We start from the raw sequence: 72089 nt of genomic DNA on the forward strand, positions 1-72089 counted from the left end.
TTCCCAGTCACCCAGACCCGAAATAATCATGCAGAAACTATATTAATTACAACAGTGCTTGGCCAATAGCTTAGGCTTCTTATTAAGTAACTCTTACATCTTAAATTAACCCATTTCTAGTAATCTGTGTATTGCCACATGACTGTGGTCTACCAGTAAGGTTCTGTCCAGCGTCTGTCATGTCTCCTTCAGTGACTACTTGGCATCTCCTCGACACTGCCTACTTTTCTTCTCTCTCTCTCTCTCTCTCTCTCTCTCTCTCTCTCTCTCTCTTTCTCTCTTCTTGAAATTCCCACCTTGCTCTATTCTATGCTGCCATAGGCCCAAAGCAGCTTCTATATTAACCAATGGTAAAAACATATTCACAGCATACAGAAGGGAGTCCACATCAAAAGAGAGCCTGAAAACTGCCCACAATTGGAGAAACACTGGAGACATAAGAAACGTGTAAGGTGGACTTCTGAGTGGGGGAATCCTAAATATGAAAAAGAAAATTAGGTCAAATTATGGAAATCTGAGCAAAGATGAATCTAGCTAGGCCCAAGGATGGCTCAGCACTTACTGCCCAAACCTGAGGATAAAGTCTGATTCCTAGAAATCACTGTGGAAGGAGACTTCAGAGAGTTGTCATGAAATACACATGCTACGTACAAGCAGGCAAATGATGACAGCAATGATGATGATGACCACGACAATCATGATGATACATTTTAAAAGATGGACTAAGTTAATAGCACCAGCACCAACCATCAATTATTCAAAATACTGCAGAACAGCATGCAGGGTCAGAAAGAGAAAAACACTCAGGCTGAGTTCATGGCTGCTAGTCTGCTCCTTCCCAAACTCCCTACAACTCCAATGTTTCTTAAAACAGACACTAGTGTTCATTTTAACACTACAGTGGTCAGTGATTGCTTCAGTTTCCTTCTACTGATTCGTAACTTTTTCTTTTCCATAGCAGCAAGACTTTGTTTACATTTTCTGTCTCTGGGTAACTATGATCATCCCCAGACTTTGCTTTTCTATTTCGTTCCTAGATCTTTTGCCCTAACTTGTTTTCTGATTCCACAAAAGCTCTATGTTCTCCTTAGATAATTTCAAGCTACATTTGAGGTGCTATTTTCCCCCCAAGGTCATTTTCAATTTTCTTCCCAGCTTTCCCATGCTTGTTTCGATACCTGGACTACTTGGTACCATAGACACAGTAGACCCTATTTGTTTGCCCTTTAGCCCCTATTCATTTCATCTTTCCCTTGCACTGGCTTCTCTGTGCTCCCAATAATCCCCAAAATATCATTTGCCATCTGTGTCCAGTCACCAGGCTGACAATTCAGAAGTCATCAACGGACGCTTCCTTTCAGTCACCCAGATGACCACCAAGCCCTGCCTACCTAGTCTCTTGAGTCACAGGTTCATTTCCTTTGTAACACCAACACTCTCACATAACAAACCTGGTTCGTCTCCAGACGACTTCACGTCCCATGCACCCACCATTGTTCAACATGTAGTTCCTAGAAATCTTTACCAGAATCGCCTGGAAGTGGGTGACTGTGGAAACTGCTTGGCTCCTCCCGTGGTGACTGAACCTGACCTGGGAGGAGAGGGGCTTGTTTGGAAGCCTACGTTTTAAGCGAACCATCTTCTAGATAATCGCAAGCTACACTAAGTCTTGAGTACAATATAAGAAGCCCAGCAGTTTTCATTTCTGACTGCCAATCTCAAATACCAAAGCTTTTTCAAAACAATGATAGCTATGCATTTCACCTAGATGGTTGATTTAATTGGCCAGAAAAAGAACCTAAGTAATGGGATTTTTTTATTTTAATTGCATTAATTATCCTCATGTACGACTAGGTAGAGGAGCACTGGAGGAGGCAGCCCTTAAGCTCCTTGCTGTTCTCAGATCCTTTCAACCCCACTTTCCTTCAATAATAATCTCCAGACCAGATGTTTGGTAGGAATCCATCCCACCTAACTAGTATCTACATGCTTGTATTTTTTGTTGACTGCTAGGTAATAATGTTCCTCAAAACTTAGAAATTTGAACCCGAATACACATATTATCTTACAGATTCTAAGGAACAGAACTCTGAGTGTCACTGATGACCCTGATTTTGAGTCTATAGTGGGTCTGGTAGAATGAAGGCCAGATGGGACCTTATCTCTAGATCTATGTGTGAGATCCAGTATTGAACCATGAACTGTATTGTGTCCTAAGGTCACCCACTTGATTGTTGGTAGGTCCCAGATGATTCACTTCCAGATTCTCTCATTGTGGAGAGATCCAGGTCCTAGACTGGTTAGAAACACCTTGGGGTGTCTCACAGCTCGTGTGTGTGTGCATGCACACACACACACACACACACACACACACACACACACACACACACCCTGGAGTGAGATCTCAGAGGATGAGAGAGAAGTAACAGCTTTGAATTTTCCCGTTCAGAAAGGACAGCTCACTACTGTTGACATACTCTAGTCATTAGAAGTGAGTCTAGATCCAATCCTCATGCAAAGGCGTGACACCTAAAGGCAGGGACCATTGGGAATCATAGTAGGTGCTCTTCATACAAACATTAATTAGATGCCAATAAACCTCAGACCCTCAAAGTAACTAAAGCAGAGCTGTGGAGATGGCTCAGGTAAAGCACTTGCCTTGTAAGACCTGAGTTCAGATCCCCAGAATCCATGTAAAAGGAAACCACAGTGTCGTACGCCTGTAATTGCAGTGATGGCGACATGGGAGGCAGGACAGCAAAGTTACCGTGAGCTCACAGGTCAGCTAGTCTAGACATTGTGGTGACATTTCAAACCAACAAGAGCAAAAGGTGGAAGGCATCTGAAGGCATTCTCTGAGTGACACATACTACTGTGCATGCACACACACACAGGACACACACACAATGAATGTGCACATGTACATACAAAGAAAAGAAAGAAGGGAGGGAGGAATGGAGGTAAGGAGGAAGAAAAGAAGGAAGGAAAAAAGGGAGGGAAGGAAGAAAGGAAGGGAGGGAGGGAGGGGGGAGGGAGGGAGGGAGAGAGGAAGGGAAGGAGGGTGTGCCCATCTCTTGCTCACCTTAAAGTGGGTGTAGTACTCAGAAGCCAGGTCTCCTCCCATATGATTCCAAGAAGACACAAGAGTACCACCACCAAGGTAACACTACATGAGAACACCCGCTATGTGGGGTGGACTCAGCTGACAGCTTCCATTTGCTCTTTCTCTGGGAAGCCACATCTTTTATATTGAGTCACATTCCCCTAGACACGGCTCCACCTAAGGACTGAAGCCAGAGTTCTCTCATCGCCCCATACCTGGCACAGTGTGGTCCGTGGACAGTCCTCATCCTAAGCTCCCCTGGGGGGAAGTTCCCAGAACTGCACTGAAGATTGCAGCTCATCCTACAAAGCCACCTCCCTTTCTCTTTTCCTAAGGTCCAACCACAATGCAAGAGGTTCTCCCTGCACATTTCCCTGTCTCTCCTCCCTACCTTCACTGGTACACCCCCCTACAAACCTCCTATACTTGTTGGCCTGTCTTGCTTTATGCATTCGGCAGCCAGTACAGGGAGTACCAGTATTAGCCCAAGAAAGAACCTGGGGTCTGAGAACCAGCTCATTCTAGCGGAAATTTCTAGATTGCTGCTGGTGAAATCTTCAGAAATCAGGTCACCTCCTTCTGCCTAGGACTGTCTGTGTCCCACATCCCATTGGGGTTTAAGTCCTCCTGGACAGCTGAGGAATAAGCTGGAGAGTTAGTCCTCCTTCCAGAACCTTCAGCTTCTACAGATAGCAGACCCAGAGTCCCACCTGAAAGCTGTCCCTGCCAGCCATGTCCCCCAATGCTCCCATCCTCCTGTTTCTTTTAGCACTCGAATTCCAGCAGGACCCGACCTGACACAGTACTTAGGCTCCATCGTTTCATGGATCTGCAATATGCAAATTTGTGGCTTCTAAAGTCACTGTGCTCACCTGCTTCAAACCAAAGAAAGAACATGGGATGAAGATTCCCCATCTTTACCCGTCCGGCCTCAAAGTAACGCTCGCTGCTTCAACTCATTGTCCATCCAGATACTAGGCTATGTTTATCGACTTAGTAACTTAACATGCCCTAGAGAGGACCACAGCTCCAGCCATCTGAGTAAGGGATTCAGTATTACAAGAATATAAAATAGTTATTGCTTAAACAGTTATGTATTGTCTCTTTTCCTTTTTTAAGATAATTTACCCCCCAAAACCAAAAAAAATTAAAAAAGATAATTTGTGCTAGTAATGATATGTCCGAGTCTGGTGGATCTTATCTGGGTATGAACATTTCTCAAACAAAAACACAAACACAGTCAACGGGTTGGTGTCTAGCCGCACAAAATAGGGGGAAACAACAATGATTTGTAATCAGTTGACTAGTAGAAAATTAAGTTCCCACACATCAGCATGGTTCTATCAGATATAGTCCAAGACTAGAAGATGTTTTGATTCATATCGGGTACATTTCTGGTATTCCAAGGTAAGCAAGATAAGTCTTGGTTACTAGACCCAGGGAACTGCCATTATAGAAAACAAGAATCTCGTGTCTGTAATTCTAAGTTTGCACTTCTACATATAGATTAACATTTTTGTGTAAGAGGCTGGAGCAGGAGAGATTGCCACGGGCACCCACAAGTGCATTGTATATACACACACACAGAGAGAGAAACGGGGCGGGGAGAGAACTTAAAATAAATCTTTTAGAAGCCTCTCATGTAGATTTATAGTATTCTGGGAAAATAGATTTATTATACTAAAGACTACCCTGGACTTTGAGAGCCTATTTATCTTCTGCCTGTGTCATGCAGACTTGGACCCTAAGGAAAAATTGACAAGTCAGCTCTTTCTCAGGCTATGTGGTTTCCGTTGCTCAGATCCACTATAATCTAATCAGATATTTAAAAATTTTAAGAATTTTCTAAAAGTAAGCCTTCTTTAGGACATTATCCTATAATTTTTACATTCACAATGGAGCCCTTGTTACAGGTATAGAGATCTCATGGCAGTCCCATGACAGGTAGGAAAACCTTCTGAACTGGGTCCTGAAACAGCAGGTAGAACATGAGACAGGACTCAAGCCATAGAAATGTCTACTACTAGGGTGGTTTTGGTGAGCCAAGGTAAGAGATGTTTCTGCCCTATGTTTCTGTAGTTTTACCTTCTCAGTTCCCTTTCTCTATTCATGTTGGCATGCCCAGATACCTCAATATCAAACTACTGTCTGTCTTCTCACTCACCCTCTCCCAGTTTGTCACCTTGCTTTACAGAGCACTGTCCAGGGTGACTCCAGAGAGCTAATGTTCTGGGGAAGTGTGCACAGGGTGGAGTAGTTGGCAACAGGAAAGCTGCATCTCTGATTTCCCCTTGGAAGTCTAGGGGAAGTAAGAGGAGCTTGGGTGTACTGATGTTACCCTTGGATGACATCACTGGACAGGGTTAGGATGTCCAACATAGTTTGGGAACCTAGAACACTGGTTCTTCCAATGCCTCCTTTCAAAAATGTCGCCAGTGATATTATGCATAGACTTTTTATGCTATTTTGTCCTTTTCGGGTTGAAGGGCTGATTGTTATAGCTAAAAATCCAAAAGGCTGCTTGCATTTCTATCTTATTTACTTTTTAAGATAATCATCCACTATGACAGATTATTGAAACTGGCACTTCCCCACTTCAGCCTATTTACTCATGATGAGATTCTCCACTTCAGGTCTAAAACTGCAAAATGAGACTACTTTTCCATTTCTGGCCTACCAGACCCAAATAATTATACAGAAACAGTATCAATTACAACACTGTTTGGTCAATACCTTCGGCATATTCCTAGCTAGCTCTTACATCTTAAATTAACCCGTTTCTGTTCATCTATATATCACCACGCAACTGTGGCCTACCAGCAAGGTTTCAGCATCCTTCTCCTTCGGCAGCTACATGGCATCTCTCTGACTCCACCTACTGTCTCTCTATATCTCTTCCAGCCTGACTATATTCTGCCCTGCCATAGGTCAAAGAAGTTTATTTATTAACCAATGATAATAAAACATACTCATGGCAGCATACAGAGGGGGATCACATATCATCTCCCCTTTTCTGTCTAAATAAAAAGAAAGGTTTTAATTTTAACATAGTAAACTACATATATCAAAGCAGATAACAAGCAAGAATTACAGTTATAATATTTCGTCTATTTGCATCTGAAAAAAATTAAAGAAAACATTTTATCATCTGTTTTATCTTTGTGAGTCTAAAGCTTTATAGCTAATTTATCTTTTATCATAACTATGGAAAACTATAACTGTCTGTCTTCAACTCCATCAAAGACCCCAAAAGGACATAGTATTAACGAAGTAAATAGGAAGTGCATTGTAAGAAACTTTCAAAACTCTAGAATTGACAGAGACATCTTGCTGCCTGGACAGTTACCCAAAGTTCTTCAGTATCGTTGGGGCATCCATCTTCAGCCTACAGGTCCATATAGTACCTGGCAGACTTTTCCATGAAGCAGGGAATTTGAAAGACTGTTTTCCCTAAATTGATATTTTGCCAGTCACTTTCTTCTTTGTCCTTCAGAATGTCTGGCAATTTCCTCTGTGAAGCAAGAACCCTGAAGGACCATCCCATCTTTAGGAAAGTTTAGCAGCCACTTTTCTGTGGGTAGGTCCTGCATGTCCAGTTTTTATATCATACCATCAAGCAGTCTAGGCAAGAGCAGCTTCTGGCTGAAATGGCTGTCCTTGTCACACTGAAGATTCTTCAATGCTCTTAAACCCCTCTGAAGCAATCAGTGCTGCCAGAAGCAGACATGTCTCACTGTTGAGAAAAAGAAACCCCGAAGAAAGTATCCTTCACTTAGGACTGAGAGGATGGAGCAGCAGAGAAGGAAGCCTCCTGACCGGGGAGGGAAGGGACGGGGTGGGCGATGGAGAGAGGGTTCCAGTGATAGAAAAGGGAATGGACTAGAGTTTTGTTTTTGCTTTGTTTTGTTTTTGAGAAAATAGAATAAAATTATACTCGGGGTTTTGTCTCGTGAGAGTCAACGCTTTTCCATTTTAAAGAAAAGCCATTAAAGCTGGAGAACTTAAAGATTGGGAAGGGGCAGGGGATAACAAATCCGGCAACAAGAACCAGCTGAAACGGGTTATAGCTGAAATCACTGTTCAGACAGACTTACCTGACAGCAAATACAAAGGACAGATAAAACGTGTGGGCTGCTTCCCCGTGAGCATCTTGGAACTGAGTCTGGTAGAATCTGTTAAAGGCTGACATAGGATAGCCATCCCTTGAAACCTGAAACTAAAATGGGGGTTCACCACCCACTTCAGTGAGTGAGAGACACGCTGGACATGGGAGGCTCCACCCAGAGAGACCAGCAGGACCCTCAGAGTACATGTAGTTGCTCCATGTCCTACAGAGTTTTGGAGGCAAAGCAGGAATGAGTGGACAGCAATCTTAGAAACGGGCTTTGCGCTGGTTCCAAGCACTGGGGCTTAGGCGCGCACTCAGTGGAGTAAGCCCCACTGTTAACGGACTGACTCTCCAAAGCACCATTTGGCAGCTTTCGGAGCTCGGCTCACTGAAGCACAGTATTGGCTCCTTTATAGCCAGTTCCAGTGTCAACGTTACCACGGCTATGAGATTTCTCATTCTCCACCTCTTGGTGGAGACAAAAGGAGTTAAAGGTAAAATAACATTACTGAAGTGTGCTTATGTGCGCCAGTCTACCCACTGCTTGCCTCTGTGACCGGCTGCTGTTTTCAAAGGAGATGAACCAGCCCTCGCTGGGCTTGCTTCCCACAGACCACGGCCCTGGCTTTACCGCTTCTCAGCCTCCAGGTGATTGCAGGCTGATTGGCAACGCTGTTCTGCCATGACTGCCGTCCAGGAGCAAGTAGTGACCAAACCATGGCTTGTTTTCTAGATCCATTCCTTTGTTCCCCTTTTTAAAGAGAGATTTTTAAATTGTATTTATTATGTGTAAAAAAAAGATACAAATAGCTGAAAATGCACAGGACTTATTTGGCATTGTATTAAGATGTCTTTGTGTGTGATCATTAAATTGTTTCTTGACTGTTTTTGTTCTTTTTAATTTCATTGTGTGTTTTGGCATCTCAAAGTTATTCTGACATCAAAAAATGAGTATTCTCTCTTATTCCATTTCAGCACATTTATGTAAGACTATTTTACTCTTTTTCATTTCTTCTTTTCCTTTTGAGATTGTAATATAATAACATCATTTCTCCCTCTCCTCTCTCAAAAGCCTCCCACTGCTGCAGGAATCTTTCTGGAACAAGCACTCCAACACCAAGAAGAGTGGGAGGAAGGAGGCGTCACCAGTGGGCCGAAACCCCTGAAAAGTTCAGCTCCCAAAAGGCCTCAGTGTCGGGTCCGTTGGCATCCTCATTTTATGCTTTAAAACCATAAGGCAGAGTGGGCAAGCAAGCAAAGTTTGCAGCCACGCATGTGGCGGCCAGCAGGTTGTTAAGGGCAACGACGCATTGTTTCATCTGTTTCTCCAGGTCATTTTGTTCCAGGGAGCCAGCGAAGTCATGGTTGGCAAACAGGCAGAACAAGCAGTGCCTTAAGTAAAACACTAACTAGATCCGTGAGCCGGTATCTGACAGCCGGTCTTGTTAACCTTGTTCTACACCTCATTCCCTCCTCTTTGCCTCCGCCCTGTGAATCTGTCTTACAGGAATGGGTTCATGCCCCGGTGGTCCACCACCTGTGTTGTGCTGGACTGACTCTCGCTTGTGTCTCTAACCTAAACCCTTTCTAATAAATTTTTGACATTTCTCATGCTGTTCCCCATTGTTTAGCATGAAAACAGCATTGTTCTTTTATAACCGCGTGTATGTCTTTCCTTTTAGTGATAATCAAGTCATCCTCTGGGATTTTGGAGGACACTGCTGACAATGAGTCTATGTGGCTCTGAAGCACGGCTATGCTCTCTTGAATAGTTCTTACGTTTTTCTTGATTTGAGAGGAGGGCTGAGCTTGTTGGATGCCTATCTCAGTGGCCCTGGAGGCCACGGACCCTATCAGAGCCATTCCTTGGATATTAAAATGTTCCGTTCCCTGGCAACCAAACACTATGAATAAGCTATAAACACAGTGATGTGAACTTCATGGTACAAATGCCAAGAGGATCTGGTGGGAAAGGATGGGGAATTTTCTCAGATTTGTGGATGCTCTAAGGACCAGCCCGAAGCTATGCAGAAGGCAGGCAGGCAAGGGAAGCTCATGAAGGTGGCAACCTGCTACCTTCTACCCTTGCCAGTATTTTAGGAAAATCCACTCTCTGGTAATGTTTACTATATTTGTACAGCTAGTACATTCTAATATGTAATATTAGAGTCCATATAGCATTTCCTTTAACAAAACTTTGTATTTTAATTTTTTTAAGCCTTAAAACAGGAAAGATGCATTTTCAGATCTCATTGTTCCTAAGTTTTCTTCCTTATCTTGGATCCACTTCTTTATTTTGTATTGTCAAAGAACAATTTCACAAAGCATTTTGATAATCCAAGGAAAATCACATAGGCTAGCTGTAACTCATCTTGGAATAAAATTTACTGTATGGTCTCTCTCATCTGTGGAGGCTCAAAAAGGTCATCTAGAAGTTGAGAGTGGAACGGTGGTAATGGAGCCGGAGAGTGGAGGCACGGGCACAGGGTAAGAGGCTGGTCGGTGGGAACAGGGACTGTTAGACAGAGGCACCGTCTCTAACATGCTGCAGCGTCCACAGCCTCAAATGGCCTAGTGCGTGCCTCAAAGGGCAAAGACCTGTAATGTTCGCATCACAAAGAAATGATACAAATTTAAGGTGGAGAATCTGCTAACTGTTTAGACTTGCTCATTATATAACCTCTGCTTAGCTAGCTGCTGTGCTTGCTCCATGAATGCACGCTGTAACTACATAACTATTAGTGTCAATCAAACTAAGGCAGCAAGAACTTGAGTATAGATAGCCCGGGGGCACACCACTTCCCTGACATTGGTTAGGCCCTGGTTCAATCCCTAATATAGGAAAAGGTTTTGGAACAACAAAGATGTGTCCACAGTAACATTTACATATTCCAAAACCAAAAAAAAAGTCTGTTTAAACTACTGCAATGAAATAAAGGTGTGTCAATACCTAATCTGTAAGCTTTTCTTGTCTATTGCAACTTGCTACTGCTTATATAGGGAATTTATGGCTCATTTCTCATCACATAAATTTATCTCAAACTTATTGACTCTTGATGTACATAACACATTGGCAGGAATTTGGTGTCAATCTAGCCTGCCAAACCAACTCTTAAACAGTTAACTATATGTGCACAACTCTTGTACTCCATTAACAACCGGCATGTCGGTAATACCGTCTACTTTGCTTTTAGATAAATTAGGGACAGGATAATCAAGCTCCACCTGCAGATGGAAATCTTGACTTTGCAATACCTAAGTTCACTGAACAAACCAATGATAAATTAGTAACTTGAAGTGGAATCTGTGTTTTGCCTCATTAAACCCTCAACTTATTGAAGCTGTTAATATTCCAGGCCCATCCTTCTCACATCTTCCTTGCCTAGAGGTCTTCAAAACTTTGGTAGCATATTGACCCCCTGGGGTCTGTTATATTTTCCTTTTTGAATGCACAAAAATGGGTCACATTTCACAGCGTGTATTGTTCCTGCATCTGCCATCCCCGAAGGATATTTATTCGCCTTTAAACAAGTACAGTTCTAAAAACTGTGAAATAACACACCAGAAACCTTAGGAGACCATCTCTAAAGCGCTAAGTGCTAGCACTTTAATTTAGGGAGGGGGTTCCCTCAGGTTTGTTGGTTGTTTGATGAGGTATCCTGTTTGGTATAAGAGAGGCGTTGAACTTGAGATTCTCCTGCCTCACCCTCCTAAATGCTGGGATGGCAGGTGAACACCACTGAAGGGCTGACCTGAAGCTAAGAAGGGGTCAAAGCGTGCCTACACGTGTCTCTGACTTTCTTATCCTGAGAACGGCAGGAGTTTAGCTGTCCCACCCTGCACCCTCATCCCCCATCCCCTACTCCACCCCACCCTCTGCCTTGCTCAGGTGCCAACAGACTCCAGAAGATAGACTTCCCAAGGGCACAGATGTGCCCCAGTGTGTGTAGCAACTGATAAGCTCATGTGCCCTCCATTTCTGGGTTGTAGTTCATTCCAGCCGTAGTAAAATTGACAGATAAGAATAGCCACCAACAACTGGAATCCTGGCCTGACAGCTGTCTACGGTGACCACTGAGAAAGTTCTGCAATGCTGGGAAACACTTGTATCAAATACCATTGCAACAAGGCGGTCTGTGGATAGAGCCAGTCAGTAAAATACTCACCTTGAAGGCATGGGGATCTCAGTTCAAGCTCTAGAATCCACATTTAAACAAACGAAACCCTCAAGTGTGATGATATGCACTTGTTATCCCTGCCCTGGGGAGGCAGAGACAGGCAGATCCCTGGGACAGACTAACCAGCCAACCTGTTCCAGTTGGCATGTCCAGGCCAGGGAAAGACCCTGTCACACACTGCCCCCACTCCAAATAAAAACACAAGGTGGACAGCACCTGAGGGAAAGTTAAGGTTGTCCTCGGACCTCCACACGCACACACGTCAATAGAGACACAGCACAAAATCTGGAACTGAATGTACACTGCTCTGCCTTTGGGGAGAACTGGGAACTGGGAGGGAATGGGAGAATTTGCTTTATGTTTTTATCATTCGCTGCTCTGTTTGGATTTTTTTTTAATGAACATGTGTACCTATGCAATTTTAAGGACTTTTATTTTTGTTTTTGATTGATTGGTTTATTGACTTGTTTTAGTAATACAGTTTCTCACTATAGAGCCCAGGATCCAGACTGGCCTCAAACTCACAATCCTCCTGCCTCAACCTCCCAAATACTGGGAGTATAGATCTACGCTACCCCACCATTTCCTGTGCGATGTCTTTTATTGAAATAAAACTAAGTCCCAAATAAAGATTGTGTAATAGGCAAATTTAGTAAATAGACTTCTTACCATTTTATATTGCTTTTTGTTGAGGTATGGTCACTCTGGATGCTGTCCCCGGTCCCAGTCTGCTCTTCCCAGCCGAGGACGCTAACTGTTTCATTAAGGAGCAAATACTCCCAGCACTTTGGATGTGGGTTACCACAGCCACTACATTCTCTCCCTGAGGCAGTGAGCAACTTTGACATGGATGAATAAATTACCTCAATCAGTGCCCCTTCCCGCCACGGACTGTCTAGAAGGTGAGAGCAGGAGGTCTCTCCAGTTGAACTTGAGACCTCAGGGCAGAGCCTATGATCTGATCCTGCAGAGCAGAGGGGACTCATTAGAGGCACCAAGTGTCAGGTGTCACCTTCCCCCGAGTCATAACATATAAAGACCCTGTTGCAAGTCGAAAACTCGGAGGAGTCCGCTTTAAATCTTCAGACAAAAAAGATAATTCTACGGTGACCGAGGGTTTTCTTCTAAGTGAACTTCAACCTCCCACTTCCAAATATATCAGACCTACAATTCTGCACATGGGGGGAGAGGGAAAAAGAGAGGGAGGGAGAGAGGGAGAGAGAGAAGGTATGCTATGTGTGTGCTGGTATCTGTAGAGGCCAGAAGGGGTCAGATACCCTGGTGCTAGAGTTACAGCATTTTGTGAGCCACCTGGTGTGGGTACTAGGAACCAAACCCAGACGTTCTACAAAAGCAGCAGGTGGTCTCAACAGTTGTGACTTCTCTCTGGCGATCCCACCCTGAGTCTTAAAAAGCCGACTATCTGCTTTGCCTTGGAAGGGAAACTGAAGAAGAAAACAAACATTCTGTAGGACATCGGAGCGGCTGCTCCGTAGCACACGGTGAGCAGAGGCTCCTCCAGTCCCAGGCTCAGATGGGAGCCACACAACCTTCTCCACAGTTGACAACAGAAGTGAAATCCTTGGGTAAAAGGGGGAATGCATGATGGTCACAAAAGAAAAGGTAACAAAATGTCAGTGAGCTTCCTGGTGGTGTTAGTTACAGCTTTGGACATCTGTGTGGCACACAGGAAAGGGACAGCAAGCCATACCCTTCTCTAGGGACAACTGCAATTGTGGGATGCACAGAGAAAGACATACTCTGTCACTCTGCCTTAGCACTAGGCCCTTTGCCTGACATCCAGGTTCTCAACAGGCTCTGCCCCCACTTCCCTGGGCAGCACTGGAATCCGATGTTAGCGCACGCGGCCTATTCCTTTAGGATGCTCGTCACTGTCCCAGGCCAGATCCCACAGCCTGAGGACACCAGGCCGTCCCCACCCCTCTAACCTCAGCAGCCTTCACCCTGAGACAGAGTTAAGAAGCTGTGTGTTCTGCGACCTAACAGCTCCTACTCCACGAACCTAGTTCGTCCATGTCCTTCGTCATGTAGACGATCCTAAATTAAACCGCATGGGGTAAAAACTACTGTCAGCTCCACATCAGTTATAAAACTTGGTTATTTCTTTTGTTCGTGTTTTCTCTGAAGACTCCCGTGGGCCATGCTGCCATCTACCATCCTGTTCACTAGCCCCTCCCCATTTTTTTAAGTTATCCCACCTTAGGTTTCATAAGGAAACCTCTTTCCCATTAAAAGAAAGGTTTGCATTCATTTACCATGTGTGTATGTGTACATGTGTGTACTTGCCGGGTTTGGGTCCCTTTTTCTACCATGTGGGCTCCAGGAACCACACTAGGGTCAGCAGACTTAGCAAGTACCCGCAGAGACATCCCTCTGGCCCCATCCTCTCGGCCTTTAAAGTTCTAAAGCACTACTCTCTTTCTTTTCCCATGCCCTTTCCTCTCAAGGCCACCCAGACCCCTGGGGTCCTTTCCCCTAATAAACCTAATTCCTGAATAGTAATCACAGGTCAGCTCCTTTCCTGGAACCAACCCCTGCAGCTTCATTCTTCTATATAAAGTCTGGGTCTGTGCAAGGGAAATGCATCCCTTTGTCGTCATGTGCAAAATCACGAGGCTTCCAAGTTCCATCCACACCTCACTCTTCAAGCCTCTTAGAATTACCACACATGTACACATACACACACACATACACACACACACACACACACACACACGTTGCTAGTTCATCTATGACCCACCTGTCCTTCCCACTGTGCCACAAGTTCTAGGACAGAAGCTTTATTTTGTTCATTGCAATATTCCCAACCCTAGGATGCCATAGGACACACAGTATATAATCAGTAAATATGGATTAAATGAACAGATGTGTCTGAGCAACCACTGGGCACATGACAGTCAGTTAATGAATTAGATTATCAGAACATACTCAGTCTGTTCAAAGGGATATTATTTGACTGTAAAAAGGAAGAAAATATCAATATGTGCCAGAGTATGATGGATCCTGAACATGACGAGCAGATGAAGCCAGTCAGAAAGCCACGTTTTATGATCCCGTCACATGAACTGTCCAGAATAAGCAAGTCCATGAGGACAGAAAGATTGGTGATTGCCAGGGGCTTGGAACCTAAGGAGAAGGACGGTGACAGCTACAAGATAAGGGCTTGGGAGGCCGGGGACGTGGCTTCATTGGTAGAGTGCTTATCTAGCAAGAACAAGGCCCTAGTTGCTTCCCCCCAGCATAAATCGGGTATGGTCATTTCAACACTGGGGAGGTAAAGGCAGAAAAATCAGAAATTCAATGTCAGCCTCAGTTACACAGAGATTGAGGCCATTCTGGGATACATGAGACTCTGCCTGTAAAAGGGGAAGGAGGGCATGCAAGATTTGTCTTGATTTGCCTCACTTAATATAACAATCAATAGCTCTATCCACTTTCCTGTGGATGCCAACATTTCATTTTTCTTTACAGCTAAAAAAAAAAAATCCCAGTGTAGAAATGTATCGCAAATTCTTTATATGTTCATGTGTTTCCACACTAGTTTTCATAGTGGCTGTGTTAGATTATATTCCCATTGGTAGTGTAAAGGTCCCTCTATCCCCATACCCTCACCAACACTTGTAGGATTTCCTGATTTTGGCTACTCTAACTGGGCTGAGGCAGGGCCTCAGAGCAGTTTCAATCTGCATTCCCCTGATGGCTAAGGCTATGAAGCATCTTCAAATAGCTTTGGCCATTTATATTTCTTCATTTAAGAACTATTTATTCAATTATTTAACACATTTATTGTTTGTGTATGGGATGTCTGATTTTTTGAGTTCTCCATAGATTCTAGACATTAATCCTGTCAGATGGGCAGTTGGTAAGGATCTTGCCCATTCTGCAAGCTGTCTCTTCATGTGCAGAGGGATTGTTAATCCCTCCCTAGGGTCCCCCCTTCTTTGCACCTTTTGACTCCTCCATAGCATCTTCACACATCCAACCAAGCTCACCTCACCATTTCTAGAGGTGGGCTGTCTTCATCTTTCCCATTTTGCCTGAGCACTCTGCATTCTCAGAGAAAAACTTTAGGTCAAAAAAATCAGAGCTATGTGCCAGTCTCTTATTAAACTATAGCTCCTGACAGTTTTCTGAACACAGCTGATAATGAAGAAAAAACTTTCCCAACAGGATCTCTTGGCTCTTGGCTTCATTGATGGGTAGAGTCAACACCTTTAATACAAAGGGAAAGGAAAGGAAACCTTAAAGGAAAAACAACAAATATCTTGCTTCCTGTTTCCACAGACCGTGAAGGAATCAGCTCCATCCATCAGGTTGAGTCCCACATGTGCCTGTAGGTTACAGAGGCAGCTACTGAGTCCTTAAAACCGGGAGCATGGCTAGGATCTCACTGCGGGCTCAGCTCCGGGCTGCGCAGTACAGACATCACATGCTTAAGTTGCCATGCACTCCGGGATTCCCCCAAATGCCAAACTGTGACTTGGCTGTGCATTGGAGCAGGTTTCTTGGCATTACTGACTCTGTGGGACGGATGAGCCTCTGTGATGGGGACTCCCTGGAGCTCAGGAGGATGTTGGGAAGCATCCCTGGCCTCCACACCAACAGCATCTCCTCAGTTGTGGCAATCCAAAGAGTATGAGGGATGGAAGCGAGTGAAAGCCACACTGTACTAGAGCTATACGTGACTGGTTAAATTCAAAGCTTGAGAAGGGTTGGAGCCACTAAATTAAAGGTGTGGGAGGAATATGCTTCTCTGGCATACAACCAGGGGCTCAGTAAAAGTCCTATAGAGAGAAACAGCAAAGCCAGGCACTGGAAAGTCTCAGGAACACAGTGGAATTTACAGCTGCTAAAGCCAGCAAGGTCAGAAAAGGTCAAGTCAGTGAGAGCTTTCAAGATGCTAAGCGGCAGGCTGGAGTGAGTTGGGAGACAGTGACCTACGGTTCACGCCCCAGAATGGGAGCCCACACGGATCACTGTTAAAACCTTCTCTTTCTTTTAAAGTCAAGTTCTAAAATGAGGGGAAGAGAAAGAGTCATGCACTTCTTTATGAGATGAATAACCCCTCTAGTGATCCTCCTGCCTCTGCCTCCTTCAGCAAATCTTACTTGCATGGGCCACCATAACTGGCACTTCCCACCCCTCTCATCTGAGTCTTTGTGCTATTTCCAATATGAGGAGCCAGTCTGCTGATCCCCAACGTCTCAGTCTGTGCAGAATGAGGAGGATATCACATGAGCAGGGAGCAATAAAGAACTCAGCCTCCTGACACCCCCACGGCTAGTGCCGTGTCTCATAGCAGCCAAGACCAGCCTAGGTCTCAGAAAAAGAGATGCTCTGTGCTCTCTTTGACTTCCAGGACCTCGAATCTTTTCCTCCTCAGATGAGAATAAAGTGAAGGGGTGGATCTGTGCATTCACATTCATCTCACAAAGAAGTACATGAGAAGCCAGGCAAGTGGCTGCCTCCAGGGAACCAAGAGAGAGCGGCTGAACAAACGTTCAGTGCACAAAGCCCTGTTTTGGATGAGAAGGGCGGTTTCACCCACCCTCCGAACAAGCATGGATCTCCACGCCTCCTCTCCCCAGTGGTGAAATGAGATAGCGAATATGAAGTGCAGAATTCGCCAGCTCGGTAAACAAGCAATCACTGCAAATGAAGTCACAGCACCAGGCAATCGAATTTGTGTGTCTCATACACCAAATTCAACAATTCACCCAGTGAAAGAGATGCCTCCTTAGTTTGGACGGTCACTCCTGTTCACCGCTGGGTATTGAGATCACATCTCCGATGATACATTTGCAGGGTGCTCAAAGACTGAGAAAGTCAACCACCTAACCCCACCCTGGGCTGCGAGTGCTCCCCAGTTAGGGGTGGAATGCAAAGACAGTCCTGTTTCTTCACACTTTCCACAGACTCTTCCATTTCTCTGTATTTCTAAGCTACACTTGCAAGTGCTTTATAGTGGGAGAGGAGGATGGGGGCTACAGAGGCCAGGAATGGCAGTTACATTCACAAGTTAGACCTTTAATCTTACTAGCCAACAGGGAACATTTATACATACGAATGTCCTGGAAGACAAAATGAGAAGAAAAATTTCTTTAGTCAATTACTTTTTTTCTTAAAATCAAAGGTTCACAAAGAACATAACTAGATGCATGGGTTGTTGGTTTCCCTTGTGACATAAAAAGAAAGGTGGATTCAATTAAGCATGAAGCCATTGCTGCTGACTGCCAGACCAACAATCACACAAAAAAATCGCTCTGAGACTGAGCTCCAGGACATTCACTGAGCTCCAGTCTATTCACTGATGCGGCTGCCAAGATCACTTCCGCTAGACAAGGCGCTCAGTATCATCTGCCAAACTAATGACCGTTCCTAAATAAAGTGGGTTTCTGCAGCTGTGTAGAGCTGTTTGGACCGAGAACTTAAACTCACACTCCACCGGTCCAGCACACAGACATTATTAATGGAATCACATCAAACTAATATGTCCTCAGAGTTCAAACACAGTCTGTCTGTTCCTCCTGTGCAGCTAGGAGTGACCGAGTCACCTTCAGGAGTACACTAACCCAGCTCAGACACCACAGAACCCCTAAAAAACGATTCTCTGGGACACAAACAGCTTCCTGTACCTACTAAAGAGCTTAGCCACCTGTAGGATATTATATTGCCTATCTTCACCATCATAATATGCCAGGCATATTTTTAAAGAACGGTATGGAAATTAAAGGCATTTTAAAATAATGTTTTGGTATTATAATAAAATACTATTTTAAAATAATATTTTGGTATTATAATAAAATTACAGCTGGTACACTAGTAAAGGGACCTTAAGCAGGGCACGAAAACCCAACGGGCTTTGTGGGTTCTTGTGCCACCCAGGACTGCGATTTAGCCTCTCAATCTTTAAAAAGATAATGTTTTATTTATTCCTTGAAGATACTTTATGTTTATATGTTTTGATTATATCTGTCTATCCTTACCTCCCTCCAACTTCCTAGTGACCCCCACTCCTGTCTGTCTTAGTTAGGGTTACTGTGATGAAATACCATGGCCAAAGCCATAGGGTAGAAAGGGTTATTTAGCTTAAAAAGTCAAGGCAGGAACTCAAACCCAACAGGACCTGGAGGAAGGAGCTGATGCAAAGGCCACAGAGAGGTGGTACTTACTATTTCTCCCTCCTTGCTTGCTCAGTCTGCTTTCTTAGAATACCCAGGACTACCAGCCCCGGTATTAAATCTCATATATTAAAAAGAATATGCTGTCTGGTGGTGGTGGCACACGCCTTTAATCCCAGCACTCAGGGAGACAGAGGCAGGTGGTTCTCTGTGAGTTCGAGGCCAGCCTGGTCTACATAGTGAGTTCCAGGACAGCCAGAGCTACACAGTGAGACCCTGTCTCAAAAAGAAAAAGAAGTGCTCTAGAGTACCTTACACATTGATCAGTTTTATGGCTTTGCTATCTGAACTTTCCTTCCTGCATGCTGCCCATCAGCCAGACTGCTGCCCTCGCACCCCATCCAACTCAGTCTTGAAATTTACCACATTGAGCTCCATGCAGAGCGGTCCAGCCTGCAGCTTCCTCACATGCTCAGTATGGTGTGTACATGTATGTGTATGCGTGCACATGTGTGTGTCTGGGCAGGGATCATCAATGTTCTATAAAGCAGAGATTATACTTGTAGTGAGGGGCTGCGGGTAGGCCTGCTTTTTGCCTCACCCGGCTCCTGCACGGCTAGCTTAGCCCCAGAAATAATAACACACACGTTATATTCATTTAAACACTGCCTGGCCCATTATCTCTAGAGAGTTAGTTACTGACTATCTCTCATATCTTGATATTAACCCATTTCTAATAATCTCGTGGTAGCACCACGAGGTAGTGGCTTACTGGAAAAGATTCAGCATGTCTGACCTGGTGGCTGGCTCCATGGCATCTGCCTCACTTCCCTTCTTCCCAGCATTCTATTCTGTTTACTCCGCCTACCTAATTTTCTGTCCTATCAAAGGGCCAAGGCAGTCTCTTTATTGACCAATGAAAATAACACAATAGACAGATAACCCTCCTCCATCATTTCCCCTTTTTCTGTTTAAACAAAAAAGAAAGACTTTCATTTTAACATAGTAAAATTACATATAACAAAACAGTTATCAAGCAAGAATTACAGTCACAATATTTATAACTCTATCTTTATCATAATAATGGAAAACTATAACTATGACTATCCATTCTTCAACTCCATCAAAGACTCCAGAAGGATATATTACCTAAGTAAACAAGAAGTAAGCAACTTCCAAAACTCTAGAAATGACAGAGACATCTCGCTGCCTGGACAGTCACCCAAAGTTCCTCTGTATCGTTGGGGCATCCATTTTCGGCCTTCAGGCCCATAATATCCAGAGACATTTCCATGAAGCAGGAAATTTCAAAGACAGTTCAGTCACTATCTGTTGTGTCCTGCAGAATGTCTCGCATACTCTTTCATGAATCAAGAACCGCGAAAGATCATCTCACCTTTAGGCAAGTTCAGCAGTCCTCTCTCTGCGGGTTCTCTGTGTCCAGTTTATACAACAGTCCAGGCAAGAGCGGTTGTTGCCCAAATGGCTACATTCTTGCCCAAATGGCTAACCAACTCCATAAGGAGCCTCTTCGATGCCCATCTTCCTCTTGAAGTAGATTGGTGCTGCCAGGAGCAGACGTGTCTCATTGTCATGAAAAGTCCTAAGTTATTAAAACATTATATGCCATGCTCTGTAGTCTTTGAAAGATATGAATGTCTATCTGAAATATATCTATGCACTTCTAGAAAATCAGACTAACATTACTACAAGCTTTACTATTATCGATGATTATCCATTAACAACCTATATTTTCTAATTATACATTACATTTTTAAAATGAACTACACAATCACAATACATCAGTCAAGATCAGAAATATATATACATATAACAAAATTGACCTTAAAATCCATACCAATGCAAATTATTCATATCTATATCATATACTAGAGAGAGGGAGTATAAATTGAGACTGCACTTTCATTTCCTGACCACCCACCCTGGAAAATCACACAAAAACTACATTGATTACAACACTCTTTGGCCAATAGCTCGGATGTATTCCTAGCTAGATCTTAAATCTTAAATTAACCTATTTCTATTACTTTATATTTTACCTCACATCTTGTTTCTTGGATGGCTACATGACATCTGCCTGACTCCACCTTCTCTCTCCCTGCATTCAGTTTAGTTTTCCTGCCTAGCTATATTCTGCCCTGCCATAGGCCAAAGCAGCTTCTTTATTAACCAGTGGTAATAAAACATATTCATGGCATTCAGAGGGGAATCCCACATCAATTCCCCTTTTCTGTCTAAATAAAAATGAAGTTTTTAAGTTTAACATAATAAAATTACATATATAAAAACAGGTATCGAGAAAGAATTCCAGTTACAATATTTAGTTTATTTGTATCATCTATTCTATCTTTGTGAGCATATCTAATTTATCTTTTATCACAATTAGGGAAAACAATAACTAAAACTATCTATTTTTAACTCCATCAAAGACCCCAGAAGGATAGAAAATTACCTAAGTAAACAAAAAGTGCATTGTAAGCAACTTCCAAAACTCTAGAATTGACAGAGATGTCTCACTGCCTGGACAGTCACCCAAAGTTCTTTTGTAACATTGGGCATCCATCTTCAGCCTACAGGCCCATCTGTATCTGGTAGGCTTTTCCATAAAGTAGGAAATTTAAAAGACTGTTCTGCCTATGTTAGCAGTTTGTCAGTCACATTTTGTGTGTCCTGCAGAAAGTCTGGCAGTCTGTTTCCTGAAGCAGGAACCCTGAAGGACAGTCTCCCCTTCTTTAGGCAATTTCAACAGTCATTTATCTGTGGGCCCTGCTGTCCAGTTTATACACCATACCATCAAGCAGTCCAGGCAAGAGCAGTTTCTTGCCCGAATAGCTAGCCTTGTCACATTGAAGGCCTATTCCGTAACAAGTCTCTTCAATGCCCATCAACGAAGGGAGAGAGAGAGGAAGAGTAGGAGATTTAAAATCCATTGATTTCAAGTCTGCTCGAAAATTTTCAGAACCTCAGTGAAACAAAACAGCTAAACACAGGTCATGTACACTGCACTAAATACCCTTTCCTAGATGTCTGACATGACCCAGAATTGTGAAGAACACCATAGAATACACACTAGAAAATATTCCCCACATATGTCCTTCTCACCTTACCTGCAAGATGAATTCAAAGTTGTGTCTTTGCCCTCAAAAAGGTAAAATCTAATCCGATAGGATCGTGATGACTAGAATGTTCCTCAAATAAGAATGTCTCAAGGGTAAAATTATTTTATAAATAAAATACTCTTTTGGGAGAAAAATATGGTCATAGGGAAGAAAACCCTCAAATTATCACAGGAACAAATAAAATCTCCCCCTGCAATTCAGTGAATCTATCCTAGGTTCACAACATTCAACGGTGTTTAAATCATGTCAACAATGTCATAGACCAGTCGATACCTGATCTGATTCCAATTAACTGGAGGATGAAAATGAGAAGATTGCTTAAGAAACATTTTTGGGAAGGTTCAAGAGCTGGAAAAATAAAATTCAACCACAAGGATATTGGTTCCCCAAACACGCCAGCTGCTTTCCTCTGATGGATCTGGTGCCCCTCAGTGAGCCTATGGGATGCCTTCCTGGGTCAGCCAGAGCCACTCCATTGGGAAAGAAAACTTTGACCTTTGGTTAGTTATGGGATTGGAAAAGAAAGTTTGCAATGGCAATCAAAGGAGCTCTGGTCACTAATTAGGCAGAGACTCTGATTAGCAAGCACCTGCTTATACTGCATTATCTCCTGCACATATGGTCAGAAATGCAATGCCCCTACACTTGCAATTTATAGATATGCCATTCTCTACCTAACTGCCTCTTTTTACAATTTTTTGTATAAGTTTTTTCATGCAATATATTTTAAACACATTTTCCCCTTCCTCAATTTTACCAGACTATCTCTACCTTCCTACCCATATTATGATCATATTCTTTTTTCCTTTAAAAAAAAACAGGCCAAGAAGTAGTGGTGCATGCCTTTAATCCTAGCACTCAGGAGGGAGAAACAGGTGGATCTCTTGTGAGTTTGAGGCCAGCCTGGTCTTCAGAGTGAGTTCCAGGACAACCAGGGTTACACAGAGAAACCCTGTCTCGAAACAAAATAATACAAAACAAAACAAAAACAAAAACAGAAAGAAACGAGAAACACATGCACAAAACACACACACATACACACACACACAATGAAGATCAAAATAAATAGGCAAAATATGAATGATACAAAAATTGCCCAAACAAAGCAAAATGAGACAAAAAGTATAAAAATAACAGTGAATTCATTTTGTGTTAACCAGCAACTCCTGGGCATAAAGCCTGTCCTGAGGCAAAGTTAATATAACTATGAGATTGAGTTTTTTCTTTGCCAGTGTTATCATTGGAGATAGCTTGTTGGTTAGAGTGGGAACCCGTGAAGGCCTGATGCCTGCTGTGACAGTCCCTGTGAGTTCATACGGCATCAATCCTGCTGTGTCTAGAAGACAAGATTTCCTTGGAGTCACCATCCACCCCTTCTCGCTCTTACAATCTTTCTGCCTCCTCTTCCACATAAATCCCTAAGCCTTGAGGAGAGGCTTTGATAAAACCCTACATACTCCAAAGTCTCTTATTTTCTGCACAGTATTGGTTGATTCCCATATGCAGCACAAAGAACCTTCTCTGATGACAGCTGAGCAAGGCACAAATGTATGGTTGCAGTAATGTCATCAGGATTTATCATATTCCCTTAACAAATCATAGTACTAGCTTTCCCCCTAAGCTCTTGAACTCCCTATTCTCAGGTTCTTGGCCACTTGAGCAATGTCAGACATAGGCTCCCTGCTGTGGAGTGAGTCTCAAATCCAAACATAAAGTGGTTGGTTACTCCCGTAACACTAGTGCCACTGTTGCGGCAGTGTGTCTTGAAGGTAGCTCACTGCTACCATTCCCAGCCCTATTGAATCCTCCTATTTTGGTTTCCCCTTCATTTCTCTATAACAATATATTCTATTTCCCTCTCCTCCCTGCTAAGATCCTCTCCTCCCCCATCGTCCCTTGCTGAGTACATAACCTCTGTGATATTTAGATTGTAGCACACATAATTGAATACCTGAAAACTCACATCCACATATCCACATATAAGAGGAAAAATGCAATATTCATCTTCTGAGGTCTGGGTTGCTTCACTCAAGATTAACTTTTTTTTTTAGCTCCATCCATTTACCTATGGTTTCATTTTTAACAGCTAAACAACATTCCATTATGTAAATTTTCCACATTTCCATTATCCTTTCAGTTGATGGGAATCCCAGTTGTAATGGAAGACAAGATGGTGAAAACTACCTGAGTCTCAGCCCAGTGGAGTCACTGGGATTCCCTGGCAGAATGTGTTTCTGAAGGTCAGATGCTGACACCAAGGAATGGAGATGGGCTAGAAGAGAAGGCTGGGCAATTTGGTAGAGAAGACCTAAAGGTCTCTTAATTGGCATTATTAATCCTGGACTTCAAACAAGTCTTCCTAATTCCTAAATGCTTGCTTTGGTGTCCTTCCAAATAACTGCCTCTGGCTTCCAAGGTCCTAGATTCCCTAAGAAGACAGTCTGAGCCAAGATGAGAAGGCTTCCCATGTGAGATCTTGGCCTTAAGGTCACTCTGCAGCTGCTGGGAAGTTTGGGACTCTAGGATAAGCTACACATAAGCTCCACTCCTCTGTTTTTAGGATCCAGTTCCTGAAGCCAGATTCATCAGGCCCACAAATGCAAGTTACTTTGACTTTTTCATCCTGAATTAATATGCTGTATGCTTGCATATAAAATATGGGAGCCAAGGGTAACTCATGTTCCAGGCATAGCTGCCAGACAAATGGCACCTAGCAATGCTTCTGTCAGCAAAAACTGTGGTTTCATGTGTCACAGTGGTCTTCGAAGATTATGGTGGCTCTGCAACATTCTACTGGTATTTTTAATGTGCTTTTTCTATGTTTCCATGTGTTTAGATATGCAAGCGCCAAAGCATCACTGTTCCCAAGAGTACTCACTAATGTCAGGAACTGTGGACTTTTCTGTGTGATCTGGAAGTGTAGTGGGCTCTTCCATCTGGGTTTGTGCAAGTATAATCTGTGATGACTATACAGGAACACATTTCTCAGGAATGTACCCTCTTGTATTTAAAACTCAAGACCAGGGGACTTTGAGGAATTTGTCTTTGTGTAATAAAATTTTGTTTGAAACTGTGAAAACATACGTGCACACATGTATTTGCACACTCATCTAATGTAGACTGTAATGACCTGGGTGTGTAAACAGTTTCATTTTGAAGTGACTGGTACCCACACATCACCAAACTGTAAGAGCTAAGAATCTGACTCACTATCTTATACTAATCTAGTCACTTTTAGCTTGGAATTGAAAAGAAATGTGAGCAGGTTAAGTGGGCTTCACGACAGTGCTAAAGCATCCTTTTCATTTGCTGAAACCAGAAAAAAATAAATGTGAGTTACTCCTAGATCCTCCCAAGGATCCCCCTAAACAAAATGATTTCATCTAAGATTTAAAGTAGAAAAAAAATATTTCAGAAAAGATCCCTTACCCCTAAAACAACAACTAAAATGATATACAGGGAAGTCCCATTAAAGGACAAAACAAAAAATGTTGCCCCGCAGAGTCATATATTGCTCACAAATTTTTATCCAACTTTAAAATAGTTACTGGATTCCTATAAGAAGCCACTTTTTTGTAGAAGCTCTACTGATGAGCACAGTACACAACCAGAGCCACATCTGTTCATCTCTTCAAAACATCAAGGCACTCTAACATCTACTCTGAAAGCATCCTCAACTTGGCAGTGGAGAGGAGCCCTCCTGGACCCAAAGATGTCCAGTGCAAACAGAGCCCACTCCGTGAGTGCCAAACACTTTTCATTTTATCATTTGGGCCCTTTAAATTTTATGGCCTGACTTGGGCACAGAGCAATACCCACAGAAAGAACAAATGCTTGGAAATGAATTCAGCTTGTCATTATGAAAGGGTTTTTTTTTCATCTAATGCTATGTACACCATCTCTTAGCTCCAAGCATATTTACTCTGCAACATCCTTTATTAAGTCATTTATGACTTTGCTACCAAAAATATAACTGTAAACTTGAAATGGTGTCCTCAGGTGTACACTGGTAGCTATTAAGAACCAACTCAGAACCTTTCATAGGGGCCTCTTTTGTGCCTTCCCAGCAATAGGCCCTGCTGGGCTCATCTGCTAGTCCACACTAGCTGGGTGATTTATTCCTGTCCCTCCTGTTTGCCAGGGAAATGCAAGGCTTTCCTGATCTCATCCCCAACTTCTGGAACTTGGCCCACTTACAAATTGCTTCCTGATCTTCCAATAAGCTAAACCCCTAAGGCACTTAACAATTAAAAGAAGGAACCAAAGGTACTTGATTGGAACACATCTGTCCTGCATAAAACCTAGTTGTTCTTTTTCCGTGATCCCTAAATTGCTCACGCTGCCCAGGTAGAAGTGGAAATTGCCACATAATTTAATTTGCGTGGGCTTCTAACCTTTATGTGACCAGAGAATAACTTAAGAAATTTTAATCCTCCCTCTCCAACTCTCCCATTGAAAGAAATAAAAATTTTAAGGCCACTAAGAGAGTTCAAGTTCACACTGAAGTCCTCTGGGCTAAGAGATTTAGAATGCCATGAGCCAGCACTTCTATACCCATTACAAAGCCATGCAGGCAAGCTCAAATAAGATCGTCTGGTTTCCAAGGCCCCCACAGGGCATGCTTTTATTTAGTATCACCAGGCCTAGAACTTATTATATCTTGGCTAGTTCAATCTGTTTTCAAAATATTGTGTCCTTGAGGCACAGATACTGGCTAAGCAAGCTCAGCCCACCATGGTCTCAGAATAGCCCTTTCAAGAAATGCTAGATTTGTACAGAATGAGAAAAGATCTTCACCAACCCCACATCAGACAGAGAGCTGATCTCCAAAATATACAAATAACTCAAGAAATTGGTCATCAAAAGAACAAATAAGCCAGTTAAAAGGGGGGGGTACAGATCTAAACAGAGAACTCTCAACAAAGGAACAAAGGAATCTAAAATGGCTTAAAAAAAAAGACATTTAAGGAAATATTCAACATCCTTATCCATCAGAGAAATGCAAATCAAAACAACTCTGAGATTCCGTCTTACCATAAGTAAAAATGGCAAAGATCAAAAATACTGAAGACAACTTATTCTGGAGAGGTTGTGGGGTAAAAGGAACACTCCTGCATTGCCAGTGGGAATACAAGATGGTTCAGTCCCTTTGAATGTCAGTATGACGATTTCTCAGAAAATTAAGAAACAATCTTTCTCAAGGCCCAGCAATACCACTTTTGGATATATACACAAAATATGCTCAATCGTACCACAAGAACATGTGCCAACTATGTTCACAGGAGCATTGTTTGTCATAGCCAGAACCTGGAAACAACCTAAATGCCTCTCGACCGAAGAATGGATAAGGAAAATGTGGTACATTTGTACAAATGGAGTACTACACAGCAGAAAAAAATAATGACATCTTAAATTTTGCAGGCAAATGGATGGATCTAGGAAACAGCACATTGAGTGAGGTAACCCAGACCTGGAAAGACAAATATCATATGTACTCACTCATAAGTGGTTTTTAAACATAAAGCAAAGAAAATCAGCCTACAAATCACAATCCCAGAGAACCTAGACAACAATGAGAACCCTAAGAGAGACATACATAGATCTAATCTACATAGGAAGTAGAAAAAGACAAGATCTCCTGAGTAAATTGGGAGCATGGGGACCATGGGAGAGGGTAGAAGAAGAGGGAAGAGGAAGGAAGGGGAGCAGAGAAAAATGTATAACTCAATAAAATCAATAAAAAACATTTTAAAAAGAAATGCTAGGTTTGTATAGTGTGTGTTAATGTGGGTAGACAACACTTGGCTTTGGCATGCCAGCACAGCCCTAAATTTGTAGACTAAGTTCAACAATGATGTTACTTCTTCAACCACTGGTACATTAGCCTCATCCTAGTAAGTATCTCTCAACCCATGAGCATGCAGATAATCCTAATTAAATGCAGTGACAAATGCAGTGGCTGCAGGAAAAGACAGAAAAGTGAGAGCAGGCTTGGGAAGACAAGTTCAATGGTGAGAAGAAAGGATAAGAGAAGTAAGGGGAGCTATGATCAAAGAATAGTGTGTGTGTGTGTGTGTGTGTGTGTGTGTGTGTGTGTGTGCATGTGTGTGTGTGCATGTGTGTGTGTTTGTGCGTGTGTGCATGTGTGTGTATGTGTGTGTATTTGTGTATGTGTGTGTGCGCGCGCACAAGCATGTGTGTGGTGTGTGTGTGTGTGTGCATGTGTGTGTGTGTTCATGTTCATAGAAGTGTACATGTAGGTTCAGGTGCATGCGCACATGTGTGTATGTACATATGGAGGCCAGGGGTCAGCCTTGGATATTATTCCTCAAGATACTACCTACCTAGTTTCAGGGTCTGCTACTAGACAGGAACCAGGGATTTCTCTAGGCTGTCTGATCGACAATCTCCAGGAAGCCATCTATCTCTACCTCCCCCACACTGGGAGGGACTCAAAGACACACCACCCTGCCCAGTTCTTTTTGTGGATTCTGGGAACTGAAGTCAAGTACTCACGCTTGTGTGGCAATCACTTTACCGACCGAGCTTCTCCCCAGCTCCCATCTTACCTACATTCTCGGTGACATCACTTGTCTTCTCTCTTGACCAGAGCTTTTCCATGTACAAAGTGAGAAGACTAGAGTACTTTTTAAAAATAACCAAAATTCCTTTATCTACAGTCAAATTACATCGTGATGTAACCTAACTGGTATACGCTGGGATGGATCTGAAGAGGTTGCGCTCACCTGTTAGCGGAGTGCTACATTCTGTCCTCGGTATGATCGCTCACCTGCACAGGCTGGAATTCGATGGTTTCGTTTCAACAAGATTTACCATGCAAAAGACACTGATCAATAGAAACATAATCATAGCTCCATCAAAGTCTAATGGATTTCTCCATCCATCCAAGCAGGAAGTCAGCCAGATATATGGGGTGAAAAACAAACAGGCACAGTGAGTGATGAACGTGGAGCCATGCTTTACTGGTGGGTGATAATGAAACAATGAATTACTCGGGACAAACTACAGGTGATATCAGCGAAGGGTAGAGAGAAACATACAATTAACTGATCCAGAAAGATAGGCTATCATTAGGCGACACTATAAAACAGGAAGCGGACATCCTCAGGGAATACAGCCTTCAACAGAAGGTTATTGTACTTATTAATTCCTTTACTGGCACCTCAATGCGTGTAACTCAGAGCACTGCAACACCACAAGAAGATATTTTTTGCTTCCCCCCCCATTAATCTTCCTTGCAAGGCTGCTAGCAAAATTACAGAAAAAAAAAAGAATATTTATGTTAATAACTGCTAAAAAAGAGCAGGGTCCATGTGACATCCCCTGCAAGCATCCATAAAACCAGGGCAACATGGAGAAGTTGGCAGACACCTGGCAGGGAGGCAATATTTGGCCCCTGGGGAATCAGGAAAATGTTTGGAGTTTTTGGTTTTTTTTTATAACTGTCTCAGTTAAGGAGTGCTGTTAGTATCTCATAGGCAATGAACAGGGGTAACCTTAAACATCCAGCAATCTAGGACAGATTCCCACAATAAAAAGTCTGGAGTATCAATATTGTGTGTGCTATACATGTGAATACTCTTGGCCATACGTGTGAATGAGGAGGTCAGAGGTCATCATGTATCTGCCTCCATCACTCTCCCCCTTATCCGTTGAGGCAGGGTCTCTCACTGAATCTGTTGCTCACCAATTCACCTAGGCTGGCTAGCCACTAAACTCTAGGGATCCTCCTGTCTCCAGCTCCCTGGACAGGAGCTGACATTGCAGGGGTGTACCGCATCTGACTTTTTTCCTGGATTCTGAGGAGCCAGATTGTGCTTTGCCAACTGAACTATGTATGCCCCTAGTCCCAGAAATCAGCATTTCACAGATGGAAAACACATCTACTGAGATCAACAGCAATTTCTTAAACACTGATAACCCCAAATGATGGTTATACATCACACAAAAAGGGCACGTACTTCAGACGACCCCTGCATGGTTGTGTTTTGCAGCCTATCAATGTTTCGAGCCAGCTATGTAGTGTCAAAGCATCTACAGAAAACATGCTAGAGACAGCATCATTCCTAAAGGCAAAAACTCTACTACCTGGACCAGAAATAATAATGGCTGATGATCCATTTGGATTGATACAAACTGATTTGTATTAAATTTGTTTGTAAAATAACAAACAGCCTTCATAAACACGTGTATATAGATTATCATCTCTGTGGTTGTAGGTTTTAGTTGTCAATTTGACACAATCTAGAATAGTCTAGGAAGACTTCTATTGAATTTCTCAATGAGGAATTGTCTAGATGAAGTTGGCTCATAGACACGTCTGTGGGAGACTATCTTGATTACATTAATTGATGTAGGAAGACCAAACCTAATGGTGGGTAGTACCATCCCCTAGATTTACCAAGCCTGAAAATGGGCAGCACCATTCTCTAGATTTTGGTTCTGAACTATGTAAGAGTAGAGAGAGCTAACTGAGTGCTACCGAGCATGCCTTCATTCTCTCTCTGTTCTTACGTGTGGGTATTAGCAGCTACTTCAGGCTCCTGCTGCCTTGGCTTCCCACAATGATAGTCTGCAACCTGGAATTGTGAGCCGAAGAAACGCTTTTGCCCTCCAAGTTGCTTTTGTTAGGCTATGTTATCCCAGCCACAGGAAATGAAACTACACCAACCTCTAACCTGACATTGTGCGTCTCATTTAACCTTGTCACGATCTGTGTGACAAGTCTTCATGTCATTTGAACTGTCTCAGCAATCATTTGCAACCTCGGCTTTTACTGTAATCTGTCATGATGTAGCTTCAATGGGATTTAATTTGTCAGCGGGTCAAGGAGCTGGAAAATTAATATCTGTTTAGCTAAATAGATCATATCTATTAGCAAACTGGTCTAAACAATTTGGTATGATTGCCTACGATGTACAGAAACAGGCCATTCATCATCTGGAGTGTCTCCTAAATCCACAAACTTGTTTACAATGTATCATGGATACATTTAAGTTTAAGTTTACGTTTGGATAAGAAAAGAATGTGTGTGCACCCATGAACACAGTCTATGAACCATTTGGAAAACTTTTGTGTTATTTTTGGTTTTTATTCATGTTTGCAAAGCCTAAGGCTCAGAAATGATAGAAAAAATGCTGCATCGCTGAGTTGTCTTCCAGCACCACTGTGTGTGTGTGTGTGTATGTGTGTGTGTGGTGTGTTATGTGTGTGTGTTTGTGTGTGTGTGGTATGTGATGTATGTATAAACTTATGTGTGTGTGCCTGTGTTGTAGAATATTAGTTAAAGATGTGTTACGTTTGTTTATGCTGTGGAATATTTGTTTAATGATCTAAAGATGTGTTACATTCTTTAATGTTGCGTTTATTTAACTCTGTGAAGCTGTGTTACTTTGCCTGTCTAAAACACCTGATTGGTCTAATAAAGAGCTGAATGGTCAATAGTGAGGCAGGAGAAAGGACAGGCAAGGCTGCCAGGCAGAGAGAATAAATAGAAGTAGAAAAAGAGGAGAAGGAGGAGGAGCAAGAAGAGGAGAAGGAGAGGGGACACCAGGGGCAAGTCACCCAGTCACATAGCAAGCCACAGAGTATGAAGAAAGAAAGATATATAGAATAGAGAAAGATAAAGTCCAGAGGCAAAAGGTAGACAGGATAAACTCACTTAAGAAAAGCTGTCTAGAAACAAGCTAAACTAAGGTCCAGCATTCACAAGAGAAAACCTCTGTATTTATTTGGGAGCTGGGCGGTGGGCCCAAAGAGTAAAGAGCAAAGAGTTAAAACACACACACACACACATACACACAACTACACACCTGTGTACATATGAAGCCAGAGATGATTTTCTGGATCATTCTCCCATATTCTTTTTTGAAACAGTCTTGCTATGTAGCCCTGGCTAGTCTCAAACTTCCAGCAATCCAGCTTCTGCTTCCTAAGTAGCTAGAATTATAAGCCTGCACCACCAACACCACCATAGTGCATTTACATAATGATTTTTTGCTTTGGGGTTTTGGATTTGGTTGTTGTTGTTGATGATGATGATTTTAAATTGCAAAGCAAGGAAGTAAATAGACTGCGTCCAGCCTGATCCACTTAGCAAGCATTTATCTTGAGAAAAATAAAAGTAAAAGAAACAAGACTCACTTCTAGAACTTTCTTTGAATTCTGTTTCTTCCTTGTACTATCCTTCCACCTGGACAGTGATCTGTGTCAATTCTACTTCAGACCGTCCCCAATCTGCCTCATGCGATACAATTAAAAAGTCCTTAGGCCTGATACAAAGTTCCCACAAATAAACTCTAGCTCTTTTTATTGCAAGATTCTCCATTCCATCCTCAGGAGCTCCCTGAACAAAAGTGTGTGTCCTAATGGGGGCAAGATAAATTGTAGAGTCAGATGGATCCAGGTTCAAATACCTCATTGGTCACTTTCTGACTGGGACTTTTGGGCAAATAGTAAACCTCTCGGATCTTAGAACCAGTATATGCAAAGTCTAGACTAAAAGACCTTCAATTTGCACACTTGTGTCCAGAGCAACAAGATGCTGGTAAACCTGAAATAGCTAAGGCCTTGGAGCAACCTGAATGGCCACCAATAGATCAACAGATAGAAAAATGATACAAACATTCAACAGGGAAATTTTCAGCCTTGACAAAGGAAGAAATTATGACATTGATGAAGCTTCAGGATATTATATTATGTAAAACAAGCCCAGGCGAAGGAATACAAAGCTGGCATTTTTCACCCACATGAGGCATCTTGAATAGGCAGATTGACAGAAGTGGATTTTGGAACTTACGATTCAAGTTTGCAAGGTGAGAAGGTTCCAAAAACTCTCTTGCATTACAGCCTGAATGCACCAAATACTGGTGAACCATACGCCTAAATGACTGATGGGTTTCGTGTCAGGTGGTCTTGATGCAAGTTTTTTAAAGATGGCTGGGGCTGTTAGAAGATGAAATAAAGTTATGCTTATAAAGAACTGAGCACAGACTCTGCCCTCAAGAACTATCAATCAGGGGCTGGAGAGGTGGCTCAGAGGTTAAGAGCACTGACTGCTCTTCCACAGGTCCTGAGTTCAATTCCCAGCAACCACATGGTGGCCCACGGCCATCTGTAATGAGATCTGGTGCCCTCTTCTGGCATACAAGCATATATGGAAGGGATGTTGTATACATAACAAATAAATAAATCTTAAAAAAAAAAAAGAACTATCAATCAGTGAGCCAGAGACCAGCTCCCACCAGGTCTACAGTGAATGTGTATTTTGGACCTGGCACTGTGTTGAATTCCCAGGACAATACACTTGAGAAAGAAACACTGTCCCCTCTGACAGGTCATCATATCACCAAGGAAGTAAATCTGGCACAAGCAAAGAGTCGGGACACTGGGCTGCAGGAGAGCAGAGACAGGGAAACAGATTGAAATATCAAGGATATTAATACATCAGGGCGTCTTGGCCCAGAGCCTGGCCTAGAACCAGGACACAGGTGTGCTAGACATTATTTCCATCATCCCATCACCATGAAGGCCAAGGGGACAAGAGCTTTCTCTGTCACTGGAATTACTCATTGCCTCCACCCAGGAGGAGACTAGCTAACCCTCCACCAGTCCCTGGAATTCATAACTCCCAATCAGGTGAAAGTTGGAAGTCAGCTGTGGGAGGTCCCAGAGGAGGAAGACATGTCTATCATGGAGCATCCACCATGTGCCAGCCCCCATCCAGGTGCTGAATAACAGTGCACTCATCCTCCAGTGTCTCCAACACGTGCAGCTGGAAGACAAGCGAAACAACCTCAGCCCAACCTGCCCACGGGCTGTGACCCTAAATCTAACTGATTCAATGGTTCCTGACTTGAGATAACATCTTCCCACATACTGATAGGACCATATTGTTTGACAACTGCAAAGTGTCATTAATGGTCTTGTCTTTCCATCACTAAACTGGGGCCCGTTCGTATGTTTATAAAGCACATTTCAGAGATTCAAACTACTTCTTAACCGAAAACGGGAATTTAAAAAAAAAAAAAGCAGATTCACAAGTTGAATTTGTGAATCTCGAACACAGACTTACACAAAGAATTGAGAACAGCCCATGGCAAAGTGCGACATAGCACACTGCTAACTAAGAAGGCTTAAATGGCAGCCTGTGCCTCAGGAGGTCTCAGCAGACTTAATCCAATGCATTCCACGGAGCCTAGAAAGAAGTGCTTTATCATGATGTACAATTAATGTGAACAAAAATGTGTCTCCTCTCTTTTCAAACTAGTCAAGGGACAACACAAAGCCACCCTTAGTCCCTCACGTCCCTCCATAGAGACTATTATCATTCCTATAATGGTCTAATGTGTATTGCAAACATAAGTTTCTGTTCTGTCTGGTCCTGCTGCCATTCAGTCCCAAAGAAACACACAGAGGGTTATATTAATTATAAACTGTTGGCCTATTAGTTCAGGCTTATTATTAACTAGCTCTTACAACTCATAATTCTTGTCTATGTTTAGTCACATGGCTTGGTATCTTTGCTCAGTAAGGCATTCTCATCTTGCTTCTTCTGCATCTGGCTAATGACTGATTCTTTGCCTTTCCTCTTCCCAGAATTCTCCTAGTCTGGTTGCCCCATCTATACTTCCTGTCTGACTACTGGCCAATAAGTGTTTTATTAAACCAATATGAGTGACAAATCTTTAAGGTGTACAGGAACACTATCCCACAGCAGAGTATTTTGACCCAGAGCCCATTTTTAGACATCACTACTAAGTTGAATGAGCCACCCCCAGACCTCCTGCCAAGAATGAGCTGGTGTCCCTTTCTTAAGTTATCTACCCCAATGCATCCTTGTCAGAATGTTTTATACTTGTTATTCAATGTCATTCTAAACAGAAAGCTAAAAGAAAACAAAATTGAAAATTATCTTCATGAATTTCGTTGTTCCTTTCTATACTGTACAATGCTGGTTTTAATTATCACCACGAATTTCACTGTTCTTTTCTATACTCACAATGCTGGTTTTAGACATAAACCCAAGATGTTTCAAGTGGTCTGTTGTGTCTCCAAAGCCACACAGTTTATGCTTCAGGCTTCACACAGACTTACAGATTTGCTCCTCCAAAATGGCAGAAAGACTGGACTCCATCCCAGCATTCTTTGCAGCCATTTTGGGCACATACGGAGGGACTGGAAGGAGGTTCTAAGGTCACCCTGTTCTTCCCTTTCTCTGTGTGTCATTTTCAGAGTACATGGTGGGCTAACCTGGGAAAGTAATGCAGAAGGATATGACAGGAGCCTTGGGTCACAGTTTTAGAATGCGTGCTCTACTGGTGTCTCTCCAGAAGCCTCCATGACCTTTCCCCCGGGTGGAGACCGAAAAACAAGAAGCAGAAAACAAAATAAATTGTTATAATTTTCAAAGTCTTCCTTTGATCTTCTTACTCTGAGAAGGGCCACATCTCCCGACTCCCCTCCTCATAGTAAATTTTCTGCCTTCCCTGAGACACTGCTCAGAGGCGAGGGGTGGTTTGACTTTCCTCGGCACATGCAACTTTACCCTCCTATTCTGGAATTTTCTAACATCAACCAGTGCCGGGCTGGTGCAGACACGATGAGATCAGTGTTGTCCCTTTAAGAAGAGTAGAGGAAATGAGTTCGGTCATGTCGAAAAAGAAGCTGTTGAGACTAGTTAACCACCCTTCTAAATTTTGCCTGTGGGAATTTCTTTCAGGAAAATAACCCTAAACATACAAAGTACAGATATTTTCTTCAAAGAAAAAAAAAGAAAGCATACTATAAATTTCCAATGTAGGTAAATAATAAAAAAAAATTACATCTAATCAGCAATTTAAATGGCATTTTTAACTTGACTATTTAAATCATGCAATAACCGGGGTGAAGCATGATACTTATTACATCACTACAAGGAATGGAATGCTTTAACTGTATACACAGCCTACAACTAAATTTGCTTTTCACTACTTTTTAAACTATTTTTAACATTTTATTGCTTATGTGTATATTTGTGTGTGTGTGTGTCTGTGTGTGCACACACATCCGTGTGCGTGTGCATGTGGGTGTCACAGTGGCCAGAAGAAGGCATCAGATTCTGTGTAGCATGAGTGACAAGCAGTGGTGAGCTGACTATGGAACTGAGCTGTGGTCGTCTGCAAGAACAAGCGATCTTAACCACCAAGCCCACTCCAGCGTCAAATTTGGTTCTAATCTTGCACATAAGGAAAACATAAATCTTATGCATAAAGAAGGAACTACTTCAAAACATTGGCAACAGTGGTTCTGGGCTAAGTTGAAGTAAATGTTCCTTATCTCATATAAATTTGATAATGAAAATAAGGTTGACAAAGGATCCTGCCAGCTGCCTCAGCTCCTAGAACCAAATGGTTGTAACTCTTAGTCAAGCAACCAACTCCTTAGAGGGCACCATGATATAGAAATACAAAATATTATTGTAATTTTCTTTTTAAAGTTCTTGCAGTATTCCATCTGCTTCTCCATAGCCGTATTCAGGGAGGAAATCGATCCAGTTTGGTATTTCCCTACTAAAACCATGTCACGTGCTCTTCAGTTTTGCTGCCATGACAAGGACTCTGCCTTGTCGGCCCCGGGCAGATGATCAGAATCAGCCTGCTCCCACCAACTGCTTTGAACTCCCCCCGCTGGAAATGGGAGAATCGGAAAACTGCCATGACCTGTCAGGGGTGCATCTTGTCATGATATCAACCTGGCAAATGCAGGCAGAGCTGAGCAAACGGGGCTTGTGCAGCGGGTGGGGCTGCAGCAGCAGCTGGATGGAGACGTTGGAGGAAAGAGCACACAAATGCTTTGAGGGTGACTCGGGTATGTCATGACCAGATTGCGAACGAGCTCCTCGGAGCCTATGTACTAAAGTGTGGTTTCCAGGGAGGCTGGAAGAAGTAGTAGACCCTTTAGTAGGGCTATCGGGAGGTGTGTAGGTCATTGGGGGGTGTACCATCAAGGCGACTGTGGAATCTGGGACTGAAACCTCCGAAACACAGGGCCAAAATACTGTTTTATCCTCTTTGTGCACTGATTATATCAACTATTTTGTTACAGCCACAGATGTTTTTAAGAGAAAAATTCCTTTAATCATGCTTACTCCTATTACATTGATCTTTATCTTCGCTTCACTTTCTGAACAGTTAACGTGGTCTCACGCAGGTGAGAGTATGCATGCACTTGTATGCACATCCATGTGGAAGTCAGAGCTTTTCACTGGGTGACCTCCGTCATGGTGCCCCACAATATACACTGAAGCAGGGTCTCTTACTTGAATCAAGAGCTCACTGATTTGGCTAATCTGGTCAGACAGCTTGCTCCACAGAACCCTGTCTCCATCTCCCAAACACTGGGATTTTCAGTGAGCTGCTGTCCCCATCTGGTATTTATGTGGGTACAAGGGATCTAAACTCTGGTCCTCATGCTTGTATGGAAAGTGCTTTGCCCACTGAGCCATCTCCTCAGTCCCGAATTACGTTTTGAATTGGAAGAGAGCTTTTACCATGGAAACTACACTTAGTCGGGAGGTGAAACAAAAATAAATCTTAAAGGAACAACCGGGACCTGAAGAATCATTCAGGCTCTCCCCAAAGACTCATTGATTTTGTTTGGTCTTGTTGAAAGTCCAGGAAACTGGATTAGGCTTTGTAACTCACAAACACTGGGGTCACCCTGACAGCAATACTGTACATGAACACAAGGCTCTATTTTAGAATATTTATATTTGCCCAACACACAGCAGACTCAGAAGCACAAAAAAAAAAAGAGACAATATTGGTTTCAGAGATTCTTATCTAAGACCAATTGCTTGCTCTTCCAAAGTCAGTCACCCAAGGTGGACAGCCGAGGGATTGTAGACTCTCATTAAAGATAAAGGAAACTGGCTGCAAAAAGGCATAGGACCGTGAAGAATTAGATCTGGTCCTGTTGTCAGTCCCAGAGCTTTCTAGTGGCTGGCTCATGCCCTGCCAACCACAAAGTGTGGCAATGCCTTACAAAAAGGATATCTCTGACATCCTAAGGGATGGGAACTTTTGCTGTACCTAACAGCCAGCATTAATAAGACATCCTGAAGTCACTTAAGACATAAGACTGCTATCCTGCTGTATACTCAAGTCTGTTTGTTTGATTTGCCTGAAGATAACGATATAACAATCAATCTTAACTTGCCTTCTGTTTCTCATGCAAAGAACTTCTACAACCTAAGCTAATGAATGGCTGCAATGTAGTTTTGGCCTATCTGGTCGGTATGATGAATAATCAGACCAGCTCAAGAACAACAGTTATATTTTTAATAATTGAAAAAAGGGGAAACTCACACTACCAGAGTGGGAGGTCCGAAATCCGAAATGGTCTAGTGAGCACAGAGTAGAGGGCATGCACACCTATCTACCCCTGTTTTTCTACCTGGGCTTCAGGCAGCCACCTAGCCAGATGTGATTGGATGAGCTTCCCCATCACTGCAATCTTACATACCCTACCTTGCCCCTGACCTCAATGCCACATGTGTGTTTATATGTGTTGTAATAATCATTTTCTGAAAACAGAAATGTAGGTTGAAAGCAATCTCATGAAATGTATATCCACAAATACTGAAGAAAATGTATGAAAAATATTGAAAATAAGAAAAATAATGCTTGATAAACAATCATATTTGTAATGCTATTTGTCACTTGGGTCAGTTGGAGTCAGTGACATCATCCCTTGTAACCCTCTGTTGAAGATCTCTCTAAAGTACCCCTTCCCCTTGTGATGCTTTCTGTGTTACTTAATAAAAGAGAGAGCAGAGTCCTTTGTGAGGGATATACAGACAGAAACACAGGGACAGACAGATACTTAAGATAGCATTCAGACTCAGAACATATTGGGACAACAGAAGATAGAGAACAAATAGAGAATTCAAAACTAGGTTTTCTCTTTGTCAAATAACTAAAGGAAGTGCTTTATTGATTTCCATCCTTAACATGACACCAAGGCATTGTTGGTGACTCTTGGTTTACAAACTTCAAATTATTATATCTATGCACCACAAAGTTTTAAGTTTACAACTGTTATGATTCTGTGCACGTGAGACCTTGGCAGATGAGAAACAAGACACGCCATGCAGACAGAGCTTACATGGGAGGTTTTATTGAGAGAAATGGAATGGAAAATGGGAGGGGAAGAGACTGGCCTCTGAGGACAGGAGTGGCAGAAGAGAAGAGACAGACAGACAGACAGACAGGCAGTCAGACAGAGAAGCAAAGATCTGCCTGCCTCTTCAAAAGAACAGCAAGAAAGAGAGAGCAGGAATGGGAAGAGCTTGTCTCTTAAAGGGACCTTTGCACCTGTGTAGAGACTACATGGTGAGGTAGCAGACATCAGACCCTGGGCTGACCAGGGTACTGCCTGAGTGCATCCTGCCAGGTGATGGGGCAGGCCAGCATAATGCCTGAATCCTAACAACAATGGGAAAGAACAAGACAGATAGGGCAAGCTCAGAGCTGAGCAGCCCTGTGGTCTCCACAGAGTGACCAGGGGATCCTTCTTCTCTTGGGCCTTCTAAAGAACACATGAAGCATTTGATCCTCTTCAGCTGCCTCTCAGAACAGTGTGCACATCTACACTTCACTTACCCTGCTAGGGACTTTGGCTATATATACAATGAAGTAATCTAAGATAGTTGATTAAGAGAAAACTCACGTTTAATCACCTATGAACACATGAGAGGCTAGAAAAAAATAGGAAATTCAAGGAAGCATCCAGAAAATTGAAACTGGGTCATCATCCTGAGCCATGGAAAGGAATGGGGTTCTGAGGCTTCTCAGGAGGACTGGGGACAAATTGTGCAAGGAGGTGGGTATGCCTTATTTGTCTGTAATTGGTTGATTATAATTAGTGTTGTGGGATATTTTGATCACATTCTGACATTCTCAAGACTTGTCAATAAAGTTAAACCTTGGTGCAGAGCCAGCACCAAGTTGACTGGAATTGGCCATAGAGAAGCCAACCATTTGCATGGAGAAGACACGCAGGAAGGAAATGGCAGGGGCTAGAGTTTGAACTTTTGGGGATCTGGAAGGAGGGAAGAGACATGCCTCTTGCGGTGTCTCTGGCCAAAAAGGAAGGTCAGCTAGTTGCTACTCAGTCTCTCTGAGCTAGCAGGTTTTTACCTCAGACTTTAACTCCTGAATATTATTGATAAATAGAATGAAAGAGATTTAATTTAAACCTACAGACCATGGCATTGGAATGGAAGCCCTGCCAGGTCACAGCCTGAGTTGCTGGTGAGACACTGACTTCCGGGCTGTGGGGCCACAGATGGTAATTTAAATATCAGTAGACTCATGGCAGCTGCCAACCCGACAGAAAAACATCAGACTAGGGCTCTGGCCTTCTTGTGAAGATAAAGAACTTTGAAAGTTGTTGCTATCTTCTTGGTTCCTTCACTAATGAAAAATTCCTTCACCCAAGGGCAACTTCCAGAAATGCTTCAAAGTCTACAATTTCTCAAAAGATCCAGCTTGAATGGATGCCAGAAAGCAGTGTTTTGGAGTAGTGGTATTGACTGGTCTGCAACAGTTCTATTTGAGGGTTTTATGTTCTGATCCCCAGGTACACGAAGTACCTTGCCTTCTTCTTTATGTCAAATGGATTTTAGCTGCATTTAATACGTTCTCAGAGGTCACTGGAGTTCCCATTGAGTGTTGGAGCCACAGTATTAAATAGCGAGTGTACAGCGGACAGATTCCTAGACAGACCCACAAGTGCACCACTTATGGGGGACCTGCTTACAGAACTTTGGGAACACTTGTCTTTGGATAGTTGCTGTCAATTCTGTAAAAACCTTGTGAATCCATGACTCTTCTCCTCTTCAAAATGGGATTTGTTCCCAAAATACTTCAGCAGTGTAATTTCCTCCTATATGGGCAACAGAATCACCTTCCATGGGGTCTTAGAGCAATAACACTCACTCTTTGTTCTAACAGTCAAATCTACACAAAGTCAACCCCCCACAATTACCTTTGCTAATAGACCACATAGGAATTTCAAAAAGATAGGAAGACAGTGTGTCTATCTCTACTGACAAACAGGTCTGGCATCTCTAAAGCTGGTTATCACAGTGGAGATTGGGGTGAGGCGAGTGGGTGAGCCCAGGGTTCAGGGACCTCTTATGGAATGTTTTGGAATATCAGATATTTCACCTTGGATGCTGACCCTTCTTTGGTGGTATCACCTTTTCCTGGAGTGTTACTTTCTCAGGTTCTACCTGGGCTTTTTATGATTCTGAAGTGCATGTTGATACCATTGTCAATATCTGTGTGGGTTGTATAGATTGGAAACCTCATTGGGGGGGGGACATCAAAGAACGAAGTACGGCAACAAGCCCTGCAAGAACAGCAGAATCAGTAAAGAATGAACAGCATAGGCATTAGAGAGAGCACAGAAGGAATGAACAGGACACGATAAAAGGATTTATGTGAGTTGATTTATTTCATTTTTACCTCCAGACCCTATTAGTCAGATTTTTCACTTGCTGTAAACACTCTGCTCTGAGCCCTGAGGGGTTGTTAAAGCTGGTACTCAAGGCCCCCGATAATAGGGGTCCCCTTAGACTCCTTCTTTGGATGGAACCATCATTTCTGTGGCTTCCCTGCCATGATGAACTGCATACCCTGAACTGCCGGGCAAAGTAAGTGACTTCTGTCAGGTATTTGGTCACAGTAATGCAAAAGTAACTATACATTCCTAGACAGTACAAATGTATTTGCTAAATAACAGTCTGAGGTGGAGGTGATGAATCTCCACGGGAGCACAGGCTCTTTCTATCTTGTGGATCTCCTAGTCCGAGGGCCTTTTTTAGCATATACTTTCAGGGACCAAACCAGAAGGCGAGAATATGGAGATGCCACCCTTGTTCTTTATAAACTTTGGTTTCTTTACTTGGGAATTCTTATTTGAAACATAAGAATTTTTTTGTAACATTTACTGAAATTCAACTCCAAGTCATTGTTCCAGTTACTTTCTATGATCTCCTTGACATACCTAGAGTCACCTTGGAAGAGAGAACTTCAACTGAAGAATTGTCTTGACCTCCTCAATTAATCAATAGTTTTGGAGTAGTATTTCTATTATAAAGCTAATCACAGTGTCTGGACCTAACAATACTCTGTTCTCTTTGGAGACTATAGTATTCTTGTCAGGTGCTTTTTAAAACTCTAGCTAACTGACAGTTGGGTCTGGTGGCTCTGTTAGGAAACAGGAAATAGTTTAGATGTGTTGTATTCTTAGAAAACCAATACACGCTCTTTCAGCTCTATATGATCACAGGTATTGCTCTTAATAATTTATTCCAGAATCTCAATGGCTGTCAGTGGTCAAGCTCATCATGTTGTATGTCAGAAGGAAAGCAATCTTTCAGGTCTAGGGATGGAGCTCAGGAGTAGAGTGCTGCCCTAGCATGTGCAAGACCACCAAAAAAAAAATCTGTGTTCCTCTCTTTAAAAGTCAAACAAGCCAGGTGTGATAGCACCAGCCTTTAATCTCAGCACTCTGGAAGCAGAGCACGTGGATCTCTGGAAATTTAAGTCTAGCCTGGTCTACATACTAAGTTCCAGGCTGGCCTTCTACAGGGTAGAATCCTGTCTCAAAAAAGAATAAAAACATACTTGTAACTCTCCGCCTCCTATCACCCTCACCATCCACATATTCTCAAGTCCATCCACGACAGCTAGGATGCCCTACTTGAAGAGCCCCTGGGAAATGTTTCCTTTGCCACAAGGTTCTTGAAACCATCTAGAGCTTCTCAGACACTCCACTCAAACCCATTTCTCATCAGTTATATCCTGCCACTTGTCTCGAGTACCTTGTTCTTGAGAGCAAAGTAAGAGATGAAGTGAGCCTTTCTGCTTTCTCTGTGCCAGCCATGTCCATCACCTGCGTGATCAGAACAGCCCATCATTCCCTCTGGGAAGAAGAAATGGTAGGCTGCTGACCCCTGTATCCTTCTGGCTCCCGTCTATTTCCTGCTCACTTCCAGTTGGACAGGAGACTCACTGCTGTCCACTTGTTATCCCTAATGAAGGTTACAGCCTCACAGTCTCACTTGGCCTTCTTCCCATGACGTGGGCGAGCAACACATCACTGTCAGAGCAATGCACAAACTTTTAGCCTCCAGAGTAGGCATGAAGTCAGTGGAGAACGAAGGCTTTCTGGGCTTCCTGGCCATCTCCCAAGCCCTACTAACCCAGGAGCACTGTATCAAAGACAGCAAAGGAAAAATGAATGAGCCAAATGGCTGCCACGGGAGCAAAGTGATTTGTCAGTCTCTTGGAATTCCTTTATTCCTCCCATCTAAACGTCTTTCTCCTCCAACAAAGCCTGTGCATTCCTCAGGTGCCCTTTGCTTCTCTTCACATTGGGGTATAGGTGAAGCAGAGATCCTCCAGCAACCCCTAAACGTTGATGTATAAATGATAGTTACCTCAAGTTGCACCTGTCATTTTGGCCCTCATATCCCTACCTTGGCATCTTTGTTTCAAATCCCGGTTCATGTAAACTTTGGTCTTTCTGACCCTATAGTTACAGACCTATGTGATGTGTAGTTACATATCTTTCCTGGCTTCTTTTATCAATGATGTTCATTCACTGCTTTGTGAGCAAAGAACCATTCCTAGGGCTCCTATTTCTTCCCTGACCTCTCTCTGGTCCCAGCTCCACCCATCAGTTTGAGGTTCCCAGGTTGAATGGCACCAACCATTTACAACACCACCACTGGATAAATCTCTTTTCTAGTATCTGATCAATTAAGTCTCTGCTTTGCTTCTAAGTCTCCTGGCATTGCCTTCTGAGTTTATAGTGTGTACCTTATGCTGTGCCTTCCATGATGTCAGCAAGACAAACAAGTTGCCTAAGAGAACAATGACAGTCAGAGGTGATTTTAAACTCTTCAAGAGCAGAGTGATCGATCTTAGGAGTTTCGTGAAAAGAAATCAGAACTCCATCAAGGCCAAAGGTCTATGGAATTCAACAAACAAAGTGTAACATACAAGGTCAAAGGTCTATAGAATTCAACAAACAAAAAACATAACATTTAAGGTCAAATGCCAATGAAATTCAACAAACATAAAAGATAGTATACAAGGTCAAAGGTCTATGGAATTCAACAAACATAAAACATAACATAAAATCATTTCTGTATTCTACAGTACAAAACCCAACTATGCCACCAGATTGAGTGGAGCTTCAACTACACAGAAGGATAAGAAAGTGTGTAACCTGGATTGAGGGACAAGTTAGGTGACCACACCTTTCCTGAAGTTGACAGATCCTCAACAAGGCACCAAATAAACACAGCACCCAGTGGATTCTGACAAGTGTCCAACAGGGTCCAGTCAAGGTCTGGTCACTTTGTCAGGTCTCAAAATTGTATGACAGTAACTGTAGTTGTTAGAATGAGATGTCCCCCATAAATCTCCGGCTTTTGAGTGTTTGGTACCCAGGGACTGTTTATTTGGGGAGGACTAGGAGGTGTGACCTTGCTGGAGGAAGTCTATCACTTGGGGGCAGGCTCTGAGGTTTCAAAAGAAAGACTTTCCAGTAAGCTCTCTCTGCCTCCTGCTTGCAGGAGTTCAAAGTGTGAGCTCTCGGCTATTCCTGCTACCAGGCCTTCACTCGGCCATCGTGGAGTCTAGCCCTCTGAAATCATTTGTCCAAAATAAAGTCTTTCTTATGGAGGCTGCCCTTTTTATGATGTCTTATCACAGCAAGAGAAAAATAACTTAATACAGAAGCTGGCGCCAGGGAATGGCTGTTGCTGTGACAGACCTGACCCTGTAGTTTTTTGGAGGGAGACTTTGAGACACCGGGCTAGGGAAGAGGTTGAATGTTGAAGGTGGAGCTTGATGGAGCGCCCTAGGAGAAGCTGGGAAGGCAGTTGGCAGTCGTGCTGAGAGTTAGACAAACTGTGGGGGCCCAGCTCAAGAGGTTTTAAAGGTGAATAATATTAGCAACTAGCAAGAGGCCATTCTTAGAATATTTTGGCAAAGAATGCCAAACAAGCTTTCTGCGCGTGTTCAAAGAACTTGCCTGAGGCTAAACCAAAAAGTAATGGACTAATTTCCTTGGCGGAGGAGATTTCAAGACAGTCTAATGACGACTCTGTCACATGGTTATCAGCAATCACGCTTCTGCAGCTCTACAATGAAAACACCAAGTGGAGCAAAAAGAAATTCAAGATGTACAGTTTGGAGAGAAAACGATCGTCACACCCAAGATTTATGCTGAAAGAGATAAGGAGATTGGGGCCAGGCCTGGAATAATAGGAAAGGCGTCCTCATGGCAAAACCCCATCCAGCTAAGCATCCAACTTGTAAAAGGAAAAAGCCCAAGAAATGGTGGGCCCCTAAAATCACAGCAAGTTGAAAGCTGAGGCAAATGTGATGCAGAGTCAGGCTTCACCCCAAGTAGGCAGCCAACATTGGCAGTCCTGTCCTCACGGCACCGGCTACAGACTCATGGAGAACATACAAGTAAGGGCATTGGGGAGCCTTTCTCCACAGTTAAGGGAAGCAGCTGAAGCCAGGAAATCTGGGCCAGGTCAGTCCTTGCATGAGGGCCCTGGGAGTCCAAGAGGCCCTGGGAGGTCATTGTATGGAGTTATAAAGTGAATCCTGGATTGTATAGAGACACCAGCGTGTTAGAGGTGCCTGAACCACAGGATATTTGCCAAGGAGAACTGCGGGTTGGGATAGAAAGAGCCTGAGAGTGAGAAGTAAGTTTCAGGCAGTGAAGCGGAAAGGGCAGAGCCGTCTAAGGCCTTGGGCATCAGATATGGAGCTATGGGATTTGCCCTGTTGGGTCCAGTATTTTCTCACTATGCCCTGATCCCATCCCTTCTGGAATGGTAATGTATATTTTGTGTCATTGTATGTTGGAAATATGTAATTTGTTTTCTGAGTTTACTGGGGTTGCCGTTAAGATAAAGCCTGGAATCTCAAAAAAAAATAAAAATAAAAACACTTTGGACTTTGGAATTTTAAATAGTGTTAGGATTGTGAAAGACTATGGGGACTTTTGAAATTGGATGAAATGTATTTTGCACTATGATATGGCCACAACCTATGGGGGCTCAGAAGGGGAATATGTGGTTTGAATGAGAATGACCCCATAGGCTCATGTATTTGAGTCCTTGGTCTCCAGCTGGTGTGTATTTGGAAAGGCCTAGAAGGTGTGTCCTTGCTGGAGAAAGCATGTCACTTGGGGGGGGGGCAGGCTTTGAGGTTTCTAAAGACCATTCCCAGTGAGCTTTCTCTGTCTCCTCCTTGCAGTTCAAGATGTGAGCTTCAGCTGTTCCTGCCACTCCACTATCCCGGACTCTAACCATCTGAAACTGAGCCCCAAACAGACTCCTTCTCCTGTAAGCTGCCTCAGTCATGGCTCCTACCACAGCAAGAGAAAAGTAACTGACACCCTGAGAGACTACTTTCCAAACTGGGAAACTAGTTTTCACTTTGAGAATAGTTATAATTCAGGATGTGGCTGTGAGGTGTTACTAGATTTAAAAGAGTAAAAAAAAAAAAAAAAAAAAAAAAAAAAAGTAAGTTCTACTTAAAAGGCTGAAAAGGATTTTTTTTTTTCTGTATACAAAACCACCCCCAAAGCACCAACAGATCCGTAGCTATCTTGACTGTCGGTTTGGCGCTCCTGCCTCCAGCTGGCACCGAGATATGAGTGACAGTTGATTGTGGTGCTGTCTGCCCCTAAGGGACACGCCCAGCCTGGGAAGTGAAGGACTTCTCATATCTCACTGCCAGCCAAACTCAGGCAGGAAGCCGAGTGGCTAGGACCTCAGTCAAACCCAGTGTGTACCGCTGGGCAATTGGGAAACTGATGCCCTTCTTTCTGTCTGGGTAAAATCCTCCTTCTCAAAACAGCTTGAGCCATCGGCCCTTTAGTACTCTCGTGTGTGGTCCTAAATGCCCTTCTCTTCAGTCCTGAGAAGTTACTTACATTGGATACTGGGCCCCACTTCATCCTGAAAGGCCTTCTTCCATTCAAATATAAACTGGTCCCTTTCTCCAGCCGTGAGGGTGAGCATCCCAGAATAGCATGCGGTTGTTCACTGTGAGATCGTAGGAGAAAACTCAGATAATCCAACAAGGCATGAGACTGTGGGAGGGGAGCTTTGTCCTCTTAAATTCTATGTATGGGCTTGAAGATTAAACTGAAGTAAGACTGTAGGGAAAAAAAAGCGTGCACATTTTATTTTGTTTTTATGTGTATATGGGAACTCCTACAGGCCAGTCAGAATGGCTGTCATTGGGAATACAAACAAGCACTGGATGTGTGGAAAGATGAACTCTTTTTTTATTGATTTTGTTGAGCTCTACATTTTTCTCTGCTCCCCTCCCTTCTGCTCCCCTCCCCTTCAACCCTCTCCCATGGCCCCATGTTCCCATTTACTCAGGAGATCTTGTCTTTTTCTACTTCCCATGTAGATTAGATCCATGTATGTCTCTCTTAGGGTCTTCATTGTTGTCTAGGTTCTCTATGATTGTGAATTAAAGGCTGATTTTCTTTGCTTCATGTCTAAAACCCACCAGTGAGTAGATATGATATTTGTCTTTCTGGGTCTTGGCTACCTCACTCAATATGGTATCTTCTAGATGTATCCATTTGCCTGCAAATCTCAGGATGTCATTTTTTTTCTGCTGTGTAGTACTCCATTGTGTAAATGTACCACATTTTCCTTATTCATTCTTAAGTCGAGGGGCGTTTAGGTTGTTTCCAGGTTCTGGCTATGACAAACAATGCTGCTGTGAACATAGTTGAGCACATATCCTTGTGGCAAAATTGACCATCCTTTGGGTATATACCCAAAAGTGGTATTGCTAGGTCTTGCTGAAGGTTGTTTCCTAATGGAAAGATGAACTTTTAAGCAATACTCTCTCATATATGGAACTTTTATTTTGGTATGAAAGTAAAAGAGAAACCATTTGGGGAGAACAACATTAGCCCAAGAGGGGAAGAGAGACAGGAGATGGTGATGAGAGATGAACACAAAGTACACAATACTAAAATATACTTGATGAAAATGTTACTATGAAACCCTCACTTTATACATTTCATATATACTAGTAAATTCTTTTTAAAAAGTGGTCAGGACAAAAAGCAGGAAAAACTAATCACCATGGAAAGATAAGACAAAGGAAATGAAGTTGAAGCTGCTAGGTGAAGTGGATCATGGGACAGTCACTAGGAAGCATAAGGAGGAGCTGATGCAATGGTCGTCATGTGATGATGATCCCAAGAAAGGGCTCCCCAATAACATACACAGGAGTCAGTCCTGTGACACTGGGTTTTAAGAGTTTTGCTGAAGGCGGAACAGTCAGAGGATGGGAGGCAGCTCAAATCTGTGCCCTGATCAAGCAGGAGTGAAAGGATTGAAGCCAGCTGTACAGAGAAATGGAGGACACATTATCTCTCACTTCAGGGATCAGTGACACAGTCTGTCCTGGTGACAACTGATCCACCCTGCAGCCGTAGATGGCAGGCAGCCCTTTTAATCCAGTTCTTCCAATGAGTCCTCAGGGTCACCTCAGGTCAGACTGCAGTTGCTAGTATGAATAGGTTTATTTGCACAGGTTCATTATGGTATCAACTCCCAGTCCTTCCTGGTATAGAAATGCTCCATTCTCATGGGAAACTTTCTGAACTGGCTTTAGATAGAAAAGGGAGTTCTGTAAGAAACTAGATATCAAACTACCAAACAATCCAATAAAAAATGGGGTACAGATCTAAACAGAGAAGACTCAACAGAAGATTCTCAAATGGCCAAAAGACACTTAAGGAAATGCTCAACATCCTTAACCATCAGGAAAACGCAAATCAAAACAACTCTGAGATACCATCTTATACCTGTCAGAATGGCTAGGATAAAAAACACTGATAACAACTTATGCTCGAGAGGATGTGGAGTAAAGGAAACACTCCTCCATTCTGGTGAGAGTGTAAATGTATATAGTCACTGTGGAAATCAGTATGATGATTTCTCAGGAAATTAGGAATCAATCTACCTCAAGACTCAGCAAAACCACTTTTGGGCATTACCCAAAGGAGGCACACTCATACCACAAGGGCATTTGCTCAACTATATTCATAGCAGCATTATTCGTGACAGTCAGAACCTGGAAACAACCTAGATGCCTCTCAACTGAAGAATGGATAAAGAAAATGTGGTACATTTATACAATGGAGTACTACACAGTAGCAAAAGACAATGACATCTTGAAATTTGCAGGCAAATGAGTGGAACTAGAAAAAAGAAAAACATCCCTAGTGAGGTAAACCAGACCCAGAAAGACAAATATAATATGCACTCACTCATAAGTGAATATCAAACATAGAGCAAAGGATAACTAGCCTATAGTCTATAACCCCAGAGAAGCCAGAACCCTCGTCCAGAAAGAGATGGAAGCAGATGCAGGGATCCACAACTAACCACTGGAAAGAACTCCCAGAATACAACCGAAGGGAGGGATAATATGATCAAAGGGGTCAAGACCATCACGAGGAAACCCACTGACCCAAGCTAGTAGGTGCTCACTGACTCTGGACTGACAACTGGAGAACCTGCATAGGACCAAACTAGGCTCCCTGAATACAGGTGACAATGTTGTGGCTTGGGCAGTATGTGGAGCCACTGGCAGTGGGCCCGGGATCTAACCTAATGCATGAACTGACTTTGTGGAGCCCACTCTCTACGGAGGGATACCTTGCTCAGCCCAGGCACAGGTTGGGGAGGGGCAGTGGGACCAGGATCTACCTCTAATGCATGAACTGACTTTGTGGAGCCCACTCTCTACAGGGGGATACCTTGCTCAGCCCAGGCACAGGTTGGGGAGGGGTCTTGGTCCAGACTCAAAGAGGTGATGGAACAGACTTCGTTGACTCCCATGGGAGGCCTTACCCTCTCTGAGGAGTGGATGTAGGGTGGGGTGAGGGGAAGGTTGGGAGAGCAGGAGGAGAGGATGGAGGGGGAACTGGAATTAGGATGTAAAAAAAATTAAAAGTAAAAATTAAGAAAAAAAGGGCAAAAAAGAAAGAAAAGGGAGTTCTGGGAGCCTTCCCTGAGGCTTCTACTTTTCACATACCCTCAGCTGAAAAATAATTCGTATTTGGAACTAGCAACGTAGCTCAGTGGTGAAGCGCTCAAACTGCTCCTCCAGAGGACCTGGTTCATTTCTCAGCACCTGCAGGGTGGCTCACAGCCATCTGCAATTCTGGTTCTGGGAGATCTGATGCCCCCTCGGGCCTCAGCAGACACAAGGCATTCACATGGTGCATAGACACACATCACACAAAACACATATACACATAAACTGATTTTATTTTTCAAAACTGGTGTGCCAAAGATGCTTCTTTTGGAGGGGATCATGTTCTGAACTCTTTTAGGAATATGTAAGAGCCTAGAGTGATAGAACATGTCTATAGCCCCTGTACCCAGGAGGCTGAGGAGGGAGGGTTATGAGCACAAGTCCATTCTGGATTTTGTAGTAAGATCCTGTCTCGAAAACAATTTTTGAAAAACCCTGCTTGGATCTGCTCACTCTTCCTGACTGGTGGCAAAGTGGGGTCGTCTGACACCCTAGACTTGAGATCTGACTCAGTTACCTCCCCACCAGGTAACTTTGCTCCCTAGAAATGCCACTAACTGCTTAACAGAGAATTGTTTTCCAACAAGAGCAGTCTATGAAGATATTGAAAGGTCAGCGCCAGCTCCGCAGTGTTTGTAATTGAGGATGGTTATCTCTGCTCTCCCTGGATCAGGACCTGCCCTGCAGGGCTCGCAGCAGGGCTGTGTCGATGAGGCCCAATCATGAGCTTTTCCTGAAAATCTCATAAAGACCTCCTTCCACATGAGCTCCAGGCTCACCCAAAAATTGAAAAGTGGTTTTCTTACAGAAAAACACTTCCTTTCCAAGCAAGCATGCCTTGAGGAAGAAACTCTAAGGGTATGGTTTATAACTCCAAATATTGGAAAGATCAAGTGCCCCAATCTAAGATCTGAAGATTCTGTTAAAGAGTCGCTGCCTCAGTGGAAGTCTGATAAGTGAAAAACTCAAGGGCATCCGGGGCCTCATGCAACCTCTTAAACAGCATAGTTTGACTTTGTGACACAGCGGGAATCAGAGACAAAGGGAAGTTGGGTAGACAGTAACTGAGCCAAACCTTTTTGGCAGTCGTCCATCAGGACATGGAATTAAATAAGGGCCCCCCACATCCTCTGAGTTGAACTATGAAATCCCTACCTGAAGGTTAGAAGCAGATACTTGAATAGACAAAGAGTGGAGGGGGAGAGAGAGAGGGACGGGGCTTGGGGAAAGAACAGAAGAAGTCTGGAAGTCTGGGTTCATTTAACTGCTATGGAGTAAGTGGGTTTGACAGTCAGAGAAGTGCCCAGAGCAGAATAGCAAGGGGGCATTTTTTGAATGTAGCAAATGCCAGAGAAGCTTTTGATTAGAATGTGTTGGTGCTTCATCAAGATGATGGCAAATAATCAGAATAATCACACACACCCCGCCCCGAGAGCTGACAGAACTTAAGGAAGGAAAGTGGGACCAGGGGACTAGGTTAAATGTATCTGTTTCCTGGCTTCATGGGGCTTATCGTCTTTGGGGAAGTACGTATGAAATCATTTAAAAATCAGGCTCTAAGTTCCTACATGATGAGTAGGGTCTTCTGACCCTATATGAAATAGGGCTTTGATGAACAGCCTTGGACACACAGAAGGACTGTGACTGAAGGAGAGAAAAGTGCACCCAGTACTGTCTGTGGGCAGAGAACAGCAATGGGACTCACATGCCTAAGTCTGCTGGTCCTCGGGGTGGGATATGCTGGCCGTCGTGAGTTTTTACTGCCAACTTTACAGAATTTAGAATCCCCTAGGAGATGGATAGAGTGGTTTAAATGAAAATGGTCCCATAGGCTCACAGGGAGCACTATTGGGAGGTGTGGCCTTGCTAGAGTAGGTGTGAACTTGTTGGAGGAAGCATGTCACTGTGGGCGGGACTTGAGGTGTCAAGGGCCCAAGCCAGGTCTAGTGGCTCTCTCTTGCTGATGCCTGAGAATCCAGATGTAGAACTCTAGGTTCCTTCTCCAGCACCAGGTCTGCCTGTGCACAGCCATGCTTCCCACCGTGACAATAATGGACTAATCCTCCAAACTGTATGCCAGCCCCAATTAATAATGCCATCCTTTATGAGAATTGCTGTGGTCATGGTGTCTCTCCACAACAACAGAAACCGTAACTAAGACAACACCTCTGAGTGTAGCTGTAGGGCATTTCCAGAAGAACTGACAGGGGAAACAACCTGAATGTGGGTGGCAACGTATCTGGGGGTCCTCAAAGATGGGGAAAGAAGAGAGGAGCAAGGAGAAAATAAGATGAACACCTCAGGTCTCTTCTGCCAGCTCCCTGCCAACCATGATGTGAGCTCTCTCCTCTTTTTTGCCTTTCTTTCTTTTAAACAATTGGTGGTCAAATAATCCAGTCTCGGGGGTCACAGGAAGTGGTATGTTCCTATTGACTTATGTTTGAAAGAAAAACTTTAGACGACGTAAACTTCAAAGAAGCCCTGGAGATGGATCAAAGGTTTAAAATACATGTTGTGCAAGCCTGGAGACCTGGGCTTGATCCTGGAACCCCCGTAAAGGAGACAACAGACCCCACAAAAGTTGTCCTCTGATCTACACACACGCAGCACAAATGCACATACAATAAAAATGATAATGAATAAATAATAATTTTAAAAGAAGTTTAACAGTTCACATGGGAGGATTCATTAATCAGGCAACATCCAAAACCAGTATTTCATGAAGCCTTGCCTCATGGTGTGGCAGAGAGCTCTCATAGGCTAAACCTAGAGGCAAAGTTAAAAACCTTTCATCGTTGGATGCACCTAAGTCTGTGCCTAACTTGAGTCTGACCTGCTAGACAGGTCCTAGCTGCAGGCAAGTGGGTAGTTTCTGATAGGCAAGGCTCCAATTTTATTTATATGTTCGATATACTGAACTGGTGAGAGAAACAGCCCTAGGATAATTGCCTCTTCCCTGTTTGCTTTAGCAGCCTGGTGACAAAATGAACAACTAGCCCCACTTTCTGGAACTTTCCTAATATTAGTACTAAACACCTTGCCTCTCAGAAATTTTTCAGTCAGAAGAAAATAGAAGGCCAAGCACGGTGGTGCAAGCTCTTTATCCCATATCTCAGGGGGCACAGGCAGGCAGATCTGTGTGCGTTCAGGCCAGCCTGGTCCACACAGAGAGTTTTAGGCCCAGCCAGTGCTACACAGTAAGATACTATTTCAAATGCATACATGCATACATACATACATACATACATACACACATACATAAAAACAAGAAAATAGGTATGGTTTATCCCCCTGCACAATACATTTCAGAGCAAGAACAAATGCTGGCAGTCACACCCACTGTTCATTCTCTTTGTATATTATTTGCCCCACCTTCTCGTACATTCAGTACTCACCAGTACCTGTCATAGTGCATATTACCACCTAGAATAACGAAGGCCTCTTGAACTGCATCGTATTCTTATGGATGTCTGTATATTTCGCACTCTTCAACTTCGAGAAATCATTCTCGGTAGATGAAGTGAAATGACATTGCAGAGCAGGGTGGGGAAGGACAGTCATAGTTGGTGGAGCCGATTTACAAGTTGAGAAATCATAAGCAGCACCTCTCAAACGGAAATGAAAGGCTGAGACCGTGGCATCCCGGCCCCACCACTTCACAAAGCCCACGGGGTTGTTTGGGTTCCTGACAGCTCTGGCTGGGAAGCTCCCGGGCGAGACTGTGAGGCAAATGATCATTAGGTGTACATCAAGGGTCAGGCGCCAAGGCTGAACTGAAGACCCGCCATCTCTAATCTAGAGTGTCTCTGGAGTCCTCCTTGCATCTAGAGCCTAGGTCAAGTTGTGACTTAATGGTCACTAAAAGCTGTTGCTGTCACACTCAACACCATTGCTGTGGTCCCGAGCATTCCTGTTGGTTGCCTACACAACTGATACTCTCGGCTCAGAGGTTTCTGGGTGCCTGGTCCTGTGCTGAGCATAAGACTGAATTCAGTGGCAATGTGTGGGAGGCATAGAAGTTTGCCCAGATCCCAGACAATCTTTCTGTGGGCAGGAAAGATAATGAAGAAGGAAACAAAAGGGTTCAACAGATGGTTCTACACTTCGGGCCCTGGATCCACAACATGGGAAGGGTAAGTGTTCAGTCAGTGAGGTGGCAATGTCTGCAGAACCCTGCCTGACACAGAGAAATGCCACAAAGTGTTGCTACCTCTACATCTTCAGTAATAAGACCATCTACTGGGGTTGGAGAGATGGCTCAGAGGTTAAGAGCACTGACTGCTCTTCCAGAGGTCCTGAGTTCAATTCCCAGCAACCACATGGGGGCTCACAACCATCTGTAATGAGATCTGGTGCCCTCTTCTGGCCTGTAGGCTTACGTGGAGGCTGAACTCTGTGTACATAATAAATAAATAAATCTTTAAAAAAAAATAAGACCATCTACAGTCCTGAAGCTTACTCACATCATAGTGATGAGAACATGTTAGAAGCACACGTGAGGATCCAGGTCTGATCTCCAGTATTTCATAAACCCAACTTGGTGGTACATACCTGTAATTCTACTTCTTGGGAGTTGGGGGCAGGAGAATTAAAAGTTCAAGATTGTTGTCTACTATATAGTAAGTTCAAGGGCAGCCTGGAACACATAAGAACCTGTCTCAAAAAAAATTAAATACAGAATGTACGAAATGATCTCAAGTATATGAGACAAAGATGTGTACACACTGAAGGCATTGGAGGGGCTGGAGAAGCACAACCCCACAAAGGAGAGCTGGGCTAGAACAGAGGGAAGAACACCTCATTCAGGGAGAAGACAAATGTCACTGTCATCATCCTGTCTTGTTTGAATCATGTGCAGTAGAAACATAATGGGAATTAACTATTTCTCATTTGCAGAAATTTTTTAATGCCAAAAAATTCAGAAAAATGGATACCCCCCCAAAATAGTCATGCTAACCAGGGGTGCCCTACTCAAAATTCAGTCATACATAGTCATCCAACCTGTATCTCCAGAGTGACTATAGCATGTGTCTGGGTGACCTAAGGCTCTTTGTCCTCAGCACTTTTGATATGCAGGCGGAATAGTCTTTGTTGGGGTGGGGGCTGCCCTATGCTTAGTAAGATAGCAAGCATCACCCCAATCTAGCCTCTGTAGACATTGCTAAAAGCCCCCCAGGGGGCAAAGTTATCCTAACTGAAAAGTGATGCTCTATTCACGCTGTGAAAATAAACCAGTAAATGCCCCCTTTCTAAGGGACCACCATCTCTGTAATCCTTGTGCTCTGGCAAGCCCAGCATCCACCTGTGGCAGAAAGAAAGCTAACAGAGACCATGGCTGCATCCTCTATCCTTCAGGATAGCAGAAGGGAACAGCTTAGGATGTTTTCTCACCCTCTCAGTAAACACTCTATGCCTCCAAAGACTGTTCAAAAAGACCCACAGCATTTGATTTACAAACAAACCTTCCACACACCTGCCTCTGCTTCTCTTCCATCTCACATGAAATGCCACCTCTTTCTTGGGGGTCTAAAGCAATGAGGATGATGGTTTACATTCTTGCTGTCTGTTCTTTGGGAAGAGGATGTTATGTACCGAACTACACGTACTTCGAAGAAGCCACCAAGATCAAGAGCGCTGGCATTCAACCAACAGAAGGTTGAGGAGAGGGTGTGCGTATACCCTCCTCTCCCCACTCCCCAGTTAGGTCCTTCACTAGCAAAGTCCTAGTAGGACGCTTTAAGAACTTTCAGATGCAGGTTCTCATAGCTAGTCTCTAAAGAGGGGGACTATGCTCTCAGTGGAAGCCACCCTGATCAAAATCCTGGTCAGCTTCAACTTCATTTCTGAGTATGATTCTGTTCAAATTATTATCCTTGAAGCCCTCAGTGTCTTCATCTATAAAATAGAGAGCATCCTCTGTCTGGCCCAGGAAGCCACTGGAGCAATAATTGTTTTGACCTATATTAGCTACATGGAATTATATGTACCTCTAATGGCCTGGGATTTATCCAGTAGCCATCGGCTACAAACTGCAAGGATGAAACCACAGGGAACTCAGAGAAGAGAATCTGGAGAGACAGAGTTTCTTGGCCCTATGTCATGTGCTGGGGAACTGAGGTCAGGATTTCAGGGATTCATGAATGATAGCATTTGAATCTACATCCAAGACTGCCTCCCATGTCTATTCCTTAAACACAACTCAGTTGTCATTCACAGCAGATGGGTAAAGAGAATGGGAATCTTCCAGGTGGCCCAACTGAACTGTCCACCGAAGCATCATCTGTGAGTGATGGAGTCAGGACCCAAACACAGGCCTGCCCAATCCCAAGGTCTTCATCTCAATGGTACCATGCAGTTGTGATGCTGAACAGCATCTCTCTCACATTTGGGTCCAGATTCAAATCCCACGATCATAAAATAACCAACCCCATCCTCCATGAGGTCCACAGTCAGTCAGGGCTAGTGTCCTCCCTGTCCTGGATTGCTCCTTTTCTAAACTCTTTTGAAGAGACAGAGGTGGAGACCCTAGGCAACATAGCGAATGCCTTTGTGCCCCATCCTCAAACAAATGAAACATATTAACACTTGTGGAGGTTTGAATGAGAATGACCCCCATAGGCTCATATGTTTGAATACTTGGTCCCCAGTTAGTGGAACTGTTTCGGAAGCATGGGAGGTGTGGCCTTGAAGAAGCTGAGTCACTGGAGGCGGGCTTTAAAGTTTTGAAAGCCTATTGCCCAAAAATCCATGTCAGTTAGCTCTCTCTATCTCTCTCTCTATCTCTCTCTATCTATCTATCTTGAGCTTATAGTTCAGATGTAAGATATCAGCTACTGCTCCAAGGCCATGTCTGTCTGCCTAGTACCGAGCTTCCTCTCATTCCAATAAACTCTTTCTTCTATTATTGCCTTGGTCATGTTATCTTTTTTACTTTATTTAACATAACTTCTTTATTAATTATTTGGGAATTTCACATCATGCAATCCAATTCCACTTACTTCCCAGTACCCCCATATCCACCCTTCACTGTTACAGAATCCCCCCCCAAAAAAAAGAAAATTTCTAAAAACTTAAAATTGCCAGGCAGTGATGGTACATGCCTTTAATCTCTAACTCAAGAGGCAGAGGCAGGTGGATCTCTGTGAGTTCGAGGCTAGTTTGATCTACAAAAGCTAGTTCCAGGACAGGCTCCAAAGCTACAGAGAAACCCTGCATCGATAGATAGATAGATAAATAAATAAATAAATAAATAAATCGGAACCAAGTCAAACAAAACAAAATAAAACACTTTGCTGCTCCATCTTTCCCGCCTCTGCAACACCTCCTCATTCATCTTATTGGCACTGGTAGCCATGCTGTGTCACACAGTGTAGCCTTTTGTCCTATCAGCTCTACTTGCACATGTTCATTGCAATGAGTCATTGGTCTGGTTCAAGGTCTCTGGTTTCTAGTACACCATATCACTGGACCCTCTCTGAGACTTCTCTCAGATATCCTGTGGTTGCCCTGAGGCATGGAGAACCTGCAGGTAGAGTAGGCCAACCCAAGCCCTTGAATGTAGACCTGACTGGTAGTTGAGCTGGTCAGACCTGACTACTGGGGCCACCCCTTTCAGGTTCAGTGTGGAGCCAGTTCTCCTACACCCATGCCATCAGTGCCAGCTCTCCCATGACCATGGTGAGGGGTGGGGCCATCTCTCCCAAATGCAGGAAGCCAGCTCTCCCATGCCCAGGACATTGTGGCCAGCTTTCCCGTGAGGGTCAGGGTCAGTTCTCTTGCTGCAGTGTCCAGTGAGGAGCAGGGCTAGCTTTCCCAGGGCCAGCAAAGGGAAGAGCAGGCTCAACGTGGTTCTCAGATTTCATCATCCATGGTTCTTATGGCCCTTTGTGGTAGCACAGGTCAGGAACATCAACACAGATGCTGGATACAGTATGGCCATGGACCCAGACGTGGCTCTCAGCTACAGCTCTGGCCCAGATGTCATCATGAAACTCGGTGGCAGCACAGACAACCCAGATCAGCATGGCCCCAGCAGCAGCAGGGCGCTCAGACACCAACATGATCACATGTGGGAGCTCAGACCTTGTCATCCATGAGGCCTTTGATGGCAACATGGGCCACGGACATTAACAAATACCCTGGCTACAGTAGACCACAAGGTTGTGGTATCTTATGACAGTAATATAAAACTAACTAAAATAACTCCTTTTCCTGTTTGAAATTCCATGTTCTAAGGAAAACCAAGTGTAGGGTCTTTGAAAATGAGTCTGGTGAGTGTGAAGTTGAAATCATGGTAATGACCTCCAGAAGGGGCCAAAACCCAAGAAACAGGATTGCAGAAGATAGAAGAAAATGCTCAGCAACTTTCCCTTATAGTTTGTCTTAGTTTGAGTTTCTGTTGCTATGAAGAGACACCATAACCATTGCAATTCTCTTATAAAGGAAGGCATTTAATTGGGGCTGCCTTACAGTTCAGAGGTTCGGTCCATTATCATCATGCTGGGTTGCATTGTGGCCTACAGGCAGACATGGTTCTTGGTGCCCATATCAGAGGAGCAGCAGGTGGTCCAGTTCAAGAGGTTGTCCCACCAGGAGACAAAGCTCTGATAGGTGAATCTCAGATAGGCAAGGCCCTGAGGGCTTTGGCCCCAGAATGTCTTTTGCTACTGTTGTGCCTTGACACATTTGCTGCTGCCAATTTTTTTCTGGTATTAAACATGATGTGAATGGATGTGGGGAGATCCCCACTGCCTTTAATGTAGTGTGATTATCTCATGGAAACATCCTGTTCTACTGGGCACTTTACCTGTGAATTATTATGGAGATGATTTCCTCTTAGGCTTTACTGTTTAAAGTGTAGCCCATGCCCCTAATAAAACAGAAACTTGCAATGGTTAGAAAAATGAGAACGAAGTATGGCGCATATACACATTAGAGTACTACTCAGCGGTAAAAAACAATGACGTCTTGAATTTTGCATGCAAATGGATGAAAATAGAAAACACTATTCTGAGTGAGATAACCCAGACCCAAAAAGATGAATATGGTATGTACCCACTCATTAGTGGATTCTAGCCATAAACAAAGGATATTGACCTATAATTTGCGATCCTACAGAAGCTAAATAATAAGGTGAACCCAACGAAAGCCATATATAGATCCTCCTGGAAATTGGAAGCAGACAAGATCGCCGGGCAAAAGCTGGAAACATGGGGTTAGGAAGGAGTGGGGGGAAAGGGAGAGGGGGAGAGAGAAGGGAGAAGGGGAGGATTGGGGAGAGCTTGAGGGAGTTGGGTGGTTGAGATGGAGGAAGGGCAGATATGGGAGCAGGGAAGAAGATATCTTAATTAAGGGAGCCATTTTAGGGTTGTCAAGAGACTTGGCTCTAGAGGGGGTTCCAGGTGTCCATGGGGATGTCCCCAGCTAGGTCCTTGGACAGTAAAGAAGAGGGTGTCTGATCTGGCCTTGTCCCATAGCCACACTGATAAATATCTTGAATATCACCATTGAACCTTCATCCGGCGATGGATGGAGATAGAGACAGAGACCCACATCAGAGCACTGGACTGAGCTCCCAAGGTCCAGATGAAGAGCAGAAGGAGGGAGAAGATGAACAAGAAAGTCAGGACAGCGAGGGGTTGGTCCACCCACTGAGACAGTGTACCTGATCTAATGGGAGCTCACCAAAGCCAGATGGACTGGGACTGAATGAGCATGTGATCAAACCAAACACTCTGAATGTGGCTGACAATGGAGGCTGACTGAGAAACCAATGATAATGGCACTGGAATTTGTTTCTACTGCATGAACTGGCTTTTTGGGATCCTAGTCTAGTTGGATGCTCACCTTCCTAAGCCTGGATGGAGGGGGGAGGGCCTTGGACTTCCCACAGGGCAGGGTACCTTGACTTCTCTTAGGACTGGAGGGAAGTAGGAGGAGGGGAGGAGGTGGAAATTTTGAATGGTATTATTTATAAAACAATAAAAAGAGAGAAAAAATGAGAATGAGGAAGAGTCACCAGCTAGTTTCTCTTCAGGAGCCGGATAGACTGTGGCTAAGGTTAATGATTCAGAAAAACAATTGAGTCCCAGAAGCTAAGTTGGCTCAAGTTCTTTTAATCTTAACACTGAATGATGTGTTCACGGGTTTCGGTGTGCACCGTAGCTGAAACAAAGCTTTAACTATGACTTAAGGTTAAGTTAAAACGCTTTTGTTAATGGCTTCGAGGTGAAGAACCTGGGGAAACAATCTGAAGGTTAGAAGAGCACATGGTTGAGTGAGGGACTCACTGAGGTCAAGGAACAAGAACACAGCAGCCCAGTTATTATTAGTTGGCATACCTTTCTTGTTAGGATGGTTGGCAATCAAAGATGATTAACTCCTTGTGCTCATTTCTGCCCTCGGCTTTCTGATATGATTTAATAAAAAAAAAACTATGGATGAGTAGGTATGCACCCTGAGGACTTAAAATAGAGCTGACTGGTTGTTTCTCACATATACAAGTTTAGATTTCTGATTCCTTTGAGATTTTTTTATAAGATTGCCTTTTGTGACAAATAATAAAATAATTGATCCTTTCCTTGTAACCACAAAATGCAGCCTGCCAGCCAAAGAACTGGCTGAGAAAAATACCTCGCTCACTTGCACTCTGGTGACCGATAACAAGTTGTGTGGGTATGAATGTATGTGGGTTCATGGGACAACTTGTTTATTGCCTGTCATAAATAAAATATTTAATTATGTAAGGGAAATGAAGGTATACTGCCTTTTACTTTTATTCGCTGTAATCATTCACTTGAAAATAGAATGTAACCATAGTATAATTTTTATACTACTTGAGAGATTTTGCTGGGGTATATAAACTGTAAGGGAAAAGGAAAGTTAGAAGGAAGACATCATGAGAGACAGAAGGGATACATCTGGATAGAGGTAAGAAAAGAGCAGACAGAGAAAAGATGATAAAGGTGTGGGGGGTTCCCTTTTTCCCTGGCCCCAGAGAGTTAAGTTTTACTTCCTCAGATAGAAAAGTCAAGTTGAGTCAGCCGACTCCTGACTCTCCTCCAATCCCTCAGCTGCTAGAGACTGGTCCTCACAGCAGCAATACTTGGTGCTGGAGAAGGAGCTGAGATTTCTACATCTTGATCCACAGGCAGCAGGAGACTATGACACACTGGCAAGACCTAGGTTTCTGAGACCTCAAAGCCACCCCCACAGTGACACATCCTCCAACAAGCCCACACCTACGTGAACAAGGCCACATTTTCTAACTGTGTCACTCCCTATGGGCCAAACATTCAAACACATGAGTCCATGGGAGCCATACCTATTCAAACCACCACACCCCTATAGTATGAGTCTCCCAGAGAGAGATCTGGCCATCCTTTATACATCAACTAATTTCTGTTATTCAAATTAGGCAGAGTACAGAGGAGATACATGGTTTTTATCTAAATTTTTAAGAGGTATAATATTGAGTTAAAAGATAGCCTTTTGCTGATTAGTAGTGGCACACACCTTTAATCCCAGCACATGGAAGGCAGAAGCAGGTGAATCTCTGAGTTCGAGGCCAGCTTGGTCCACAGAGCAAGTTCTAGGACAGCCAGAAACCCTGTTTTGGAAAAAAAAATAGCCTTTTACTTTAGTTACCATATGTTAACTACATACCATGAGTTTCACTGTGACATTTTCAAAGATGCAGAAAGGTATTTTGCTTAGATTTACCTCCCCTCCCATTCTTTTTTTTTTTTTTTTTGAGATAGAATTTTTCTATGGAGCCCAGGCTGGTTTTGAACTTATAATCCTCCTGCTAACCTCCAAGATGCTGAAATTGCAGGCATGCTCCAACATACCTGGCTGGAAGTAAATTTCTGATATACAGTGAGTGAGTAGACTCACTACAAGAATTCTAAAATGACTTTATATTTTAGAATGATTTAACACCAGGAAGTCTATCAGTGCAATTCATCATAGCAATGGGTTAAAGAAAAAGTTTGTTATCTGTTTTGATGGGTGGCAGAAAAACAGTATAAAATTAAAAATTTTAAGCCTAAATTTGGTGAAGCACATAACCAATAACAAACCCTTTGATGTAAAAGTACAGTCTAAAGTTCACAGCCCAGAGGAGTGCTGCTGCCACCACTCTCCAGCGCTGGGGTTCTAGGTTTTTATTTATAGATTTCTGCTCTCAAATGAAACTTCAACTCAAAAAAACTACTAGAACAAATATTACCCAGTAGCACAGCTGGATAAAAGCTAAGTATACAAAATGCAAACCTTTCCTTTATAATAGTAATAAGAAAGTAAAAAACATGATGAGATAGTAGAACCCTCTCAAAACACAAAATACACACTCACAAAGACACACACATATACAAAGCATGCAAATACATACATATATACAAACATACATATTCATATACAAACACACACATACATATATACACACATGCACACATAAATACACATGTGTAGTGGGAGGCTGCTTGTTGCTTCCCAGCTGCCCAGCTAGCTTAGACCTGAAATAATTATAGATGACTCTTTATTTACCTATAGTTCTTAATTATACATTGCATTTTTAAATGAACTGCATAAACACCTTAGTGAAAAGCAGAAATATACATATAATAAATTAACCTTAAATTTGTATCAGTAAACAAGATCCATACCAATGCGAATCTCTATAGTATATCCTCTTTTAAATGTAAGCAAACATTTATAGACAATATTTGGGAATATGGGCATAGTTCTGTCCAAACTTCTTCCTGTTGTTTATTGGGCAAAGTAATTTTTGGGGGGTGTTCACAGTGACATTTCAGGGGATCTTGGTCCATCAAACCATATTAGCCTGGAATGCATCCACAGGTTCTCATCCTCTGTGGAAACAAAAAAGAACCTCTTTTTCAAAGTAACATATCCTTAGACCCAAGTCAAGATACCTTTATAATATACATGCTGGTTTAGCTTAGCAGCCTATATAATGAAATGTCTCTCTGTACTTAGCTTCTTCATAGTCAAAAAATTCAAAGAAAACACAATAATATACATAATCCAGAATCTCTGCGTATAGTCCATCTTTACATGGTTTATTTTTCTTTACTCCTTTTAATCTATGACTGTCTTTATTCTGTGTCTTTAAAGACTTTGTTTTCTAACGATTTACTTCCTTTTTTAACTCTGTATACTCTTTTTCTTCTCTCTCCCAAGCCTACGTACATTTATCCAACACTGTGACCCATTTAGAGTTTTTTTTTATGTCTGAATCTGTCCTTATTGCATTATCTAATTCTTTAGTGTCTTGAAGATCTTTTAAAATGGAAAACAGCTCGGCTGCAGTTGCCCTGGATGCTGGCTCCGCCTCTCTCCACTTTCAAAATGGTGGAGGTGCCATTACTGTCAGCTCTGGGGCCACCAGGTAGGAGTCACGCTCAGTACTTTAACTCTGAGAATGAGCGTGCAGCACATAAACCCTTTTTATTTGAGTAATAGCTAAATATGCCCTGCAGCACACTGCACAGCCTAGAAATATCTCTGTGTATGGAGGCAGGAATCTGCCATGCTCTCCTGCTACCAGTGAATCAGGAAAACCTCCCTTAAGGGAGCTACAGTACGCTGCCAGCCAGAAAAAAAAAAAAATGAGGCTAAACTTTGTTTTCCTGTGTCTAGAGTTATTTTTTAAGATTTTTTTTTAGGTTTTAGCGATCCTAGCGACCTCCTTAGCGATCAGGGAAATGCAAATCAAAACAACTTTGAGATATCATCTTACACCTGTCAGAATAGCCAAACTCAAAAACGCCAATGATAGCCTATGCTGGAGAGGATGTGGAATGAGGGGAACACTCATCCATTGTTGGTGGGAATGCAAACTTGTGCAGCCACTGTGGAAATCAGTGTGGCGGTTTCTCAGGAAACTGGGAGTCAACCTCCCTCAGGACCCAGCAATTCCACTCTTGGGAATATACCCAAGAGATGCTCTATCATACCACAAAAGCATTTGTTCAACTATGTTCATAGCAGCACTATTTGTAATAGCCAGAACCTGGAAACAACCTAGGTGCCCCTCAATAGAAGAATGGTTAATAAAGGTGTGGAACATATACACATTAGAGTTTTACTCAGCGGTAAAAGACAATGACATCTTGAATTTTGCATGCAAATGGATGGAAATAGAAAACGCCTTACTAAGTGAGGTAAGCCAGACCCAAAAAGAGGAATATGGTATGTATTCACTCATATGTGGATTCTAACCATAATTAAAGGTCTTTGAGCCTATTATTCATGATCCTAGAGAAGCTAAATAAGAAGGTGAACCTGTTGAAAATCATGTAGCTATCTGCCTGGAGATTGGAAATAGACAAGAGTCCCAGGTAACCTTGGGTGCATGGGGGGGTGGGAGGGTTGTTGGAAGGGGAGAGGGTTAGAGAGAAGGGAGTAGGGGAGGAATGGGGAAAGCTAGGTGGACTGGGATGGGGGGAGGGAGGAAGGATGGATATGAGATCAGGGAAGAATACATCTCAACTAAGGGAGTCATTTTAGGGTTTACAGGAGACTTGATTATAAATGGGATCCCAGGTCCAAGGAGAGATCCCCAGACTGTTCTCTAGACAGAGGAGAAGGTGCCTGAACCGGCCTTGGCCTATAACCATACTGATGAAGATTTTGCTTATCACCATAGATCCTTCATCTGACGATGGATGGCGATACAGATGGAGACCCACATTGGAGCACCGGACTGAGCCCCCCATGGTCCAAATGAGGGGCAGAAAAAGGAAGAACATGAAAAAAAACTCAGGACCGCGAGGGGTGCGATCACCCACTGATACAAGGGGACTGATCTAATGAGAGTTCACCAAGGCCAGTTGGACTGGGACTGAATGAGCATGTGATCCAACCAGATTTTCTGAATGTGGCCGGATCTCTGAATGTGGCTGGTTCGGAGCCTTTCTGAAAAGTCACTGACAATGACACTGGGACTTGTTTCTTCTGCATATGCTGGATTTTTTGGGATCCAGTCTGTTCGGATACTCACCTTCAGGGACCTGGAAGGAGTGGGGAGGAACTTGAACTTCCCACAGGGCTGGAAGCCCTGACTGCTCTTAGAGATGAAGAGGGAGGAGGAGGGGGAGGGGGGAGTGGGAGGGTGTTGGGAGGAGGGGCGGAAATGAAAACTTTCATAATTTAATAAACTTTAAAAAAAAAAAGATTTTTTTTTTTTAGGTTTTAGGTAGATTTAGTCCACCACGTTGGTGCACCAAAAACATGCAAATACATACGTATATACAAACACATATATTCATGCACAAATACACACATACATATACACACACTTGTATACAAACGCACACATACATATATATATACACATGCATACATAAACACACATGCACACACAAACACTGAGAAACACACATATACACATATACACATCAGTATATACATGCTCATACACAAACACACAGAGACATTACACACACACAAAGTTCCCTGGTGCTATCGCATAGCCTGAGTGGTTTTGTTGCCTTTACCTTTCCATCTTTGCTGCCCTTTGCCCTTTGCCCTTGCTTTGGCCTTTGCCTTGCAGTACTGGGACTGAACCTAGGACTGTACTTATACTAGGCAAATACTCTACCACTAAACTCCACACAGTTCTGATACTATCCCAATTTATAAATCACTGCTCATATAAATTCTTTTAACATCTGCATCTACCTCTCATTGCTACACGAGCTTAGGAATTGTCTGGCTCGTGTCCCAGCTCCCCTGCCACTGCAAAGGAATCTCACTAGAGACGGCTGCATTGCCTGACTGCCTACAAGCTTGGAAAAAGATGGATAAAGCCCTAAATCAAACCCAGTCCACTCTCTTCCATGATATTTTACTACTTTCACTGGAGGATTTTAAATGCCAAAAAAAAATGTATTCAAAATGCCCTTTGACAGAAAGGACATAATTCGCAAATGCCACCGAGATTAGAACAATATGCGATTGTTTTTCTCATGGCCCTTTAATTGTTTTTGTGAAATAAGAGTCTACAGGGTAGAACAAATGGACCATCCTCTTCCATCATGACAAATTGCTGGCAATTAGTGCCTTTCAGCAGTCATTATGCCTTTTCTGAGACAATAAAACCCAGTGGCTGTGATGCCTGGCTGCAGACCGCCAGACATCTCTGTAAACTCCCCAAAGTGTCAGCTGAAATCTGGGCACGGGTTTGCAATTATAATGAAAAAACATTTGAATGTGAAACTCTCTACCTTCCACCATCTGGACAAGATTCTTCATTAAATGTGTTCCTGGCACTGAAGGATCTCAAGATAATTTGTTTGGGAGAGAAGAGATAAACCCGTGGCTCATACACCTGGCTGCACAGGCTTCTCATCCTTCATTTAACAGCAGCCTGATGAACAGGAGAGAAGTTTAGATGTCTCTTTCTGGGACATCCGAAGAGGTAGGCTAGAGAGATGAGGACTATGAAGGGGGGCAGGCGTTCTCAGAGGCGACAAAGAGTTAATAAACATTGTCACTCTAGGAATAACAAGTCCAAGAAGAGATCAGGATAAAGCTGTCAAGAGATAAGCATCAAGCTTTCATGATTCCCACAATCCTACCCCCACTGATTCTTTCCAAGTCAATACCACCTTCTTCAAAGAAAGGAAGGACACCCTCAGCACACAGAGAAAGACCACTTCAGATCACAGAAATCTAAATCCCTCTTTGCTTCCTTTTCAGGGGTGTAGATAAGATGTAGAGTTTTAATGGAGGTTCATGGCTTTTTCTTTGGAGAAAAATCACTTCTTTTCTACTTCTCAAAAGGCAAGTTCTGACAGATAGGTAGTACATTGTCTTGCTCTCATTGTGAGACCATGAATTTCCCATGAACAATTATGCTTGCCCCCTCTCCCCCTTCTCTACTTTCCCCTCACACACACACACACCTTAGCCACAATGTCTAGACCAGCATAGACTGACAGAAGCCTACGGTGCTCACTGTTCCCCAGGAAGCCCCTCAATGAGAGGAGTCACCCTCCATCACAGAACTTTTCCTACCAATGAGGGTAAAGGCAGGAAGCTTCCCTTGTCAGATGGGCAGTCAGTCAGCTGCAGCAGACCTGTCTTCACTGCCCCTCCTTCCTTCTCCCAATTCAGGAAGAACCAGACTGGGGAAAGGAGCATGTGTCCCCAAGAAGAAATCACCTGCTCTGAAATGCACACATAATGTAGGCCCTGGAATCAGACTCACAGGGTAGAGAAGGAGGAAGAGTTCAACAACTACAGATTTGAGCTTTACCCTGAAGTAGGAAAGGTAAAAAAAGTAAGAAAAAGTTCGGAAGTTGGCCCTGTATTATTAAGGGACAGGAAAGGAAATTGACAAAGTATGGTTGGAGGCGAAGACAGAAAAGCTATTTCTTGTTCATGTCTCCAGCTCATTTCTATTTTTTTAGAGTATTTTTCCACAAAACAAAGACAGCACAGGAAAACAAAATGGCCATCAAAGGGCTGCAAAATATAAATAAGTCCCTCTGGAAGAAGCACATGGGCACTTGAGGTCACTGCAGAAAGGAGGGTGAAGCACGTCCCACCCAAAAGACTTCAGGCAGGCAAGGCTAGCCCTGAGAGGCCACACCGCCCCAAGGAGCAAAAGATCAAAAACAGAGAGCAAAGAATTGGGGAGACTCCCCCAAGAAAAGTATTCCAAATTACTCTACCAAAACTAACTAGGGAGTGTCAGAAGCACTGAGGGAGGTCGAGTTGTTGTTGTTGTTGCTATTGTTCAATTAATTCTAATTTTAAGTTTATGTCTGTGTAAGGGAAGTATATATATGTGTGTGTATATATATGTGTATGTGTGTGTGTGTGTGTGTGTGTGTGTGTATGTGTGTGTGTGTGCCTGTCTCCATGGAAGCCAGAAGAAGAAGAGTTCTCTGGAGCCAGAGTTACACACAGTTGTAGACAGCCCAACGTGGGTATTGTGAACCAAACTTAGGTTGTCTGGAACAGTGCTCAGTCTTAGAGAGTCCCAAAGAGAACGTTTGAGACTGATGGAAATATTGTCCATTGTAATAAGGATGATGTAATACAATAGACTGTACACCTAAAATGTGTGGTTTCATCACATCTAGAATCATATGGGTTCGTGTGTGTGTATGTGTGTAGATGCATATGTGTATTTGGGTACATATGTTCAAGTGAGCACATGTATGTAGAGCCCAGAGATCAACCTTGGGTGTCATTCCTCAGGTGTTGTTCTCACCCTGGTTTTTTAAGACAGGGTTGCTGTGGGAAAATGGTCTCTACCCTGTCAATTGTATTTTAATAAAATTCTGATTGGCCAGTAGCCAGGCAGAAAGTAGAGGCCAGGCAATGAGAACAGAATTCTGGGAGAGGAAAGAGTCAGTCTACAGTCATCATCCAGACAGAGAGGAAGCAAGATGTGACTGCCTTGCGGAAAAAGGTACCAAGCCATGAGCCATGTGGCTAGCACAGACAAGTATTAATTTAAGTTTTAAGTTTTAAGAGTTAATAAGAAGCCTGAACTAATAGGCCAATCAGTTTATAATTAATGTAGACCTCTGTGTGTTTCTTTGGGGCTGAATGACTGTGAGACCAGGCAGGACAGAAACCCCAGTCAACACAGAATCTTTCCTGACCTAGGGGTTAGAGGTAAGTGTAACCACACCTGACTGTTTTTATGTTATTGGGGTCTGAGTGAAATCCTCAATTTTGCAAGGCAAGTTCTATTCTGGCTGAAGTTATCTCCTGACCTCCTGAAGTTTATTTAAAAGAGAAACTTAAGAGGCATATTACCCATATGACAGGCTTGGGTCTTAGGTAATTCTTGATTCAAACAGTTTCCATAAAATACAAATATATAGGACAAGGTAGAAATGTGATCATTAGCTGGCTATTCCATAAATTAAGGTATGTTTGCTGATCTGGGTGGGGCAGTGATGATCCTGTGTTACATTCAGAAGGGAAGCTATTATGTCTTAGTGAGTCTTCCTAAAATATTTACAAATGACGGCCAACAAGATGGCTCAGTGGGTAAAGGCAGGTGTCCCCAAGCCTGACAACTTGAACTCAATCCCCAAGAATCATGTGATAGAGGGAGAGAATCAACCACTGCAGGTTGTCCTGACCTCCACTCGTGCTCTGTGTTTTGCGCATAGCCATGCACACAAAAATGCATGCATACATGCATGCATGCATGCATACATACACACATAAAATGTACTTAAAACTAAAACTTTTGCAAATGAAAGTAAACGATATCTGGGTTCAGTGCAAAATAACTCAGGAGACAAAGGTAATAAATGGAAGTATAGAGAGCAATAAGATTTACCACAAGTTAATAACCACATGAAGCATAGATGAGGTTCATTATATTCTTCCCTTATTTTTTATGTCTGGAATTTTCCATATTAAAAACTTAAAAGCAATTGCATGTTGATATAAAGACCAAGAGAAAATTCAATAACATTAAATCAATAGTGGTTTTTAGAATTTGAATTCATTTCCGTTTTTTCTTTATAATTGTATGTGTCTCCAAAACATTTTTTTGGAAAATAAAACTTGGTATTATTTTTACTCTTTTAATCTTGCCTATCCTTTAAGATATGATTCCAGTCCTCTCCCCTCCAAAGCAAGCCCCCCCCCCACACACACACACCAGCAGCTTCTCCCTGCCCAATGCTGGCATCTTCACACACCTGGGAAATTAGGTCCTCTCCTCAGCACTCAGTGTGCTTTCCTCTTGGTGATTTGATATCACACGCTCATCTCTAGGCATACTCTCAGGTTTAACACTGCCAGAAAGTTTCATGGACCTCAGAGAAGTCACTAGCTGCACACTTCTAGCTTACTAAAGTGAAAGGTTGGCATTAACCAAAAGAAAGTGAACCTGGTCTTCCAATATGCCTTGACCTTGGTCGTCCCAGCCCCAGGGCTGTGAACAAGGAATTTCTGTTGCTTATAAACAAGCCAGCCCAAGGTATTTGGCTGACGCAGCACAACAAACAGAGGTACAGTTAACACAAACCACGAGGTATCACCCAAGGACCCAGGTGAGCACACTTCTACCCAACAGGACCCCTAGGGACTTGGAGGTTAGTGGCGAAGTCAAGGGTCAATTCTTTCTTGGGGCAAGGTTAAACCAGTCTATATAGATGTTTTCCTGCCAGGCGGTGGTGGCACATGTCTTTAATCCCAGCACTTGGAAGGCAAAGACAGGCGGATCTCTGTGAATTCAAGGCCAAACTGGTCTATAAAGTGAGTTCCAGGACAGCCAGGCTTACACAGAGAAAACCTGTCTCAAGAAAAAAAAAAAAAAAAAAGTTTTATCTGGATTTCAAGTCCTTAAGAGCAGGAAATTAATGAAGGTGTCCATCCTACAGAGGACAGTGTTTCCTTGAGAACTTTGCCCCAATGCTTGCTGAAAGAAGGCCAAAGGCCAACTATGTCTTCTGGAAGAAGAGGGGCAATGGTAGGCATGAACCCAAAGACCAACAAGACTTGGAAGAAAGTAGAAAGAGAACTGAGCAATAGGAAACTTAAGGAAAGAATTCAAATGCAGGTGGAGCAATGCTGCTTGAAGTGAGGTCTGCAAACCAGCTTCAACCCTACCCGGGAGCTCATTGTGGATACGAAGACTAGGACCCATCTCATAAGAGACTCAGGAGGAGTGGGATAAGACGGAGAGTGTGTGATTTTGTAAGTCATCTGGACGGTTCTGGTCCACATTAGCATTGAAAGGTCAAGAGAAGTGGATAGTTATTAAGGGAGAGTCAGTTCTTCTGGGACGTGGCTGTTAGCAGACTCTCTTGCCTCAGTGGATGGCCCCACACTGTTGTACACATGGGCAAGGCTAATCGGATTCAATGGGCTGTCAATAACAACAAGAATTAGAAAACATGAAATTGGAAGGGAGATTGGTAGGAGCGCATGGGAAGCTGGAGTGAGATGATGATGGATGGATGGCCTGATACAATGTATAAATGCATGAAGTTTTCGAAGAAAAATACATTTCTAAGGTGAGTATTCTGGAACTGTCCATGGAAGGAGTAGAAGGATATGGGAAGTCGATAGGCTTTAGGGAAGGTTCCAAAGGACAGTACATTCTATTTCCTCCTGTAATACTTCTGGTGTCAAACTTGGGGTTGGTCCCTCATATCAACTAGAGATCCTGAAACTTAGTCTGATTCTAACACTCTCCATCCAGAGTTACCGACAGGCTCCACATGTCTTAGGACTCAACCCGCAAGTCTGCCCTGGGCTCAGATACCAGTTTTAAGTTTTGGTTCCCAGGTCGCTCACACTTCTGTACAAATTAGCCACCAGGTATGGGTTCTCATGAGCCTTCCTCAGGTAAAACAGTCATTCCCTCAGCTCACCAGGAATACAGCTCAACTAGATTTACTGGTTTATTTTAAGAGATGCAATCCAGGCACAGCCAAATGGAAGGAATGTGCAGGGCAAGGTCCTGGAGACCATGGAATTCCCATTACTTTCCCCGAACCACCTTCTAGGTACCTTCATGTCTAAACTCCATTTTTCAGAATTTTTAATGGAGGCTTTTATCAGGCAAATATGATTAATAAAAAAAACCACTGTTAATTAAACTCAACCTGCAACTTTTGCATAGGAGAAAAGGAATCAATGAAAATCTCAACCTTCCAATCCTGCTCCAGTCCTACTTGTGACCAGCCCTCTGCTTGAAGCTACTAGGATCCCCCAGCCACAAGTCCCCTTATTAGTTCACAGAGGACAGTCATCATTCCAGCCATTCCAAGAAATTTAGGAGTTCTATGACAAAAACTAAAGGAAAATGTGTATGTCTTTTTATAGCACTGGGACCCATAAAGAATAGGTCGCATAGTGAGACACAGGGCCCCTTAAAGATAGGGACATCCGTGAGATTCTAGTCCATGACTCAGCTTCACTCGGGCATCTGAAGCCCCAGGAATAAATAAAGCTGTTAGTCGGCATGGCTAGACTCAAGTGAAAAGCAGGGGCAGAGATGTGTTAACCCATACAGAGCTAATAGGGCTGGAGGAGTGGCTCCATGGTTTAAGTGAATTGTACTGCTCTTGCAGAAGACCCAAGTTCAATTCTGATCACTCATGTCACCTGTAACTCCAGGAGAGTCAAGGATCCCACCAGTACCTGTATTCACATGTACAAATCCACACCCCAGACACACACACACATGCACAGTTAAAACCTAGAATGTTTAATTTAAAAG

Source organism: Myodes glareolus, chromosome 7, assembly GCF_982192425.1.
Source record: "Myodes glareolus chromosome 7, mMyoGla1.1, whole genome shotgun sequence".
In the NCBI taxonomy this organism is placed as follows: domain Eukaryota; kingdom Metazoa; phylum Chordata; class Mammalia; order Rodentia; family Cricetidae; genus Myodes; species Myodes glareolus.